This window comes from Juglans regia, chromosome 2 (assembly GCF_001411555.2).
Source record: "Juglans regia cultivar Chandler chromosome 2, Walnut 2.0, whole genome shotgun sequence".
NCBI classification, from domain to species: Eukaryota; Viridiplantae; Streptophyta; class Magnoliopsida; order Fagales; family Juglandaceae; genus Juglans; species Juglans regia.
The window spans coordinates 12,178,618-12,250,706 of record NC_049902.1 but is presented as its reverse complement, the minus strand read 5'-3'; the positions used below and the strand labels follow the sequence as shown (position 1 = coordinate 12,250,706).

General features: G+C 37.7%; 2 protein-coding genes, 1 non-coding gene and 1 pseudogene across 3 annotated transcripts; 3 read left to right on the top strand and 1 right to left on the bottom strand.

Annotated features, from left to right (window-relative positions):
• The first annotated feature begins 34,787 nt into the window (after positions 1-34,787).
• On the top strand, positions 34,788-35,635 carry LOC109001745. Its single transcript, XM_018979145.1, has 2 exons — positions 34,788-34,917; positions 35,292-35,635. Exons 1-2 carry the CDS (start codon positions 34,788-34,790, stop codon positions 35,633-35,635), a joined length of 474 nt encoding a protein of 157 aa, XP_018834690.1.
• Positions 35,636-45,338: 9,703 nt separating this feature from the next.
• Positions 45,339-45,445, bottom strand: LOC118347809. Its single transcript, XR_004800956.1, has one exon. It is a non-coding gene; the product is annotated as a small nucleolar RNA R71 (small nucleolar RNA).
• A 10-nt stretch (positions 45,446-45,455) lies between these two features.
• Positions 45,456-50,244, top strand: LOC109001746 (annotated as a pseudogene).
• Positions 50,245-63,054: 12,810 nt separating this feature from the next.
• On the top strand, positions 63,055-66,422 carry LOC108987188 (ubiquitin-NEDD8-like protein RUB2). Its single transcript, XM_018960063.2, has 3 exons — positions 63,055-63,259; positions 65,520-65,779; positions 66,154-66,422. Exons 1-3 carry the CDS (start codon positions 63,167-63,169, stop codon positions 66,263-66,265), a joined length of 465 nt encoding a protein of 154 aa, XP_018815608.1. The 5' UTR covers positions 63,055-63,166; the 3' UTR covers positions 66,266-66,422.
• The last annotated feature ends 5,667 nt before the right edge of the window (positions 66,423-72,089 follow it).

Sequence of the window (72,089 nt, the reverse complement as noted above, 5' to 3'; positions counted from 1 at the left end):
ACAAAACTTAGCCATGAAGCAATGCTAATGGTGACCAATTTCGTGGGCCTTAATGGGCCTAAACCGAATTGGCCTAAATTTTGGGGTTTTAAAGAGGGTTTGGGTTGCTATCAAGCCCAAATCCAATATGACTTGACCCAATCAATTTTTCAAGGTTAACAAGGTTGGATAATGATGTTCTAACATAAATTTGAAGGATTAATAGCATGTGGAAGTGATTTAATCAAGTGATTAAACACAATGCTAGAAATCGGATTAGAACAGGTTTAGAGGCCAACTTTAGGGTTTTGGGGAAACCGTTTAGGGTTCTGATTTCAAAAATGTTTTTGGGCTTTCAATTGGATTCCCACCATTTAGGGTTTTACTAGGATTGAAGCCCTCTTTGATTTGGCACAATTTGGTTGAGCAGATGAAACAAAGTTTTGCTTAAGTGGCAAGATTTCATAGCTTGATTACTTCAAATCCATCAAACGCTCCTCATGGTGCCAAGTGTCCAAATAAAATTTCTCTAATCTAATTTGGACATTCTACACTGTGATTTTGAAACACTGCAATTGGTGCGCTTATCGAGGTTACTATTCACTCCGAAAAAGTAAATCATAAACTTAACACTAAAAATTTCTAAATATTCATATTAACCTACAGTGAAAATATTTTACCAAAATTCAACCTCGAAGTGCCCCTAAAAATAATTTCACAATTTCCAACAGACGTTTCGTCCGGAATTATGAAAATAGGCTATTGCGCCATAAAATCCTAAATAATCCACTGAGTCTAATGACATAGATCATAATGCATTCTGACACTTCTAACTACCTCAAATAAATAAAACTCATATTTCTAGCACCATAGTGAGTGATAACACTGATTATGTTGACAGACTAAAACTTATGGGGTTTTTACGAGATTCCTAAAGTCAATAGAAATTCCACCAATGAATTTCTAGCGGGCTGTTACACCCAAGGTGCTTCTCTCTACAAGGCACCCTATCCCAACTTGTTTTATGCAGGGTTTGTGTCTCTGTCACCAAAACCCAAAACCTTTAGACAAGCTCTAAAAGACTCAAAATGGAAGCAAGCTATGCAAGAGGAGGTGGATGCTCTTCATGCAAATAATACATGGACTTTGGTGCCTCAACTACCATATATGAATGTTGTAAGTAGCAAATGGATTTTTAAAATCAAAAGTCATTCCAACGGCTCCATCGAGCATCATAAAGCACGCTTGGTTGCCCTTGGCTTCACTAAAATTCCTGGTTATGATTATGATGAAACTTTCAGTTTGGTAGTTAAACTAGCCACAATTTGTTTGATTCTCTCCATGGCTCTATCACAAGGCTGGATTCTCAAGCAATTGGATGTTAGCAATGCATGTTCTTGCATGGTGAACTCCAAGAATGTGTTTATCTCTCTCAACCACTAGGTTTTGAAGATGCTATCAATCCACACCACGTTTGTTTACTGCACAAAGCTTTGTATGGCCTCAAACAGGCCTCTCGAGCATGGTACATGAAACTTAGCAACTACATCCAAAACATGGGCTTCCAACGTTGTCTGTATGACAACTCTCTGCTTTATTGTCATCAAGATACTCAGATTCTCCTAATCCTTGTCTACATAGATGACATCATACTCACCGGTAACTCGCCACAACAGATCACTCGCTTTCTCAAACATTTGTCCTCTATTTTTCACATTAAGGACCTCAATTCCCTACAATATCTTTTGGGGTTTAAAAGTATCTCATGATGAGACCACTCTCACACTCACTCAAACAAGGTTTTACCTCTCTCCTTCATAAGTTTGGTTTTGAGGGTGCAAAACCAGTCACGATACCTTTGATTTTTGGTGCAAAGCTCTTTGCTTATGATGACACTCCTTTAACTAATCCCGCTGTATATCGACAAAAGGTGGGATCCCTTATTAGAGCATCATGATCAACATGGAATCAGCAACCTTAAAGCTACAAGATCATGAAGATACAACTGGCTAATACTCGTGGCATCACAGATGGTTCTGATATGAAGGCACAACCATCATCAAATGGACTTGCTGCTATTGATGTCCTTTGTAATTCATTTACTAGAAAGTCCTTATCTTAGCTGAGTTGTATTGTACATTTATGTAAATTTAGAGTCTGTTCCATAGCTGTACAGAATTTGGAGTATTTGATTGTCCTTCAGTTTGTTAGGATTCCTTTTACCATTTTTAGTATATAAGCAGCACTACCTTGTAATACAGCACACGAATATAGAATGCAATAGCATCATTTCATCAACTCTCTCTGTGCTCTTTCCTCCTTATTCTTTTCTTCTTTTCTTATTCTAACATGGTATCAAGAGCCACAAAGTGAGATTTTTTTTTTCAAAATGCCTTCAAACGATTTTTTCTGGATTTTACCAATCTTACTAACCCCTATCGACTTGATAATGGGTATAACCCTTCCTTTTCCTTGGTTCCTGACCTTCTTACCACAAAGAACTATACCACATGGTCAAGAGCTATGTGCAGAGCTCTTCGTGCCAAAAACAAGCTTGGTTTTATTAATGGCACTTTGTCCAAACCCAAAAAGACTTCTGACCCTCTTCATGAAGCCTGGGAAATATGTAATGATTTAGTTGTGTCATGGCTTCACAACTCAATCAATCCAACTCTCAAATCCAGCATTGCTTTGGTGGATGATGCTAAGCAAATATGAGAAGAGCTCAAAGATAGATTCACTCAACAAAATGGGCATCGAATCTTTCAGCTCAAGAAGTCCCTAACAAGTCTAAAACAAGAAAATGATCCAGTCAGTGTTTATTTTGGCAAACTTAAAACTCTATGGGATGAACTTCTTATATATGACCCAATGCCCGATTGTAAATGTGGCAAACTTTCTGTGTTACTTGATAGGTACCAGAGGGATTGTGTTATACAATTCCTCATGGGCTTAAATGATTCTTACAGTATCAGTCGTGACCAAATCCTACTACTGGATCCATTACCTCCCATTAACAAAATTTTCTCCATGATCCAGCAGCTAGAGATGCAACATACCATGATTTCTGCCATCCCTTCACCAGATTCTATGGCTCTTGCTGTTAAACAGCCATATGCTACATATAAAACTTTTTCCAAACCAACTCAACAACTCAAGCGTGACAGACCATTTTGTACTCGCTGTAAGATTCAGGGTCATTCTTTAGAGAACTGCTTCAAGGCAGGGAATGCACAAGCACCAGTATGCACTCACTGTCACATAACTGGTCACATAGCAGACAAGTGCTACAAATTGCATGGCTATCCACCTGGTCACAAGTTATATGGTAAGATCAAGCCATCTGGATTCTCTTCTGTCAACATGACCTCACTCGAGCAAGAGGACCCATCAGATACCAAATTCAACCTTACCAAGGATCAGTATCAGCAACTTTTATCTCTATTGCAGCCCAAGGAAGTTTCCATTGCAAATCATTCAATCAATAATGTCCAGACATATTGTTCCCATTCCTCCACTATGAATGGTATCCCTTTTTGCTTCAATACCATCATTCAAACACATAAATCAGACACACACTCACCATGGATCATTGACACTGGTGCTACAGATCATATGATCTGCAACACCTCCCTTTTTTCATCAATAACATCATATGTTTCTTTTGTTGTTAAACTTCCAAATGGCCAAACAGCACCTGTTACTCATATTGGCACTGTTCATATCACTAACACATTAATTTTACACAATGTGTTATGTGTGCCTTCATTTCATTTCAATTTAATCTCAGCAAAAAGTTCACTTTCTTGCTGTTTTATTTTCCTTTCACAAATTTACTTTATCCAGGACCTTTTGTCATGGACCACGATTGGCATGGGTGAGATGAAGAATGGTCTATACCATTTACTTGCAGAACCAGTCTCTTCAACAGCTCTATTTGACCATTTTTCAATCTCTTTACATAAAAACATTCCTGTTTTAGAAATCTTTAAAGGTGTTGATGTCATTTCAGATCTTTGGCATTGTAGAATGGGTCATACACCCATCTCAAAATTAAATGTAATCATAGATCCATCTATTAAGAACCACATTTTCACCATTTCTGATTCAAATCCATGTCATGTCTGTCCAATTACAAAGCATAAAAGGCTCCCATTTCCAGACAACACTCATAAAAGCAAAAACATTTTTGAAATTATTCATTGTGATATATGGGGACCCAATTCAATTGAAGCCTATGATGGTAGCAAATACTTTCTGACCATTGTAGATGATTTTTCTTGGAGCACTTGGATCTATTTGCTCAAAGCTAAATCTAATACAAGATCATGTATTGAATCTTTCTGCAATTTAGTAGAAACTCAATTTCACACCCAAGTACAAATTCTTAGAAGTGACAATGGCCTTGAATTCCAAATGAGAGATTTTTTCAATAAAAAAGGCATTATTCACCATAGAACTTGTGTGGAAACCCCACAACAAAATGAGGTAGCTGAAAGAAAGCACCAACACCTTTTAAATATGGCCAGGGCCCTTAAAATTTCAATCCAACCTTCCTCACCTTTATTGGAATGACTGCATCCTCATTGCAGCTTATATTGTTAATCGAATTCCCACCCCTCTACTTTCCAATAAAAAACCTTTTGAGCATTCTCTTTATTTTCTGCCACTATCTCATCACACACTGACCCACACACTTACAAACAAGTTATCAAGAACCCAGATTGGTGCCAAGCAATGGACACTGAACTCGAGGCTTTAGAACTCAATAGCACATGGATCCTTACTGATTTGCCTCCTGGAAAAATCCCTTTTGATTGCAAATATGTTTACAAAACCAAGTACCATTCCAATGGTACTATTGAGAGAAAGAAAGCAAGATTAGTTGCTAAAGGCTTCACTCAGCAGGAAGGGGTGGACTAGCATGAGACCTTCTCACCAGTTGTGAAGATAGTCACTGTCAAAACTATATTAGCCTTAGCTGCAATTAAGGGATGGCATCTACAACAATTTGATGTTAACAATGCTTTTCTCAATGGGGAGTTCAAAGAGGAAATATACATGAAAAAGCCACTTGGCTATTGCAAGGGTAAACCTGGTCAAGTATGCAAGCTGCTCAGAAGCCTTTATGGACTCAAACAGGCTTCACGCCAATGGTATGACAAGTTCTCTACCTCTTTAATTCAATTTGGTTTCACACAGTCCAAGGCTGATTACAGCCTCTTCACTTGCATCACTAATACCACATTTACAGCATTACTAGTCTATGTAGATGACATAGTAGTTGCTAGTAGTTCCCATGATTCAATCTCAGCCCTCAAAACCTTTTTGAACAACCAATTCAGAATTAAAGACCTTGGAACTTTGAGATATTTTCTTGGCATTGAGGTTGCTAGATCTCCCACTGGTATTCATCTTTGTCAAAGAAAATACACTTTAGATATCCTTGCTGATTCGGGACAATTGGCTTCTAAGCCCTTAAAGATTCCAATGGATTAAAACCATAAATTAAGCAAGTCCACAGGAACTTCTCTAACTGATCCCACTCCATATAGACAACTCATTGGACGTTTACTTTACCTCACCATAACCAGACAAGATATAAGCTACTCCACTCAAGTTCTCAGTCAATTTATGGACCATCCTTCCACCTCTCATCTTGTTGCTGCTCACAAGGTATTGAGATATCTTAAAAATGCACCTGGTCAAGGGATACTACTGTCATCTACATCTTCAATCCAGCTTAAGGGCTACTGTGATTCAGATTGGTCAACCTGCCCTGATACCCGAAAGTCCATTACTGGCTATTGTATTTTCTTGGGTCATTCTCTCATTTCTTGGAGATCCAAGAAACAAACAACTGTGTCAAGATCATTTGATTAGGCAGAATACTGTGCCATGGCCTCCATTACCACATAATTCACTTGGCTGAGGCACTTATTTACTGATCTCTCTATCTCTCATCCACAAGCTGCTGAATTGTTTTGTGACAACCAAGTTGTTTTACATATAGCAGCTAACTCAGTCTTTCATGAAAGGACAAAACACATTGAAGTGGACTGCCATTTAATCAGAGATAAAATCCTTGAAGGCAGTATTCAAACTGCTCATGTCTCAACAAATTCACAGCTTGCTGATATCTTCACTAAATCCCTTCCATCTTATCTTCTTTATTCTCATCTCTCCAAGATGGGAATAGTAAACATATATTCTCCATCTTGCAGGGGGATATTAGAGCATCATGATCAACATGGAATCAGCAACCTTAAAGCTACAAGATCATGAAGATACAGCTGGCTAATACTCGTGGCATCACAGATGCTTCTGATATGAAGGCACAACCATCATCAAATGGACTTGCTGCTATTGATGTCGTTTGTAATTCATTTACTAGAAAGTCCTTATCTTAGCTGAGTTGTATTCTACATTTATGTAAATTTAGAGTCTGTTACATAGCTGTACAGAATTTGGAGTATTCGATTGTCCTTCAGTTTGTTAGGATTCCTTTTACCATTTTTAGTATATAAGCAGCACTACCTTGTAATACAGCACACGAATATAGAATGCAATAGCATCATTTCATAAGCTCTCTCTATGCTCTTTCCTCCTTATTCTTTTCTTCTTTTCTTATTCTAACATCCCTTCAATATCTCACACTCACACGACCATATGTCACTTATGCTGTTCACCTTATTTGTCAATGCATGCACAACCCAACTGATGTTCATCTTCAAGCTGTTAAACATATTTTTTTATACTTAAAGGGAACCATTCTTCTTGGTCTTCAATTTACCAAAGCTCCAATCACTTCTCTCATTGGCTTTTGTGACGCCGATTGGACAGGATCCCAAGATGACCGCTGCTCCACCACCGAATTCACTATGTTACTATCATGAGGAGCAAAGAAGCAGAGCACAGTGTGTCGCTCCACAGCCAAGGTTGAATATTGGGCATTGACGTCAACCACTTTTGAACTCATGTGGTTCAATCATCTCCTTAAGAGTCTCAGCTACAACTTACAACCCCCACCTTATATTGTGACAACAAGAGTGCAATTCACATTGCCAATAATCCAGTTTTTCATCATCAAACAAAACAGATTGAACTTTGTTAGGGAATAGGTTGCATGTCATGACATTCTTCTTCAGCACATTTTCATACATGAGCAAGTTGCAGACATATTTTCAAAACCATTGCTCAATCCTTAATTTACGCCTCTTCAAAACAACCTCTATGTCGGCACTATCCAGCCTTGAGTTTGAGGGGGAATGAAGAGATACGCAATTATCATTGCGATGATTACATGCATTGTCACCGCACCATATATGGCCTTACGTACGTGATTGTAGCTTACTGTGAATATTTTTATTTCCTTTCATGCCTCTGTATTTCATTGACAGTTGGTATGCTAGTTGTAAATTTCTAATGTTAACATTTGTAAACCTCATGTGTAATCTCTATATAAGATAATATAAGGCCTTGCACAAAGTTAGGCAATTCTTTTTTTACAATCTTGTTGTGGCACGTGCCCCTACCAGAGCTGTACATGTGCGAAGGCATGTGAGGATGGTTTGGTGGCGCATGAAGTCACTCGTGTTCTAGGTTGAAGTGTACCTCACACAATGATCATTTTATAGGTTCATTGGTATTAGGAGATTTGGTAGTTGATAAGTGCCTAAGTGGTGCATGTGGTGGGGCACATATACTGGGAGATACGAGCTTGAATTGAGGCAGAAGAGAAGAAAAACCAAGAAACTTGAAAAAAAAAACTGGAAGCAAAAAACGAACATAAATGAAGCCACTCATGAGTGAGAAAATAAGAAGAGACTAGTTTGAGATGGAGTGAGATCACTCAACCAACCAAGAGATTTTCGTTTAGTATAACATATATACTAGTGCATATTATTATTAGTATAACATATATTATTAGCTTATAATATATTAGTACATAACATTAGTTGTTAATTATACTTTATTAATATATTAACAACACTAGACTAGTATATTAAGTATATTACATATAGTATAGTAATAATATTCTTGATCGATAATCACATATTCACACTATATAACAACTATATTATCAATAAGAATATTATTAGATTATATAATATATAACAACTATTATGAATTCTATTATAAATAATATATTATTTATAATAAATTATAAAAAACTTATTCTAGAGACATTCGAGCGTTTCGAATGTATTGGGAATTAAGTGACAAACTTTTGAACGTAACAATATAACGTTCGCATGTCTCGGGAAATAAGTGACAAACATTCAAACATTAAAATAGTAACGTTCGGATGGCATTCTCGCTCATTAAGTGACATTCGCATGTTAACACTATAACATTCGAACGTTACTTGTATATAAGCTTCCTTTTGAACGCGAAATGACATTTCAAACAAATATGTAACATATTTTCCTCCCGTTGCCTAGGTCGCAAACTGCCGCCAAATCCGTCGATGCCGTCAAACACCACTACAAACATCACAAAAGAGGTAGACATCCCTCTTTGACCTTTGTGTAGCCTTATTTATTTATTTTTTCTTTTTTATGTTTAATGGAGGTTTCAGGAGTTTCCGAAACCCATTAGTGGTCGGACTTTCATCTTGATTTTCCGGCCACCACAGGTTTCCAATGGCCAAATGGTCACTGTAGAAAGCTTTCTTGAAGTGTATGCTTCATTTCTACGGTGACTTTTGACCACTTTCATTGTGTTTGAGGTGTTAGGGAATGACTAAGTTGACTCAGCCCTTTCTGTCTCGTAACGTTCAAACGTTACATCCTCATGTTCGAATGTTAGACCTTTCAAATGAGGAAGACGACATACACGTTCGCATGTTAATCAAATAACGTGTGAAAGTTCTATAGTACTTGTGAACGTACTGAGTACATGCGAATGTATATTTTACACTCAAACATACTTTTGTAACGTTCACACGTATGATCGTTCATATTCTTGAGCGGCACATACGTTGGAATGTTAGTATTATGTGCGAACGTTATTTAACATTCTTTCAAATGTAAAACCTTTCATTTTGCAGAAAGGTCAGAAACGTTCAAACTAATAGCTAATTTACATTTGAACGTCTTAACAAATAAGTCCAAGAGCTTTCTCACATGCGAACATATTTGTTTTGTACATTCAAATGTAATATTTTTCTGTTTATTTTATTAATACCGTTCAAACGTATACTTGGTTTAATTCAAATGTGTGTTTGCCAGCATCACATTCGAACGTAACTCATCTTACATTGGAATGCTTATCCTAGAGGAAGTTAACGTGCTAACTTAAAGCCTAAAATGTTCGCACATATAAGGTTAATGTTCGATCGTGATATTTTACGTTCGAATGTGTTTTCAAAATAATTTAGATTACAGTACATAATATGCATCATAGTACTAATATAACTCAATTATTTTTCTTTCTTTCAGGATATGGCTCATCTTTTGATGACTAGGAAATGGGGAGGGAAGGAACAAACCAGGACACGTCTCCAATCAGGGCTCGAACAGTGATGTCTGAATGAGAAGTCCTAAACAACCAGTTTGACGAACTCAAATGGGAGCATAAGAGGCCTAGAGACGTGTTCACTATGAAAGGCTGGATGAGTATCTGCACATTGAGGGGTAGCATATATACCCCTCAATGGTTTGAGAGTTTTATATGGAGATGTGCTACATGCCTTAGGATGCATCCTCTAAGATCGTGATAGTATGCGATGTTCAACTCGAGGTCTCTGCGGATGTCATCGCCAAGCTTCTGGGGATCCATCGCGTAGCTAAGACATCGATTGCAGGAGATACTAAGTTTAGGGATGGATCCCGAGTAGATCCAGATGTAAGCACTTCTGCATCATCTACTGGCCCAGTTGACCGGTTGGAGGCTGAGGGTACCAATGAGGAGGATGACGACCAAGATGAGGATTTTTACATCCTCACTGGGAAAGACCAAGAGCAGCTCGGTAGGAAGAACTCCTTCAGCCAGGTACAACTCCTACCTTTTTTCCGCATGTTGCATCTTATTGTTGCAACAAATGTGGATCTTGTGGCACATAAGGCCACATTTAGCCGGACTCGCACACAGTTCCTTATACGAGTGGCACATGGAGAGCCCATCGACTTGCCACTTCATATTTTTGAGAGGATCCGTTACGAGGCGAGAGTTGTCTCCACGGACAACCTCTCATATGGAGTCCTCATTGACTTGCTATTACTGGCTCGGAGTGTGCAACCCCATGAGTAGGAGTGGCTGACAAAGCAAATCAGCCCCATTGCATGACCACACACTGTCGGAGCAATGGACAGGGGAGAGGGCATGCTTGACGTCAGTCTGGCCCTATACTAGATCTTGTTCTTCCGACCCAGTTTGGGCTTGGTGTTGCTTTCCATATTTGGAGTATTAGTCAGCCATCGACGGGTACATCTATGGGAGATGCGCGGCCTGCTTGGCTCGATCTGCTACCTGCTTGGGTTGATACGATGGTCTCAAATATTACTGCATACATCGATCGATAGACCACATCAGTACAACAGAGTGCCACCCAAGTTGGCCATCGGTTAGATATCCTAAACAAAAATGTCAACACATTGACTGACGAATTTAATACAAATGTAAACAACTCGTATTGAGTATTTTTCACTTTTATTGTGTTGTTTACAAAATTTTATCATATTTTCTACTTTATTTTTATCTTATGTAATGAACAATATTATTTAAAATATCTATTATTTTTTAATTTCAATTCTCAATATTTTTTAGTGTTAGCTTATCAACTTTAATATTAAATTACTGGACTACAGTTCTCAATTTTTTTTAATCTGAAATATCCAACTTTAATATTAAATCAATTAACGATCGAACATTAGTGCCAAAAATTTACACGTTCGCACGTAAGTAGCCTCAACGTTCGAATGTCCAGGGCACCTTCTAACGTGAATATGTATACGTTTGAACGTAATGCAATTTCTCGATTGCCTTTAGTGACGGTTTCTAGACAGAAAATGCTTTTTTGTGACGGTTTGGGGATTGTCACAATTGTCAAACCGTCACAAAAACTCATTTATGTTGTAATGACTCAGGATTGATGACAGTTCGATTTAAATTGTATGGGTTATTGATGAAATTAAATTATGACACTTGAGATGTTAGGGTTTTAGTGGCTAATTAGGATATGTGGGCCCAAATAATGGTTACGTATGGAGTGAACTAATTATGGATGAAAATGAGAATATTATCTCTCAAAATAAAAGAACTTGAATTAGAAAATTGGGGAAGATAAATATAAGGAGTGAACTAACAAACCAGGTGTTGATCAAAGTGTGCCAAAGTAGATGGAGATTGAGCCTCTCTTCCTAAACTCAAGCCTACATCAATTGGAATCAAAATTAATTTTTTTAATAAGAAACTTGAAAAAAATCTCAATTGGCTTCCCTTTAACCAATTCTAAGTGTAAATCAAAGCCTCCACCATGCTAGGAGACAATGTAGTCCTAAATGGACCCATTATGTGCCTCCAGTGCCAAATGCAAACTCTAAGGCTACTGCAGAAAAATGGATGGCCAAAACACTAAGAGCTATCCCCCCGAAGACAGGATATTTGATGGCATTTATCTTCCACTAGCCTAAATATCAAAGTCCTCCGAATATGGGTGTAACTCCGTTGACAAGTATCTCTCCAAGTCCGTTTGGTTGTCTAAATTCATATTATGCATGTGTACCGCCAAACCACACATGCCACTTACGCTTTCTTGTCTTCCCAACATCAATAGGAAACAAATGATAGAACCCCGGTATTAACCCCCTTGAATGAGGCAAACTCATCATACAACTTATTGAGCGTGTCTTTAATCCTTAACACAAGTTGATTAGCCCATCCCTTCCCACTAGTACTTGTTAACCTCTTCATCATTCTATCAATCTTGTAGCGCAGGTCAAGAACAGTAGTAACATATAGCAAAACGTTGATCTTTCTAGAATTTCTCCTATATTTTTCATTCTTAAGCCTCATGTTCAATGCCATAATATGTAAAGTAGGATCAACACTTTTACACATTTCATCCAATTACTCATTTACTTGACAAACTTGTTGACAATATTGATTTGATGTGACTTTGACATCATAAAAAGTTCTCAAGAATTCCACTAAGACTTTGACATTTTTCCAATTCGCATCTTTGGGTTACCATAGCCTCCCACTCCCTTCGTCCGCATCAAAGTGACAGACATATTATAATTTGCATCTATTATAATTTGCATGTCCTCATCTCTCATGGCATTTCTATATTGTTTAATTGTTTCTAACATTAAAATCGTTGAGTTACATCTTGTAGGAACATTAAGACTCAAAATCTTCTTACATTGAAGACCCACAACATTAACAACCATCTTGAATTTCTCAAGTCTAGCCAGTAAAGACCTCACAAATCTTATTTCATTTCTTACTTTGCAATTGACTTATGAACATCTTTTGAAACCATCGGTCACAATAAGATTAAGGACATGTGGACAACACCACATATGTAAAAACTCACCACCAAAGATGGACACATTTTCCTCTCAAGGCTTATTCTTCAAATACTTAAGTACAATATCATTAGCTAATGCATTATCCACCATAATTGTTAAAACCCACTCCAAACCCCACTCTCTTATTCTGAACTTCATTGTTTTCCTAATCGTATCACTTTTGTGATTGAGAATTAGACAAAATTTAAGACTTTTTGTTCAAATTTGAATCGCTATCTACAAAATGTGCAATAAGACACATATAGTTGAAATTTTGGACCAATGTTCATGTATTAGTGGTAAGGCAAACTCTTTGACCCTTCAATAAATGCTTCAACAAATCCTTTCCAAGCACATAAATTTTAAGAACATCTTTCACTACCGTGTCACGAGAAGGAAAGGCAAACTTGGGCTGTAACACCCCATTCCCATAGGGTAGGAGTGTCACGTGTTTTTCATAAAACAAACCCGACAAGATATCTCATATTTAATAAATGAACTTAGAATTATTTTGTAGAAAAAGACTAAGAAAACCTCTTCCAAAAATATTAAATGAATAATCTGAATAAAATTTATATCATAAAAGTAATTTTATTCTAGAAGGTCTGAAACTAAATCAACTCCTCTTTCTACTCCTGGCCTGCCTGCTAATGTTCATCATCCTCACCTGGGTAGTTAAAAATAAGAAATAAAACTAAAATGAGTTGAAGACTCAGCAAGAAATCCATCACAACGTAAACATAATAAACATAAGGTTTTCATAAAAGTTTTCATGCTGAGAGTTTAAAATTCATGATTGTTCATACTGATGTTTATGCTATGCATGACTGATTTATCTGAATTAATTGATTGATCTGACTTAACTGACTGATCTAACTGACCAACACACTTAACTCTGTGTACGAGGTTGTGCACCAGCCCCACGTCCAGCAGCCGCGAGGGGAGTCGTTGATAGTATTCTGTCATACTATGTTGGACCACGCTTGAGTCCAGGGGTTGCACATCCACCTTGAAACTGAACTGCATTGGTACCATGCATTTCAATGGCCATCTAATTAACTGATCTGATCTTATCTTGCACTTGAACTTAAGATAGCCTACATGTTCTTTATCAACAAAAAAAAAAAAAGGATAGCTTACGTGTCTTATACAATGCATGACATAATACATACATAATTATAATTTTTGAATTTGAACATGATGCGGAATGACATGATCGTATGTTATGCTGGATGACATGTTTGCATATGACATTAGTGGTGCATAAATAATGGTTGTCAATGAATTTGCTTGCATAATACTTATATATAAGCTAAACTGTGATGATCTTAATTTATAACCAAATTACTTACATCGCTACACTTCTTCTTGAATATCACTTTGTAACTCGTCACTTATATGCAGCATTAACTATCACTAAATTTGTCTAGGAACAAAATGTACTAATATCCTACTTAATTAAATTGACAATCTAAAAGAGAGTCAAATAAATCTTTGTTTGACACCATAATCGATAAATCCTGATATTTTAAAATTATTTAAATACTAATAACATATTAAAATTTTGTAGAATACTATGGCTATTTTAAGTAAGTCATAAAAACTTCAATTCTTGAAATATGTTTCATTTCTTAACGTAATTATTCAATCTTATAAGAAATATAAGAAATATTAATATCATTTAAATATTCTTAACATACTTCTTAATTTCTATAACTTAATAATTTTATTAAAATTCTAATAAATAGACAAAGAAATATTAACAAAATATTAGGCTCAATAATATACTTTAAAATATATTTCAAATTCTTTAAATACGTTCTTATAAAAAAATGAGCCTTTGACTGATATATTTATTTAAGTAAAAACTTCACCTTTAAAATATTAATATTAAGCCCAATAAAATTACTAAAATAGTTGTTGAAATAATATAAGATCAAGCCTAATTTAAAATACAAGTTCATTTAAGGATCACTAGAATCTGTAAAAGTTGCAACCTGGCCCATAATAACAATAAAAACATAAGTCCACTTGAAATAAGCCCAGCATAGTTAGGGCCCAATGGCTTGTTGTGAATCAAAGTTTCCTTAAAAACTAAGAAGCCAAAACACATGGACACGGACAGAGCAAGAAGAAAAGTCATGTGAGAGCAAAAACAGAGGGCTCACCGAGAGAGGGGGACGCGTTGAAGATAGACTGGATGGTGATACTAGGCGGTCGGAAGTGGTCGACGGCTAGACTGGGTCTTCGAGAAAGAGGAGAGATGTGTGGCGGCTTTGGGTGGCTGGAGGTGGTTGGCGACACGGCTGGTTTCTCTGTGGTGGTGCGACGCCGAGAGAGGGAGAGAGAGTTTAGAGAGGCAACTGTAAAACCAAAAAAGCCTTAGGGAGAGAAAGTGCTACGGGCTGTTTGGGAGGTGGTTTACTCTGTTTTTGGGTGGCTGCTCGACGGTGGCTGGCCAGGGCTATGAAGGAGGAGGTTGCGGTGGTTCTGAAGAACAAGGCTTATGGGTTGGCAGCTTGCAGGGGATTGATACGAGGACTTAAAAGGTTCTGTGTTTATTTCAGAGGGTGGTTTTATATAGAGTGAAAAGGAATGTGTGCTGATAGAATTTTAGAGTTGGTTTTCCATTAGGATGATCAACTAAGAGTTAAGAACGAAGATATATTAGGATTAAAAAATCAAGAGATAGGGATGATGCTTACGGGTGGGGATAGGAAGAAATAAGATTTAAATTCAAACCAAAACTCTAGTGGAACGTAAAATCTGATAAAATCTAGTAATAATTATTATAATTAATAATAATTCAAAACTCTAGTAAAACTAAATAAAACAAAACTCTAGTAAATTCAAACAAAATTATAATAGTAATTATTAAAATTAATAAATGTAAAATCTTATAAAATAATAATAATAATAATAATAATAATAATAATAATAATAATAAAATATTTATAGTTATATGAGAAAATACATAAAACTTATCTTATGCCCTAATCTTAGGATTGGGTTGTTACATAAGCTCTAGTCCTTAGAGCAGGCTGAGAACCCTTCACCTTCTGTAAATTTAAATAGTAACTTGTCAATTATGATCATATGAGTTGGAGACCTTCTACATCTATTTGGGTCAAACTTCACAAATCCCTTCAATGTATTACACTGCACGGGTCACACACCTCACCTTGTGGGAAATGTTGCATGTTCGTATGCTCAGCACATGTGTATATATAATTCTGCAGCAAAAAAGGTAAAGGTATTCATCAGAACCAAATAGAAGTACTAGAGTTATATTAAAAGCACCGAACTCAACATCATAAATATCCATAAGTCACCTTATCCCAAACTTCTAAGTAACTAAAGTTATTACAATCCATAAGTCTATTAAATCAAAATCACTGAAATTGATACAACTAGATGTTAATAGCCTAGATGTGGACAGGTCCTCATTTCGCTCGTAGGGCTAAGTTGGACCCTTGCTCATACACATCCTCTTTGCCTACATCTATAACAAAGTCTACGATCTCGAGGAGCAAAATCGTAGTGGGAGTATCACGGTGAGATCTCAAGAAATCTTAATAAGAACCATGACTAGGCCTATAATATATGAAATGGTAGTGAAAATGCAACGGAGAAACTTCGAGAAAATATAGCTATGATACATATTTACCAATGCAGGAAGAATGGATAAACCATATAACACCATGAGGAACAAGAATAATGTAAGGCCCACAACCCAGGCGTCCATGAGAGCCTAGCCTCTGAAAGTTTTTTTTTCTTCCTTTGTTTTCTTTTTTCCCTGTATTTGGCTCCATACTTTCAGTTTTCCCCCAATATTTTCCCCCATCCCTCATCCCTGATACATACTCCCACTCCCTTACCAGTTATCTACATGCAGTAATTTCCCTCACCCTCAAATTTTTCGAAGAAAACTAACCCTCACTCTGTTGCTCTCCTTCTATTTTCTGTCTATAGAGGTTGTTGCTGAAACTGTGTTGGTGCTGCATTTTTTGGTGAAAATCTAGTTTGGGTCCGAAGCTCCACACGTCGGTAAGCTCTCACCTTCTCTCTCACTCTCTCATTCTCTTTCTCTCTCCAATGCCTACATTTTTCTCACACACTTGGTGTTGCAATTGTGGAGTATTTCCAGACTTGTATTGCCCAGAATCCTCACGCCAAGCATTCCTATACCCGAATCGCCACTTTCTATCTTCTCATTACGGTAAGCATCTCAAGTCCTATCTCTATAAATTTTCAAATCCCTCTCGCTCTCTCTCTCTTATTCTCCATTTTTCAATCGGGTTTACTGCTAGATTGTTGTGGGTGCCGAGCAGCAAATTCTCTTTTTCATCTGGGTAAGTTCTATCACACGGCTTGGGTAACCTTATCATACATAGAACCCATATATAAATTTTGATTGACGCCCCTACGTCATATCTCTAGGCATTGAAATAAAACTAGGACAACATCCTCTAGTCATCAAATTTTGTTGATTTCAATGCACAGAAATTCGTTTAGGTAATTAGAGCGTTAGTAACAGTTTTGTATTACTATTTACGTGGTTTGTATATGGGTACCCTTAGAAGATTTTTCTGATGTTGTAGAGGTTTAGGTTATACACTGGCTGCTAGAGGTGACATTAGACCGTTTTGAATTTATGTTTATGTTGTGGGGTTGACGTATGGGCTGTTGAGAGTTTAAGTGTGGACTGTTTCATATTTTTATGCGGCTGTTGGGCTATTTTAATTGCTTTTGGAGTTTATAATTGGTTGTATCGGTGGATAGAAATGATTGTTTAATTTGTTTTTATGTGACCGTTTTGAGTGGTGAAGGTTGGCCAGAGGAGTTATTATGCTTGCTGTATAGGTTGGCGTAAGCAATTGTTTGGGTTGTGTTTGTTATTGGAAATGGAGTTATTTGGTTGGACGTGAGGGGTGATGAATTTATTACTAATTATTGGCTTGTGTTAATATGTTGTAGAGTTTGGTAGTTGCTGGATGACTTAGTAGCGGCTATTTGAGTTGTTCGTGACATGTAGGGAGTGACTATTGTAGTACTATGTATTGGTTTTGAAGTGCTTGATAAGTTATTTTTGTGATATGTTAAATGAATCGATATGTTGGGAGTAAGGGTGAGCTTTGTTGAATGTTGGGTATGGTGGGTGTTGGACTAGTTGAGTATAAGTGTTGGAAGTTTTCGAAAAGGTTTGGTGTTGAATTAAGTGGCTGTACGAGCCGCTTTATGATTGGTTTTGGGTTGGTTTTGTTGGGCTGGTTATAAACTTAACTGTTGAAAGGCTTATCTTCTTTTATTTCTGAAAGATTATAAGTTTTGGTTAATTAAGTTTATGTACTAGCTTTGTAACGTCCCGTCTCCGAGGGTCCAGAGAGTTAGCTCGTAATACCTAAAATCAACTTAAATAAGACAACTATAAATTCCACAAAATCCCATAAAATACTAATCCATTTAATCAATCCAAAAATCTAAGTTCCTCCATAGGGACAATAGAGAAATTCTCAACAACATATATTAGAAATCCTCCAAAAACTCGAAACTATCCTTAACTCATAAAATCAAAATACCCGAAAAATAAAATCAGCTTACTAACTACGACTCTCAAATAAGCACTTGTACTCTTAGCACTTATTCCACTTTAAACATCACACCTTGCTAAAACTTCCTACTCTTGTTCTCCAGCTGAATCATCAAAATTATCTGAAAAAGTATGGAGATAAGGGGTGAGTTATCAACAACTCAGTAAGCAGAGGACATATACTAGTGGTAGGGTTGTATATTTGCGGATAACCAAGCAGATACATATCATAACTGAAACAGAATACCACTATTCTTTCCTGTGGCAGGGCCATATCATATCGGAATAGAAGCCATGCAAAACCCCTGTGGTAGGGTCTCTAACTAAACAGAGTAGAAATAGAATCAGATGCAGAACCAGATAGTCATGCCAAAGGTTTTTCAAGTGCCACATCTTATCAAAACAGAGTACTGAACAAAATCAGAACACAACATAATCATATCACAAGGACATAATTTATGCACAAAATTTCATATTCGTTCTCATTTGCATAGTTCAGAAATAAAATGTCAAAAATAGGCTCATGTCTACACCAATCATGCCAGAAAGTACTTTATTCTTATACAGAATTTCATGAGTAATGCAGAACAAATAATTGAGGTCGTTTCAAATTTCTTTTCATAACAAAATATGCATATTTTTCCAAAAATCAACCTCAGCTCATTTTATTTTAATGCAAAGTCTAGCATAGGAACCCCGCTTACCTGGATTTGTTAACTTTTTTCGGAATTCTCCACAGCAGTACTGAACGACAATCAATCGTAACCTATAAAATCGTCATGCAACTCCCATAAATTTCAATAGAACAAGTATTTCGATTCCTAAACCCAACATACTAAAATAACATATTTTTCTTAAATGTCTAAAATTCTCTTAATCCTAAAAATACCATCACTTCCCAAATTCTTCAATAATCACTTAATTCTTCTGACTATTGCACTCTAAGTCATTTCTAAAATAACATAATAATGTTATACTAAATACAACTACGCCACACACAAAAAAAAATACATCTCTAGTTTAAAAATTCTCTTAACATAATTATAAGAAAACTAATAAAAATAGGGAAGTAAAAATTTTATTTAATAAAAATAGACTAATCAGTTTCTTTTTAAAAGGTTCAAAATAAAATCTTGCACTTACGTACCATGTACTTCTAAAAATATATTATCACTAATAATATATCTCAAATCTTTATTTGAAACAAAACCTACACAAAGTGAGTTTAATAAATATAGACCAAAACATGATCCATCTATAATTAGTCTGATGATAAGGGTATTTTAGGAATTAAACAAAACATATAAGGGCTCTTTTGGAAATAACGGGGATTTATAAATACCAATTCATAACCATATCACTTCGTATGGTAGAGGAACCAATACTCACTCAGAGATGGAGGGCACGAAGGCGGCGAGCTGGGCGGTTGTTTACGGTGGTGGTGGATGACGGTAGAACACTGGTTATAGAGAGAGAGGGTGATAACGAGAGAGCACGGAGTGAGAGAGAGCAAACTTGAGGGAACAAATATGGAGGAGAGTCAGTGGGCTCACCGATCGGCATGGGGTGACCAGAGTGTCACACCCGGCGATTTCTGTTGCTTTTATGGTGGTTTTTGACGCAAAAGATGGCGGTTTGCAGTGGCTCACAGTGGAATAATACTGAGAGAGAGTGTTGTACGCATCACACGACATGCATGGGGCTTCGGACGGTGACGCTGGACATCACTAGGCTGTGGAGGCTTAATCTCCGGTGTTATCTGTTGCTATTGACTGTGACGTCACTGCCCAACTGAGGCTAGGCATGGCTCTCAGTTTGGATGAGGATGCTCTATCTCCATGGCTTCAAAATAGAGCAACTGCAGTTTTCGCTTCCCACAGAAGTTGGTGATGGTGGCTATTGTTTGGGCTGTTTCTGAGGGTGGAGAGGAAGGCTATGGCTGCTTCATGTGCTGCGGCAAGGGTCTTCGTGGGGCTGGGTTGTGTAGGTAGTTTGGGGTGGTTGAGGTTCTGCTTTGGGTATCTAAAATAGGGGCTGCCTTCTGCTTGGTTCCCCGCGGTTGGTGTCGTGTGTGTGGTGCTACGACAGCTACGTGGAGGTGCAGGACTGGGTAGGTGGTGCACGGTTGGAGCGGTTTGGGAGGAACTGCACGAAGCTGGGCAGCGGCTACTCTTGAGATTGAAAAGAGACGGTTGTGTATTCTAACGTGTGGTATATATAGGTGATTGAAAGACCAAAATAAAACCCTAGATATGGGAGAAAGCGACGTGCATGCATAGGGATAAAATCGACGTAAAACTGTGTAGAACGTGGAGTCTGAAAGTAAGGTAACATGGGCTTGGGCTTTATGGTCCAAAAAATTGTAATGAATAAAATAAATAAATAAATAAATGGGCTCTTCCTTAAATTTTCGTGGCCCATAAAAATAATATTCGAAAAATTTCCCCTGGTTTTTTCATATACTTAACCCGAAAATAAAAAAAATAAAAAAAACTTGGCGCTAGGCTCGGGTGTTACAAGCTTGGTCTTAACTTGTGCATAAATATTATAATATAGGATATCGTGACATGGCTAGATTACAATTCCAGAACGTAGAGAATACACTGCACGAGTCAGTTAAGCGAGATTCCTATGCTAGATTTACATAAAAAGAAAAATGAACTTAGGTTGGTTTGTAAAATGTGCATGATATATTTTTAAAAGAAAATGTGAAAACAACCTCATATATGTGTTTTGCATTCACTCATGAAAATCAATATGAAAGAGAAAAATGCTTTTTGACATGAATAGTGTGGACATGAGCAATATTTGACATGTCTCTGAAATGTGCAAAAGAGTGAATATGAAAATTGAGAGTTTTTATACATGTGATATGAAATCTTTTGGATCTGTTATTGATCATCTAAAAATGATATGAATGTGTTCAGCACATGGTTTGATATGATATGGATATGAAAAACCTTTGGCATACTTATCTATTTTGATTTTAATTTTGAATATGGTTTTGATATGATGATACAGGCTCATGTGATATGGCTAGTACCAACATGATATGATATGATATGAAACCAACATGATATGATATGATATGGATATAAAAAACACTTGGGGCTTCGAGAATGAATCACGGGAAATTTTACAATATGATATTGTCTGGTTTGGCCACCGGGGATAGCACAACCCTACCACAGGAGTTAAACATGGTATATGAGATATGGTGATATGATATGATACGATACGATACGATACGATAAGATAAGATGAAGATAAAGATGTTTAGTTATGTTATGCCAAAGTGTTTTTGAATATGAACGAATGGTTTTTGAGTATGAAAAGTTGGTTTTTGAATAACACGTTTGGAGATGTGCATATGAAAATGAAATGTATTGTTTCTACATACCGAACTTTCTGAAAAGGCTCATGTTTACATACTAGTATATGTTATATGCTTACTGAATTATTGATAACTCACCCATTATCTTCACATACTTTTCAGATGATATTGATGACCTAGCTGGGGGTCAGGAATAGAAATTGGAGTTTGGCTAGCTGTGGATAGAGGGTCGAGTACCTAAGGGAACAATGTTAATAGAAGGTTTAATTTGAGAATTTGGAGTTCTTTATGTTATTTGAATATATTGAGACTTATTAAATTAACAGTCTATTATGTTAAGATTAGTGGAAGATTGTGGGGACATGGATTTATGTTAATTGATTTTTGCTTTGATGACTTTATGGAGGAATTTAATTATTAAGTTGAAAAAGATGAATTTATGTTTGTTTTGAAATCTTTGGAGATTTTATTTGTATTGGGAGACCTGATTATAGGTGAGAGGTAGTGATTCTCGAACCCACCCCGGACCGAGGCGTTACAAATATACAATCATATGTATGCTTTTAAATTCAAGAACAATGAGGAAGACGAGCAAAAAATTTCCATCTTAAAAACCTTTAATCAGTCAGAAACTGAGTAATCATAAGTAATGTAAATTTAACATGATAAACTTTCCTCAGCATCCAATGCTCAATCATTAAAACACAAGGCTGAAAAGTCTGAGAACACCTGGTCCTCCAATAATCACAAGATCTTTCATTTAAACAAAGTCTACTGGGGACCCCAAGCCCACCCATAAAATAAGCATAAATTATGCTATTAATCAATTTAAATCACAACTTGGATTTATGACTCTTAATCAATTTTTTTTTTATCTAAAACCAATAATTAAATAAAAAAAAATATATTGGTTTTAATGTATAAAATATGCAATAATAATAATAATAATAATAATAATAATAATAATAATAATAATAATAATAATAATAATAAAGGATGAAGCGTATGGAACTTTCTTAAGTAAAGGGTTAGAAATAGTTACCCAAAACTTTGGGGTTGAGTGTTCAACCTTTAAACAGAGTTGGCGTGGAAACTGCTAGTCCCTTGGTTTTTGAGGTAGTTAGAATCAGCAATGATTAATCTTTAAGTTGAAAACTCTTATGAAAAATCCTGATTCGTAATGAAGAACACACAGTAGTTTAGTAACACACATATGAGTTCTAAGAGATTTTCCCCATTTCTTTGTGAAAGATTATTGAAACAATCATAGTGTATATAGCTCCTGGGGGTTCATGTGTCGCATTTTGTGAGAATCCATTATTGTGTTTAATTATTTTGTTTAGATTTTGAACTTTATGCAATATTCATCTTAATTAATTTCCACTATTTTGCTTAGAGACTAGCAAAATACTAGTTGGGGGTGTGATTGAGCTGTATTATTGCATATTTTATGCATTTAAAACTAATATATTTTTAATTATTGGTTTTAGATTAAAAAAATTGATTAAGATGCATAAATTCAAGTTGTGATTTAAATTGATTAATAGCATAATTTATACTTGATTTTATGGGAGGGCTTGGGGTCCTCATTGGACTTTGTTTAAATGAAAGATCTTGTGATTATTGGAGGACCTGGGGTTCTTAGACTTTTGAGCCTTGTGTTTTAATGATTGAGCATTGGATGCTCGGGAAAGTTTATCATGTTAAAGTTACATTACTTATGATTACTCAATTTCTGACTGATTAAAGGCTTTTAAGATGGAAAGTTTTTGCTCGTCTTCCTCATTGTTCTTGAATTTAAAAGCTTACATATGATTGTATATTTGTAATGCCCCGGTCTGGGGTGGGTCCAAGAATTACTACCTATCACCTATAATCAGGTCTCTCAATACAAATAAAATCTCCAAAGATTTCAAAACAAACATAAATTCATCTTTTTCAACTTAATAATTAAATTCCTTCATAAAGTTGTTATTATTATTATTATTATTATTATTATTTTTTTTTTTTTCAAAAGGACTAGAAGAGTGGAGAATCGAACCTAAGACCGTGCGCCTAACCCACACATTCCCAAGTTTGCCCTTACCACTGAGGCAGATCCATGTTGGGTTATTTATTTATTTATTGCAAAAGGCTCGGTAGTTCTGTAGTTTACTTCTCCTTTGTTAAATCAATTAACAATTATTATTATTATTATTATTATTTTTTCAAAAGGACTTGAACAATGGGGAATCGAACCCAAGACTGTGTGCCTAACCCACACATTCCCAAGTTCGCCCTTACCACTGAGGCAGATCCATGTTGGTTTTTTTTTTTTAATTGCGAAAGGCAAGGTAGTCCTGCAGTTTACTTCTCCTATGTTAAATCAATTAACAGTAATGAAGAACACTACAAGTGTAAGCATGTGCAGAATGTCCTTCAAGATTTTCCCTTCATTATATATAAATCATGTCAAGTCTCATCTTAATAAATATAGCATCCCGGTATTTCGAGCCACACATCAAATAAAATATGATGCATCATAAATTATGTTCTATGCTCAGGCTTGAAAATAAATCTTTATAAAAATAATTCCACTTAACCACACCACCAAGATGCTCAAATTTCACAAAAGGCTAGAAATAGAGTGTGTGTCAATTATGTGTATATCAGTGCATATCGCATTAAGGCAAAATATTGTTTATCACATGCACACACGCTATTTTTTTTTTTTTTTAATAATGAAACAAAAACAGAAAAGAAATGACTCATTTAAAAGTGGATTTTCTAAAACTCAATATCCCTAAAGAAATACTGACAAACAAATGGGATAACAGGCAAGATAACAAATCTGCCACATCAGACACTTGCGATCATTATGCTATCGCATGTCGGTATCACTTCATCATGCCAAGAAATCTTAGACACTGACATAAATTTTTCTTTTTCTTTCATTTTTTTAGAGTCGCACAGTGGGGAAACAAATGCAAGTTCGCCATTACAGAATGAAATTCTCTCCCCCCAACTGAACAATGCAGTGTCCTCACTGCTTAATGAAGAAGAAAAGCAATGTAAAAAGAAACAACGCAAAAGAAAATATAAATAAATAAACAACCAAACAACACAAGAAATAAATATAAATAAACAAAGAAACAAAAAAATAGCTCTAAAAAATCACAAGGTGTCTAGACAAAAAGAGTTTCACCGGGACCATACATTGGAATAAAAGGTTTAAGGCACTGACCATTTACAATGAAAGGGGTACCTATTAGGATTCTAAATTTCCACCACCCCATGAGAATGAATTTTAGTTATAGCATAGTGACCATTCCAATGAGATTTCAATTTGCCAGGAAAAATATGTAAGCGAAAATTGTAAAGAAGTACTTCCTGGCCGAGTGTGAATTGCTTGGAATGAATTTTTTCATCATGCAAACTTTTCATTCTTTTGTTTGCCAATTGGGTGTTGTCATAGGCATCCTGACGAGTTTCATCCAATTCGTTGATTTGCAATTTTCTCAACCCTGAAACTTGATCAAGTGACATGTGAACATGTTTTATAGACCAAAGAGCTCGATGCTGAATATCAACAGATAAATGACAAACTTTACCATAGACTAATAGATAAGGGGACATCCCTAGATTAGTTTTAAAAACTGTTTTATAAGTCCACAAAGTATCAAGAAGCTTAACTGACCAGTCTTTCCTATTAGGATTGACAATTTTCTCCAAAATGATTTTGATTTTTCTATTTGTCAATTCTGCTTGCCCATTTGTTTGGGGGTGATAAGGGGTAGAAACTCAATGGGTGATACCATATTTCTTCATGAGTGTAGAAAATGGTTTGTTGCAAAAGTGAGAACCCCCATCACTAATGATGACCTTGGGCATGCTAAAACGAGCAAACAGAGATTGTAAAAATTTTAAAACAACACGGTGGTCATTTGTTTTGCAAGCGACGGCCTCAACCCATTTTGAAACATAGTCCACAACCAATAAAATATGTGTTTTCAAAGAAAACTGGAAAAGGTCTCATGAAGTCTATTCCTCAACAGTCAAAGATTTCTAAAGTAAGAATAGAGGTAAGAGACATCATGTTTCTTTTGCTAATGGACCTCGATTTTTGACAAGACTCACAAGTCTTACAAAAATTGTAAGCATCTTTAAACATGGAAGGCTAGTAGAAACCGCTTTGCAAAATTTTAGCAACAGTTTTCTTTGCTGAAAAATTACCACCACATGCCCCCATATGATAAAATCTCAACACAGTAGAAAACTCATCATCAGGGATGCAGATTCAAATCAATTGGTCTGAACAATATTTTAAAAGGTACACATAACCAAAGTAAAAATGTCTTACCTCTGAGAGGAATCTATACTTATCTTGGATGGACCATTCAGAGGGCATTTGTTCAGTCACCAAATAGTTGACTATGTCAGGAAATAAGTGAGCTTTTTGAATTGCAAATAACTACTCATTCGGGAAACAATCATCAAGAGGAATGATGACTTTTGAGGTGGAGAATAGTGTGGTCAGCCACCACATTTTCAACTCCTTTATTGTCTTTTATGGTGATGTTGAACTCTTGGAGCAAAAGAATCCAAAGAATTAACCTAGGCTTGGCATCCTTATTTGCCAACAAATACTTGAGAGCAAAATGATCAGTAAAAATAATAATAGGAAACCCAATAATGTAAGAACGGAATTTATCCAAGGCAAACACAACAGATAACAACTCTTTCTTGGTGGTGGTATAATTTTTTTGTGCATCATTTAAAGTTTGACTTGCATAATATATGACCGAAGGCTTGTTGTCTACTCTTTGGCCAAGAACGACACCAAGTACGAAGTCACTAGCGTCGATCATAATCTCAAATGGCAAGTCCCATCGAGGAAATTGCATAATTGGAGCAACTGTCAAGTGTTCCTTCAAGGTCTCAAAAGCTTGTTGGCATTCATTAGTCCAAACAAAAGCAGTATCATTTTGCAATAAGATACATAGTGGTTTTGCAATGGTACTAAAGCCCTGAATGAAACGGCGAAAGAAGCCAGTGTGGTCAAGAAAAGAACTAATGTCCTTCACTATCTTAGGAATAGGCAGTTGAGATATCAATTATGTGACGCCCCCAGATTCCGCTTGGGGTCGAACGGACATCCAAAGCGTCGGGACATGCAACACAAGGTTACCTGCCCCCGTTCATGACATATAAGATGCAACATTCCTAATATGCATCTAGCAATATGCAATATTCGCAGCGGATAATTTTTTTTTTTAGCAAGACTATGCACCAAATTTATAATATCTCAAATAGTTAAAACATAAACCATGCATACTTAAAACATTCATGATTACAGCACAGGTCTCAGAAGACTGTAATCACAAAACAACGAAGACCTGACTCTATAATTACATTGTCAAAATACACTATTGGGCTAGTTCGTTGAGTAACTCGCGTAACTCTACTAACGATGCCAGAATACTATCCAAAGACCTAACTATGGAGGCTGCAAGCTCCGTGTTGCATCTACGGCATCTAGTCAACCTCCTCCAGCTTGCCAGTGTCTGCTCCTTGCTCTGATCCTGACACATTGCCTACCATTTGGGAGGAATGGTAGTTGGGACTACCATAGTGAGATTTGATTACAAATCTCAGCAAATTAACAGGAAACTTCCACACAGGTTAATGATGCATGCATGGTAGTAATAACATGAATGTATAATCAAAGTCATAAGTAAGCATAACATAATTTGATATATAGCATGGCATAAATGACATAACTTGCATTGAAACTTAAACTTAAACTTAGCTTCACGTAACATGGCATGTACGTGAACTTAAAACATAACATGGACTAGTAACATAGCATGAACGTGAACTTGAAACATAACATGGACTCGAAACATAGCATGAACATAAACTTGAACATAACCTGAACCTGAGTACAACATAACATAAACGTGAACTTGAACATAACGTGAACGTAAACATGACATAATATGAACGTGAACTTGAACTTGAACATAACATGAACATGAAGATGACTTGATATAAACATGAACTTGAAACATATTCTTATCTCATGGGGTCACCATGATTAAGTAGTCTTATCTCATGGGGTTACCATGATTGTGTGTTCCTATCTCATGGGGTTACCATGATTGCGCATTCTTATCTCATGGGATCACTATGATTGACATGAACTTGAAACTTGACATGAACGTGAACTTGAACATAACAAAACGTGAAACATGACTTGAACGTGGAATACATGAACTTGAAATCTTATTCAATGGACTTAATTAATAAAAGTGATCATATGGGTGCTACACGGGTCCCCTTGAGCAGTGTGTCCCTGCCGATTACCACATCACAATACAGGTGTCTATACCAGTTGTGAGTGCGTTAATACGTACTCCATCGTTGTTGTGGCTCCATGAATTGTTTGTACCACACCTGCTATGGACACACGTAACATAATGTGTGGCTCCATTGGCGTTAGTGTCTGGTGCGCTTTGGTGACCAACTAATTAGGTCTCATTCGCAACCTATTGACTGTACTTCATCAACTTAGGGAATTTCACACTTATTGAGACACTCCAGCGTGAACAAAGGAATTCCACTAGGATATTACCCCATCCTAGCACTTAGGGTCGTGATTGACATGAATAACTTAACTAGCTAACTTATCTCAATCGTCGCGTTCTACGAGAATAAAGTGTGAAACACGAGGAACTATAAAAGGGTATTCTAAAAGTTAGAAATTTAATTACTAACAATTGAAAAGTGAAAAGAGTCAACTCAGAATAAAATTACCATTTTACCCTCTACATGTGGAAAAATGATCATTTTACCCCTAACTTAAGGATTTCACATCCTAACTCCAAAAATTACCAAAATTTTCATTCCTCATGTAAATTTTGTCCTAGACTCAAATATCAACTTAGAAAAATTTAAAACCATTCACAACTATGGAAAACTCACAATGGCCGAAACATTCATAGGTCATTTCTCTTGATTTTGGTTGCAATTTCTTCTATCATCAAAATCCATGATTAAACCAAGATTTTGTTACAAACAAATTCCTATCCTAAGTTTAAAAACACACTTAAAATATTCATTAAGAAAAAGCTAATCATCAACACCAAACATTTTGTAAAAAGACCCAAACTTTTTAACAAAAGTATACACCTTAAGTCACAAGTTTTGACCTTAATAAAAACATCTCTAAGAATTCCAAAAAGAACAAATCTTACTTCTAACACATTCATAACATCATCTAAAGATCAATCATGCTTTAAATCATTAAACAAAAGCCACCAAAAATCACAAAACATCACTTGGAGTTTTTGGTTTTAAACTTAGTCCAAAACAGAAACTTTTCTCTCGACTAACTTTGATCAATCTCTTGATCCAAAGCTTAAACACAGGTGATCTACAAACTAAAACATATCATGGTTTAAAAAATGTGTCCTAAAGAAGATCCAACCAGCAAACTTAAAATCACATGGCTAAAACTCAATAAAACATGGATCTAACCCGGAAACATTAAATCTTAGGCCTAACCGAAATCCTCTTGCATAGAAAAATCATACCTTTAAAACTAATACTAAATATCTTCAAAATAACATCCTAATATGTATATAATTGGCTTAGGATCATTATATAAAAATATCAAAGCCTTTGGAATAAGATCAAATCACAAAATATTCCAACTTTCACAAAACAAAACTGATTTTCCACTTCCAATTCTCAAGTTTCTAAATCTAATGAAATCTATCATCAAAAGCTTTATCCATGTAACAAAACCTCAATGAAGATTCATAAACACATGCTAAAAACACTCCATAAAATTTTCGGACCAAGATATGTCGATTAGCTCGGTCAACAATTTCAAAACATATCATACTCTCTAGTTTCACGCCCAGAATGAGCTCTCCATGATTAAAAATACTTTTGACCGATCAAATGAGCATGTAATGAGACGCATAAGATATCCATGGAAACTAGACTCAAAGAAGAATAACTTTTATGAGGAGTCATAGTGAGAAAATACTTACAAAGGGTTGAAAATGGCCACGCAAAAAGACCCAGAAATTCGACCAAGAGAGCTCTTTTGGATTTCTCTCTAAGAACGGGGGGGAAAGAAGTGATAAAATGGAGAGAAGTGTGTCTTGCACGACTTTAGACTCATGGAGGGGGAAGTTATGGGCTTGAAAGACCCTTGATTGAAGTTGGCTATGTGACATAAAGGGGAGAGTAATGAGGGCAAAGGACTGCCTGCAACAGTTGAGAGATGGAGGTTGATGGAGTGGACTTCTCCTTCACATCAAGGCACTAATGGGTGCAGCCAATGGCAGTGGATGCTCTGCCATGTGGGGGAGGAAAATGCTTCAAGAATCTTTGCCAAGGTGGCCAAATTCATGGGCCTTGGTGGGCCCCAACCAAGTGGGCTTGAATTTGGGGTTTAAAGGTGGTTTGGTTAGGGTTTGAGATGCTATCAATCCCAAAAGTAATTTTTCTTGGCCCAATCAAATTTCCAAGGTTTAAAAGGTTGGATAATTATGTCATAACATGGTTTGATTAATTAAAAGCATGTGGAAGTGATTTAATCAAGTGATTAAACACAATGCTAGCAATCGGATTAAAAAGGGTTTGGAGGCCAACTTTAAGGTTTAGGGAAACCGTTTAGGGTTTTGGTTTCAATCAAGCTTTTGGGGTTTCAATTGGATTCCAACCATTTAGGGTTTTGCTAGGGTTGAAACCCTCTTTGGTCTACCACAATTTGGTTGATCAGATGAAACAAAGTTTTGCTTAGGTAGCATGATCTCACACCTTGACTTCCTTCACAAATCCATCTAATGGTTCCTCATGGTGCCAAGTGTCTAATACTATTCACTATTTGTGGCTAAGATCTTGTCAAGTGTGCAAATAAAACTTCTCTAACCTAATTTGGACATTCCACACTGTGATTTTAAAAATACTGCACTGGGTGTGCTTATTGAGGTTACTATTCACTCCGAAGAAATGCATAATAAACTTAGTACTGAAAAATCCTAAATATTCATATTAACCTATAGTGAAAATCATTTACCGAAATTCAACCCCGAAGTGCCCCTAAAAAAATAATTTCATAATTTCGAACAAACGTTTTGTCCGGAATTATGAAAATTGGCTCTTGGGCCATAAAATCCTAAATAATCAACTGAGAGTAATTGCGTAGATCATAACGCATTATGACACTTCTAACTGCCTCAAATAATTAAACTCATATTTCTAGCATTATAGTGAGTGATAACACTGACTATGTTGATAGACTAAAAGTTGTGCGATTGATAGATTTGTAAAAACTTATGGGGTTTTCACGAGATTCCTAAAGTCATTAGAAATTCCACTAGTGGGTTTCTAGCGGGTTGTTACAAATTCTATCTTGGCTTTGTCAACTTCTATGTCTCATTCAACAACATGTTTTTCTCCTTACATCTTTTTAAATCAATATTTTTTAAACAGACATCAAAAGATTTGCCAAACATCGAAAAATCATCCATAAAAGCTCCACCCATGTCATCAAGCATGTCAAAAACAAATGTTCATCATACAGTATTGAAAAGTAGCAGGTGCATTGCATAAACCAAATGACATTCTTCTAAAAGCAAAAGTACCACAGGGGCAAGTGAAGGTTGTCTTCTCTTGATCCTCTAGTGCTATGGCAATTTGATAATAGCCAGAAAAACCATCCAGAAAGAAGTAAAAAGAATTAGTAGCTACTTTTTCTAAAATTTGATCTATGAAGGGTAATGGGAAATGATATTTTCGACTAACCGAATTCAATTTTCAGTAGTCGATACACACTCTCCAGCCCGCTACCTTCCTAGTTGGAATCAATTCACCATTAGCATTTTCAATAACAGTTAAACCATATTGTTTTTGGACTACCTGTGTTGGACTTCCCCACTTGTTGTCGGAGATAGGATAGATGATGCCCGCAACTAACAATTTTAGCACCTCTTGCTTCCCCACCTCCTTCATGGTAGGATTTAACCTCTGTTGTGCATCACGAATTGATCTCGCATCTTCTTCCAGAAAAATGTTGTGGGTACATTAAATGAACTACTAGATCATGTTTTTAAATTCAAACTCTCTTGTTGAATGATCGTGACCGAGTCTAACTCAATTTCGAACTTGTCGGCATCCTATTCCAATAAAGATACAATTGTACAAGTCATATTCACGTTAAAACTCTTTAACCGAGTCTAACTTAAACTAGTCGTCACCCTCTCCCAAATCTCTCTATAAATATCTTCCTTCCGCGTGTTATTTGGAAAAAAAATCATAAACCTCCCAGTTCAGCACCGTGATCGATTTTGTATCGAAAGTCTTAGGAAGCAATACTACAAAGTAAGTAGCATGATCATACCCTTAGACGTATGTATGGTAACGACATGCCTTCTACAAAAATCTTGTGCATGTACGCCCTCCATTGGAAGCCTATTTTCATGTACCCAAGTCATCATAAAATTATGAAAATCCATGATTGTACGTGAAAAATTATGCATTAAATTATTTATGAAAATTCATGATTTTATGTGAGAGTTATGCATTAAGATATTTATATAAAGCCATGCATGATTTTATGTGAAGATTTATGCCTTAAAATATTTTATGAAAAATCATGATTTTATGTGAGGAAACATGTATCACAAAATTTTATGAAAGAATGAGTTTTCATTTGAAATCTATGATATAAAAAGTATGCAAGTATGATTATGATGAAATGTGAATGATAAGATATGTAACAACCTATGTTATGATATGAAGACGGTATCATATTCTATGAGCATATTGCATTGTCAAGTTGTACATGCTGGTAGTGCACCCAGTGTGTCTTCCTTCTATATGGAGTCCATAAATTGCGGCCACGACCAGAATCAGAATCTACTTAGATTCGCTAACCCTAACTCACTAGGGTCAATAGTGGGGACTGACCTTTGACAAGTGAAATATAAGTTCATATTCATGTTATTTACGTATGCATTTATGAGTATGCATATTTTTCAAGAAACCTTATGTTTATTATGTTTACTGTATGATGTGTTGCTTATTGAGTATTCGACTCATTTTGTATGTTTTTATATTTTAATCACCCCAGGTCAAGATCATTTATGTCATGCTTAGTTTTATGATTTTAGTTTAATAATTTATTTTTATAAGCACATGAGACTTTATTGATTTTTAATAAGTGCTTCCGCAAACTCTCTTTTGGATTTTAAGTATTTAATAAAGATTAAATTTATCTATTTATGAGATTTTTCATATCTGGCACTTCGTTATTAAGAATTTGTTTTTTAAGTCAAAGTTTGGTAGCACATCGGTTCCTCGAAAGTTCATAGAAAGAACTTTATTGGGGAGCAGGGTGTTACACGAGAAGTACCCATCTCCATGTAATAGAAAATCTGTAAAAACTAGTATTAGGTCAAGTATCGTTCTGTGCTTGTAGGCACTTCCACCATTGCTCATTGGCACACATTTGCTTATAGGCACACTCTTGCTCAAAGGCACACACATAAACTTATTACCTCGGGGATGCTACTCTACCCTACTACAAACGACTCGAAGACACCAACACGTGATACGTCGGAGGATCCCACATCCCGACTATCAGTAAGGCCAAGTACGACTTCATTCCACCCCACTCCCCACGAGGCATTCTCATTCTCGTGTGATGTACGTGGTAACGCTTCGTGGAATGGTTCTGAAGAATTCTCCATCCCGTACCATGGTGATAGACTCTCACTAACTTCACAGATAGACACACACACACACACACACAAAGGTACCTAGGCTCCCACGAGATATCATCATCAATAACAAAAATAAGTTAAAAGTACCAAAAACATTAACAACACCATAAATATGCAAGTAAATATAACTATAAACATAATACTGGAAATATTTATTTATGCTTGTAGAAACAAGAAAATAAGATTATAGAGATGATGCAATGTCTCTCCACACAACATTCACCCATCATTATCCAGCATTGTCTTAGAAGCTAACCAACCTTCTGACATCGGAAGTCTCCTTGCTCCTCGCTTTTCCGCAGCAGTCGCCTTCTCAAGCTCTTTCTGTGGACAAGATCTCACTTGAACAAGTCTCAAAAGTGAGATCTTGTCCCACGTCCAAATCCTTTAAATAGAGTGGTAATATCAGATGTCTTTTTTGACGTGTCTTTGACTCCAGATATGCTTAGATATGAGTCTTTCATCATTGTCCTATCATACTGCAGGATGATAAAGACAGGTGGCTAGGGTATGGTCCGCACACCCATAAGGTCTGCCAACTCCTCCATCCCTCCTTGAACAAGGGTTCTCCACATGGCATTGGGCCATGCTTCTACATCCGGTTGACACGACTTGTCATGCCCTCACCTTTAATTGCAGACTCACTCCTAAACCCTTCAGATGGGGTATGGCTCTAAGTACGATACTGACATCCTTCTAAACTCTTACATGCTATCCTGGAAAGTTCTCATGACTGGTTGCATCAGTAGTTGTTCGTATTTCCTCTTTGGCGATTAACCCTTTCTCGCCTTTGGCGATTAGTACATAACTTGCTTAAGCTCATCCGTCCCTCTGATTTCTTGTTCTTATCCTCACATGACACGACTTCTCTAGCTCGTCTATCATGGCCAATTTCCTCATCTCTACCTTACTCTGGGACATATCAACCAGATTCCCACATGGTGCCCACTCAGCCAGATGTTGAACTAGCTGCACTCAGCATCTCTTGCTATATCCTTTCACGGCGAAGAATGCGAAGGAGTCGTTTACTCCCATGATGATGCATTGGTAGTAATATTCTTGGTTGCCACCTACACCACCAAAAGAATCCTGATCGACAATGGGAGTACAACAGACATCCTCTCCTGGGATGCCATTAAAAAAATGGGAATCGATCCCAACAAATTGAGTATGTCGCCTACGCTGCTGAAATGTTTCTTAAGATAGGCTGTACAACCTCTAGGCGTCATAACCTTACCCGTGTTGTCAAGGAAGGGCACCTCGTCCTACATTGCAATCCTAGGGTGCACAACTCTGAACAAATTGAGAGCCATCACCTCACCTATCACTTAACGATAAAGTTCCCTACGAAGGTAGGAGTAGGAGAAGTCAGAGGAGAGCAAGTGTTGGAGAGTGAATCGAGGAAGAGATGTCTAAATGAAGAAATAGTCGATGGCAGGAGAAGCACCCCCATCGCCACTAGAACTCATTGATCTAGAGGTGGAAACAAGAGACTAACAAAACTTGCCCAAGCGGAGGCAAACGAGCCTTTGGAACTAGTGGTCTTAGATCAGGATCAACCCAAAGCCACCACAAGGATCGCGACCAAGATGGACCCTAAGACACGACAAGCACTGAATGAGTTGCTGGTCATGCATAAAGATGCTTTTTCTTGGAGACACGAGGACGTGTTAGGGATAGAAAATGTTGTCGTTGAGCATCGCCTTTGTGTCGACCTAGGTGCTAAGAAGATCTGGCAGAAGTGAAGGAGTTTCAGGGTAGAAAAGTATGTGGCCATAGCTGAGGTGGTTGATTGCTTGCTAGATGCAGGGTTTATTCGAGAAGCCCGCTATCCCGAATGGCTATCCGACGTAGTGATAGTGAAGAAATCCAACAGGAAGTGGAGGATGTGGGTGGACTTTACCAATCTAAACAAGGCTTGGCAAAAGGATAGCTTCCCATTGTTGCGCATTGACTTAATTGTAGACTCAACGGTGAGACACCACATGCTGAGCCTCATGGATGCTTATTCAAGATACAATCAAATCCGGATGAATCCAGAGGATGAAGAAAAGACATCATTTATAGCAAATTGTGGTTTGTACTACTACCAGGACATGCCCTTGGGCTGAAAAACGCTGGTGCTACCAACCAGAGATTCAGGAACTACATGTCCAAGAAGCAGATTGGCCACAATATGGAGGTTTATGTGGACAATCTGTTGGTCAAAAGTAAAGAACTAAAACACCACTTGGCCGACTTGAGGGAAGCTTTTGTCGTACTACGGCAATATGGAATGAATTTGAACCTGATGAACTGTGCTTTTGGAGTCAACTTAAGCAAATTCTTTGAGCTCAAAGGCGTTGAAGAGTTCATTAGGAAGTTTGAAAAATGCCAATTGTTTGAACCAGTACCGCATTGCCTGCCGGAGGAACTGACGTCAATTATGTCGCCCTGACTTTTTGCAAAATGGGGGATTCAACCTGTTAGCTAAGGAGTCGTGAGGTTTATGGTTGTCATCATAGACTACTTTACCAAGTGGGTGGAGGCGGAAGAACTAGTGACCATCACGACAAACAATATCAGCAAGTTCTTGTGGAAAGTTGTCGTTTGTAGATTTGGCATTCCCCGAAGTATAATCTTGGACAAAGGACAACAGTTTGAATCAAGCCATTACCATGACTAGTGTGGAAAACTAGGGATCAAATTTAATTACTCCTCATCAAGTCACCTGTAGGCCAATGGGTAAGTCGAGGCTACTAACAAGTCAATATTCGAAATCCTAAAGATTAAGCTAATGGATAAGAAAGGAAGATGGGCAGAAGAACTCTCAGGAGTCCTGTGGGCATATTGGATCACCATCAGGACACTGACGGGAGAAACCCATTTTACCCTAACCTATAGGAGCAAGGTGGTGGTACTAGTGGAAGTAGGAATGCCTACCTACAGAGTCCAACACTTCGACCAAGGCTCCAACGACGAGAAGCTAGAAGAACAACTGGACTTGCTGGAATGAAAGAGAGAGGAAGTTGAGATCCAAATGATAATTAACAAAAGAAAGGTAGAACACTAGTTCAATAGGAGAGTCAAGCTCAAATCCTTTAAGGCGAAAACAGGAACAACCACACTAGAGGAAAGAAAGCTTGGGCCCCGGTGGGAAGGACCATCTATCGTCATTGCAATTAACAGACTAGGATCTTTCTGCCTCAAGGACGCTCAAGGAAAAAAGCTCGATCATCCATGGAATGCCAAGCACCTAAGGAGATACTATGCTTAATATTGTATTCATGTACGATGAAAAGAAATAAATAAAATCATTGGCTTTCCACGACATATGCACGTTGTCTCAAAATGTCTACACCTATAGGAGATATGCCGAGTCCCTAGACTCATGGTGAACTACGGGCAATGCAAGTCCCTTGACGGTGCCGACCCTGGCCTTATAAGTTGAGTCCCTAGACTCACGACAAATTATGGGCAACGCAAGTCCCTTGACTGTGTCAACCTTTGCCAACTACGAGCAACGCATGTCCCTTGACTACGTCTATCCTCGCTCTGCAAGCTGAGTCCCTAGACTGAGGATGAACTACGGGCAACACAAGTCCCTTGATTGCATCGGCCCATGTCTTATAAGCCAAGTCCCTAGACTCGCGACAAAATGCGGCCAATGCAGGACCGTTGGCAGTGGCCCTTTTGCTTAGAGTAAGAAATATGATTCGTAGTTGATCCAAACATCTTAGCTAACCCCGATGTACAAAATAAGGGCTCACACGGTGAGTGGTAAAGACAAAAAAGAAGCAAGTACACATATTCACAAATTCCAACAAAAGTCAAGATAAGAGAAAAGACAAATATCGCTCAAAACAACGAGCACCAAGATTTTTGTACAATAAATTGTTCAATCGATGGAATGAGTTAAAAAGAAACAACAAAAAAAAATTATTTCTAGGCATTAAGGCAAGGGAAGGCGTCGGGCATCAGGTCTCTCTACCTAGGGAATGAAGGAACTCGTGGGCGTCCTGATTAGGTTTGAATATACCAAGTCTGGGGACGCCAAATCAACTTGAGGGTTCGCCAATATGTGCTCTCTCATTTTCTACGAACCTTTTTTGCTACCATGAACTGAGGGGAAAGCCCAACAAACTCCTCGTTGCTAGAAGAGAGCTCAGTTATCTACTTCTTGTAAGACTTCATCTTCTTTTTGGCTCTCAATCAAGACTCGTTGAGCTCGATGTACTTGTTCTCCATGATGACTTTGTCCCTTTTAAGTGTCGCGTGCCACATTTTGAGTTCCTTCTTCCTGGCTATGACTTTGTCGAACTCCAAGCCCATATCCAGTAAAGCATTCTTAGCTTCCGACAAGGAAGCAAAGTAGTCGAGACACTGCTGGTGGACCTTGTTGAGCTCTTTTTCTAGGTTGGATGCTCGAATCCACTCCACATTCACTCATCTTTTAGGGCTTCAACCTCAAAGTGCTTCTGGGATACTTCCTCCCTCAATTGGCCCAAGTCCTTTGGTAGGCCGAGCACCTCTTGTCGGCGTCTAGCAACGTCGCCCTCCAAAGAAAGGTTTTAATCATCAACTTGAGTAATGGCTCCCTCAGCAAGGTCTCTCTCAACCCTCAACTTGATGATCTCGCAATAGGCCTGTTTGACGTAAATCCACAGAATGCAGGCTTCCTCCTCCAACTCGGCCCGACCATCAACAATTCAACCCACGAAATCATCAACCCCATGTCAAACAAAGGCAACCAATTAACAAACAACAAATAGTAGAGAACCTATTGAGGGATATCGAGAAAGTTTACTGGAGAAAGAAAATTTTTGAACTGATTGGGAATCCTGCGTACAGACTCGGCCTTGACCCAGTCAATACTGGACCGAGGGCAATGAGATCCGGAAGGGCTAGAATGTGCCGAGGAAGTATGCTCCTCCCCTCGAGAAGCCAACCCTAAGCCCCAAAGTGGTCCAAGGGAGAATGGTTGAGGAGGGGGAGGTAGTGCCAGTCCAAACATCCTCCCGGTTTTGCTCGACCCAAGAGTAAACCATATGCACGCGAGCTTGTTCTCGCTCAAAGAGAGTCATAGTAATCACCTTGTTGTTGGGAATGATCCCTCACGTAGCCCAAATGAGAAATTCTTGATTGGAGGCTTCTCTACTAGAGAACTTCCATCCCTCACCAGATATGAAAAGGAACTTGTGTTGCTAGTTTTTAGCGTTGGAATAAAGGCCCTCAAATAGGGCAACTCGGTATTTGAATTGAGAGCGAAAGCTACAGATGTTGCCTTCCAAGGATAGGATCCCTTGAGTAAACACGAGCACTCAAGCAGTTAGATCTAGGTATTCCACGCCAGCAAGTTCCAGGACTTTGCGCCATACAATGCAATAGAACATCAGGATCCTCCATGCGTTGGGGTGCAACTGGGCAGGGGTGATTCCCAAATAATCCGATACGTTGCGAATGGGCGAGACAGGGAGTCATTTTGGGGGACCATTAAAAACAAGATGAAGAAGCAAGGATAAGGAGAAGAAAGTTAGGGTTTTAGGAGGAAACACAGGTAGAGGAAAGGAGAAAGGTCTGAAGTTGGGTAGAAGGCATTCGAAGAACAAGGAAGGGGTCTAAATAAGGGTTAGGTGATGATTGAATGACCCCAATAGGAAGTTGATAGGTGTTCTGGGAACAAAAATGTCACTGGTGATTCCCGCAATCCATCTGATGTGATTAGACATGGGTACGGAACCATCGCACCCTGTCCCAAGACGTGGGAATGTGTAACGTTAGGAAAAATTTATGAGGATGAGCACAAAACAATCGTGGGTAATAAAAATCTCTGCCATTCCCACGTGACAGGGATTTGCAGGTAACTTGAAGGGCACAATTATCCCTTGCAAGGCTAGACACGGTTCACTTCGCCAGAACCAATGGCCCAGAAACTAAGGGTCCAATGAGTGGGGAGAAGAAAGCCCAGGCCAACACAAGAAAGATGGCACAGCCTTCACACAAGCATGCCTCTAGCAACGCCACATTAAATGTGACGACATGCCGCCCAGAACATAGGCGGACATCCCAGGCATAGAGTGGATAAACATAAAGAAGAGACATGTTTAGTTCCTAAAATCCCTTTTTCTCTCACTTTCTATCTCTCTCGAGTAACATATTAACTTTCGCATTGGAGATGTTCTAGGCACTCTAGCCATCAAGCAATTTTGACATTGGGTTTGGCAAGAAGGTAAGCGGGGTGCAAAACCCTTGCACGATGCTTGCAGCAGGTGCACATTTCCTTGCACCTAGAGAAGCTTCGAGTCAGACGATCGTGTACAGATGATGCCGACGGTAGCCATTACCTAGCCCACTGGTAGGGTGGTCCCCGCCCTCAGAGGCCTTGCCTCACTTGGCCACCCTTGGTAGGCATCACCTTGTACGGCCATGGAGCTCTCCTCGACCACCTCCTTCCTCAACCACTACAAGTTACTCGGTCACCCATGTGTTCCTCGACATTGTGCTTTGCTCGGCCACAGGTTTTTTGGAAATGAAGCTTTCCTTGGTCACCACCTTCCTTGGCTACTATAAGTTACTCGGTCACCCACGAGTTCCTTGACCATGTGTTTCTTGGCCACGATCAAAACTTCTTGGCCAAAACAAGTCCCTCAACCACTATCAGCTCCTCACCAAAGTTGCTCGGCATGGAGATCCTCCACCAAAATGATGACCAAGTATTGCATGTCCTCGACCACATGCAAGTGCCATGTAGGGCTAGTCTTTGGTGGCATAGATGCACCATCCCTTGCAATGGAGATCTTACGCACCACTGGAGTTTTGCCCACACATGAAGACCTTCCACGCCACAAAGAGGTTGTTGCCACCTTCATCTGCATGGCTGACATCGTCCCCGCCGTGGAAATCTTGCTCAACCATAATAAGTTCTCACCCATAGCAAGTGGTCACCCAGAACTAGTGCTCATCACAGTAACAGCTCATCGGAGTGATTCTCATGGGCCCACTGGTCCCACCTTAAAGGCAACCATAAAGCATGTCAGCCGTATTCAATGAAACAGCGTGGATATTGATCCTATGTGAACAGTGAAGAAGAAGAAGAAGAAGAAAGACCAAGGGCAGACAACCTCCACCATGCAAAAGTCTTTCAACATCAAACAATATCAGTTGGGAAAGGTTTAAAAGATGGCTAAACTGCTCCGGTTTGTCTCTCTCAAACTTACTATTTAAATTCCACTTTTACTAACTCCTTGAGGTTCCATGGGAATCTCAGTGTCAGCACACCTCGGAAACATTCTTTGCTAAAAGCCGCCAACTTAGCATGAGAAACCGGCTACAAAGCCCCTCCCGGGCACCACCCAAGCGCCTAAAATATGTTTTTGTCTTAATAGACCACTCAGTATCGTAGGCAACCCAAATCTTCATCATCGCCAAAGTACGACGGCCCATGAGCCTCGCTTGTGCACCTCAAACTGTCACCACACTCTAGCAAAACAATTTAGGTTTGCAAATCTCACACTTGTGATTTGAATTATCTACACTAATCAGTTTGGCTTTTTAGCATGGTCGAGCATCTCCCTTAACAAAGTTGAGTCCCTTGATTTGCCGTGAACAATAGGTAGTGACAGTCTCTTGACTGTCTGACCCTCGCACACAAAGCTAAGTCTCTTAATTCACCGCAAACAATAGGCAATGACAGTCCCTTGACTGCCAGACCCTCACGCACAGTGTCGAGTCCCTTGATTCATCACAAATAGCAGACAGTTACAGTCCCTTGGTTGCCTGACCCTCACGTACAAAGTCGAGTCCCTTGATTGCCTGACCCTCACGCATAAAGTCGAGTCCCTTCACTCCCTGCGAACTACAGGTGATGATAGTCCCTTCATTGCTTAACCCTTGCGCACAAAGTCGAGTCCCTTGACTTGTCAGGAAATACGAGCGGTGACAATCCCTTGACTACCCAACCCTCACGTACAAAGCCGAGTCCCTTTACTCGCCATGAACTACGGGCAGTGTCAGTCTCTTGATTCATGACCCTCGCGTACAAAGTCGAGTCCCTTAACTCACCGCAAACAACAAACAGTGACAATCCCTTGACTGCCTGGCCCTCATGCTCAAAGCCAAGTCCATCTCTTGCCTAGCATCTTCTCTAACAAACACTCAGTGTGGACACTCGTGCCACAACCACCATTAGCAGGTTACCTTCGAGAATGAGCTTCTGAGCTCCACAACTGCCTCAATCGGATTACTTTCAAGAAAGAGTTAAAGGGCTCGATAATTGCCTAAGATGGCCTCATGGAGTCGACGAGCTCCATAACCACTTAGCGCAAGTTACTGCAAACAAACTCTAACATCCACAGCAAAATGGAAACATAAAAAAGAATTCACATCAAGGGGCAAGAAATCTGTTAACGCCATGAAAAACAAGAACAATAAAAAAATATACATACTTTGCTAACGATAAACATTCTCATGCAACCTATCAGGCAAACGTTCATACAAACAAACTCCAAGCCAAGCACAGCGCTCGCAACTGGCATAGTCAAGTACATCTCCTACCTACCTCTCCAAGCCGAGCTCAGCGCTCGCAACTGGCATAGTCAAGCATATCTCCTGCCGACTTCTCCAAGCCAAGCTCAGCGCTCACAAGTAGTGCGGTCGAGCACATCTCCCGCCTACCTATCCCAACCGAGCTCTGTGTTCACAACTAGTGTGGTTGAGTACATCCCCCACCTACTTCTGAAATAAGTTCTCAATGCTCGCAACTAGTGTCGTTGAGCACATGTCCTGCCTACTTCTCCAAGCCAAGCTCAGTGATCGCAACTAGCACAGTCGAGCATATCTCCCGCCTACCTCTCCGAGCTGAGCTCTGCACTCTCAACTAGTGTAGTCGAGCGCATCTCCCTCCGAGTTCTCCGAGACGAGCTCAGCACTCGTAACTAGCACGATTGAGCATATCTCCCCCTACTTTTCCAAGCCGAGCTCAGCGCTCACAACTAGTGCAATTGAGCACATCTCTGGCCTACTTCTCCAAGTCGAGCATAGTAGTCGCAACTTGCATTGTTGAGCATATCTCCCACCTACCTCTCCGAGCCGAGCTCCGTGCTCACAACTAGTGTGGTTCAGTACATCTTCCATCTACCTCTCCAAGCTAAGCTCCACACTCAAGAAGCTTCGTTGCTTTACACAAACAAACAGAAAACCTAAGACCAATTCCTAAAATTTATTTTTCTACAGTTTTCTTCAAACTCTCTATCACGGCTTGGCTCAAATATTCTCAAGGCCTTCTTGTTAAGAAAATCGACTTCAAGAATTGCGAGCAACTGTTGGGGTAAAAATAGCAGGTCCAGATATACCAGGCCCAGCCTATCAAAACACCATCGTCTGGAGGCAAATAGAAAAATGAAGGAAGGGGAGAAAACAAAAAGGAAGAGCAGGATGTTAGAGAAAAAGGAGAAAGAAAATGAAAGCAGGTCAGATACGCAAGAGGAGACTTAAAGCTGCCATTCCTCACCACTCCCAAAGGCCTGAATAAAAGGGATCTGATCAGACGAAAAAGGGAAACAATAAGCTTTTGAGCGACTATTACAAGAACACAGAGATCATCTTCAAGTTGAGAACGAGAGTTCCAAAAATATTATCTTCTCCATTAAAAAGGGTCTTCGACCTCCATTGTACCGAAAGAAATGAAAGACTATGAGAGACTTTAAAATATTCATATTATAGTGGATTTTCCCTCCAAACGACCCATGGACGTAGGCCTAGTGCCGAACCACATAAATCTATGTGTCTCCCTCATTATTTACATTTCTTATATTTATTTTCTATTCACTACTATGGATGCACATACGGGCACCATACCACCGCTTCAGACCGCCACCGAGTCTTGGACTACCACTATTGGCTGAAAATGACTCTTTCTCCTAATCTGGCTTGTTATGCGATTTTTGGCATTGTGATAAAGTGATAAAAATTACATGATAAAGCTGCTTAAGTGAATGAATTATTTAACAAAAAAATGAATTAAGCACTTAATTATGTATTGATTTTTAATACTTGACTCAATGTTAAATTCTGATTAATATCCCAAATTTTATTCTGATAATTTACTTATGTTGCAGGGCATTGTGGAAAAGATATTAAAATTATATGGGTATTATTGGAAGTACCTAATGCCAGCAGCAAAAGAATTGTGCACTGCGGGCTGGCTCAAAACGCGAGAGATGTGGACGTGAAACGCAAGAGACGTGCGCACTGGGCTGGAGCTGGAACGAAGCAGACTCACGTGGGCTGGGCTGCAGTGGAATGAAACGCACCACAGCAGACTTGAAACGCGGACGAAGTGGAACGAAATGCGGACGTGAAATGCAGTGGAATGAAACGCACAGCAGCAGACTTGAAACGGTTGCTGGGCGGTACGTGAAACGCGGAAGCACGCATGCAGGGGCACGTCAAAACGCACGAAGTTTTAATGCGAAACGGCATGGTGAGAGAGATATAAAAGGAAAAAGAATTTCGTGCACCGGGGAGTTTTTTTTTATATAGTTTTTTTTTCCGCAAGTTTTTTTCTTCTTCCGCATAGTTCTTTCTTTCGGTTTTATTTTCGCACAGTGTTCGTCTGCCTCTTCAATTTATTTTTATTTTTCCAGTTCATTTTAATTTCCGCAAATTTGTATGTTTTTGGGTTTTGGATTTCAGCACATTTGGGGGATACAGTATATTTTTATTCAGTAATTTTCATTTGAAACAGTATATGATGATGTTAGATTTTAATTTTATTGAGCATTTTGTTAATCTAGAGATGATAGGCTAGATTTTTAGCTTGGGATCCAATGAGTAACCCGTGACTATTTGGGATTGGATTTACTTCAATATTTAGTGCTTTTGATGATTAACTTGATGGATTATATCTCAATGTGCATCTAGAAAATATTAGAGTTCTTTGTTCTTGGTTTAGATCAATTGTAGACGTAAAGGCACAATTGATACTTGAACAAGTAACATGACTTTAACGTTTTTCTTTCACTTTCTATGATTGTTATATAATTTGTCAAGTAGTTTTATTAAAATAAAATTGTGGTTCATTGCTATATTATCCGACTATGATTTCTAGGAATGAGAGAATGGTTGAGAGAAAATGAAAAGAGAAGTAAATCCATCACTAAATTGGTGGGTGAAAATTGCATCCCAAGTGTTTGTTTAATTGTTTCTTACAGGTTTAAGTTAACGTTCCGACCATTTCACTCATAATTCATTCTACACTCCCTTAGTAAATACCCGCATTTAGGTGTAAATATTGTTAGTGGTTAAGTTTAGGAATTTATTTCTCTTTGCTTATTATTTTAAATTTTCGTGTCACTCCAAACGGTAATATGTGGTCTTGCGAAAATGAAATGTTTGCTAAATTCTCATTGTCCCTGTGAATTCGATCTTGGGATTTACCCTTGTATTACTTTGACAGCTTCTACGCTTGGAAGTCGAAATTAAAAGCTGATCAAGTTTTTGGTGCCGTTGCCGGGGACAACTGGTGTTTAGCAAAGCATTCTCATATTGTTGAGAATACGTTTGTAGCGTTGTGAACCTCTTCACAACTTGGGTGACATTTTTCTTAATTTTATTTTTACTTTATTTTTTTTCTTTGTTTTGTTGTTGTTTGTATGACTGGTTGGACTAGGGACCAAACTTCTCGGTTGGTTAGGACAGAATCACAAGCATATTTTACCTCAGCATCACTTTCTTTTGAGTCATCTTCTGACACTAATAGTACCATGGCTGAAAATGAGAATCATGATCGGGAAGTAGTGAATCAGAATAGGACACTTAGAGATTATTTACAACCTGTCAGAACTAGTACCCCCTCATGCATAATCCTACCTTTGAATGCAAATGTCTTTAATTTCAAACCTGGAATGATTCCATTAATTCCACATTTTCATGGCATGGATTCCGAGAATCCGTACCTTCATATCAAAGAATTTGAAGAGGTTTGTTCTACATTCATAGACCCAACATGCACTGAGGAGGTTATTAGACTAAAGTTGTTTCCATTTTCCTTGAAAGATAAGGCTAAAACATGGTTAAATGCATTAAGACCTAGATCTATCGGCACATGGCAGGAAATGCAAACTGAATTTTTGAAGAAATTTTTTCCAATACATAGGACAAATGCACTTAAAAGACAAATCATGAACTTTGCCCAAAAAGATTCTGAAACTTTTTATCAAAGTTGGGAAAGGTTCAAAGATCTTTTAAATGCTTGTCCTCATCATGGTTATGAAAATTGGCGTTTGATAAGTTTTTTTTATGAAAGTTTGACACCTAAAATGCGCCAATTTGTACAAACCATGTGTAATGGAGAATTTTTTGACAAAGAGCCTGAGGAAGCATTTGAATATTTTGATTACCTTGCTGAAAATGCTCAATCTTGGGACACGACTGATGTGCATGATAGGTCTAGGCAAATTGAGTCAGGTCATGGAAAATACACTTTAAAAGAAGATGATGATTTGCGTGCTAAGTTAACATTGTTGTCTAGAAAAATGGAAGCTATGGAATTGAAAAAGGTAAATGAAGTGCATGCTGTCCATAAAAATTTAGAGAAGTGTGGCATATGTGAGGATCATGGGCATGCAACTAATGAGTGTCCCACGATCCCCGCATTCAAAGAGGTATTGTTGGACCAATCTAATGCTGTAAATATGATACAAAAAACATATTCTGGTCCTTATTCTAATTCTTATAATCCAGGATGGAGAAACCACCCAAATTTTGGGTGGAGGAATGACCAGCAATTAGCTTCAGCAGCCTTGGCTCCAGGACCCTCTCAACTTGCAATTCAAGCACCTCCAATGCAAAAGAAGGGTCTTGAGGAGACGATGCATCAATTGTCAAACACCTTGCAACAGTTTATGCAAGGTCAAGCAACAATCAACAATCAAAACTCTCAAGCGATAAATGACATTCGGAGCACACTTACCAAGATGACTACGGCTTGGAGTTCTCAATAGAAAGGAAAACTTCCTGCACAACCTCAACCCAATCCACAAAGTCAACCACCACAAGGAGGGGTTGAGAGCTCAAATGTGAGGCAAGTGAAGGCGGTCACTACTTTGAGAAATGGTAAGGTGGTGAACATTCCAGCTCAAGGTTCAGACAAGGCTGGTAAGGTCTCTAAACTTGTACTAAATGAGGCTGAAAATGGTGAGTTTGAACAAAATGAAACTGAAACTGAAAAGATTTCATGTCCTGTACCTGCTCATTTTCCTCAAAGATTGGTTCCTCTGCACAAAGACAAACACCAAGCTGAAATTTTAGAAATATTCAAAAATGTTAGGATTAATATCCCTTTGTTGGATGCTATTCAACAAATTCCTGCATATGCTAAGTTTCTAAAAGATTTGTGTACAGTTAAAAGAAAATTAAATGTGCAAAAGAAAGCTTTTCTTACTGAGCAGGTCAGTGCCATAATTCAGAGTAATACCCCACCAAAATATAAAGATCCCGGTTCACCAACAATTGCTTGTGTTATAGGAAGTTCAAAAATTGGTCAAGCATTGTTAGATCTAGGTTCAAGTGTGAATTTGCTGCCTTATAATGTTTATGAGCAACTTGGTTTGGGTGAATTAAAACCAACTCCTATAATTTTACAACTAGCAGATAGGTCTATTAAAATGCCAAGAGGAGTTGTTGAGGATGTTTTGGTTCAAGTGGATAAATTCTTTTATCCCGTTGATTTTGTTGTGTTGGATGTTCACTTGACACCAAAATCTTCTTTTCAAGCACCTGTGATTCTTGGGAGACCTTTTCTTGCTACTTCAAATGCATTAATAAATTGTAGGAGTGGTGTTTTAAAGCTGAGTTTTGGGAACATGACTCTTGAACTAAATATTTTCAATATTTGTAGGCAACCTCAAGACTTGGAAGATGTACAAGAAGTGAATCTGTTGGAAAGCATCCTTGAGGAGGAGACTTATTTGGCATACCAACCCACTAACTTGCTGTTTGAGTTAGAAAATTTTTGTGAACTTCTCAATGATGACACCCCCATTGATGTTTCTCATGTTTTTAATGCAGAAAATAAATTGGAGACTAAATGGAGGCCAAAGATTGAGCAACTCCCACCGTTGACAGCAAGTTTGAAGCCTTCAGCAAATGAAATCCCCACACTAGAGCTGAAACCATTGCCAAGTGACTTGAAATATGCATTTCTGGGACCGGACAGCACCTTTCCAGTGGTGATTTCAGCCCAACTCTCTCATGATCAAGAAGGCAAATTGATGGAAGTCTTAAAGCAACACAAAGGTGCCATTGGGTGGACAATAGCAGATATAAAAGGTATAAATCCTCTTGTGTGCACTCATAGGATTTACTTAGAGGAAAATGCTAAAGTTTCTAGGGAGATGCAAAGGAGATTAAATCCTACCATGAAAGAGGTGGTAAAAACAGAGATTTTAAAGTTACTTGACGTGGGAATCATCTACCCTATTGCGGACAGCAAGTGGGTAAGTCCCATTCATGTAATTCCAAAAAAATCTGGGCTTACCATTGTGAAAAATGAGAAAGATGAACTGATTCCTACTAGGATTTCTACTGGTTGGCGAATGTGTATAGATTATAGGAAGTTGAATGCCGCCACTAGGAAAGATCATTTCCCTTTGCCATTTCTTGATCAAGTATTAGAAAAAGTTGCGGGTCATGATTTCTATTGCTTTCTTGATGGATATTTTGGTTTTTACCAAATAGAAATAGCACGCGAAGATCAAGAGAAAACAACTTTTACTTGCCCGTTTGGCACTTTTGCATTTAGAAGAATGCCGTTTGGACTATGTAATGCACCGGCTACTTTTCAAAGATGTATGCTTAGTATTTTCAGTGACATGATTGAAAACTGTTTGGAAATATTCATGGATGATTTTTCAGTGTTTGGCAGTTCTTTTGATGCATGTTTGACTAACTTACAAGCTGTTTTAGCCAGGTGTGAAGAGAAGCATTTGCTTCTCAATTGGGAAAAGTGTCATTTCATGGTTCAACAAGGCATAGTTCTTGGTCACATAGTCTCATCACGAGGTATTGAAGTTGATAAAGCTAAAATTGAACTTATTTCCAAGCTTCCTATACCCAAAACAATAAAAGAAATCAGATCATTTCTTGGTCATGCTGGGTTTTATAGGCGATTTATTCAAAATTTTAGTTCTATCTCTAAACCCTTGTGTGAGTTACTTATGCATGATGTTGCTTTTGAATGGACCTCCTCTTGTCAAGATGCTTTTGATAAGCTGAAAATTTTGCTCACCACAGCCCCTATCATGCAGCCCCTTGTTTGGTCTATTCCTTTTGAGATAATGTGTGATGCTAGTGATGTAGCCATAGGAGCTGTTCTTGGACAGCGTATAAATAAGTTCCCACATGTCATTTCTTATGCAAGTAAAACTTTAAATGGAGCCCAAAGAAATTATTCTACCACAGAAAAGGAATTGCTTGCTGTAGTTTTTGCATTAGACAAGTTTCGAACTTATATTCTTGGTTCTCCTGTGGTTGTTTTCACTGACCATGTAGCATTAAAGTACTTATTGTCAAAGAAGGATGCTAAACCACGTTTAATCCGATGGATTCTTCTTCTCCAAGAATTTGACCTTATCATCAAAGACAAGAAGGGTGCTGAAAACGTAGTTACCGACCACTTGTCTCGGCTTACATTTGCTGAAAAGGATCACACTAACCCTATCCTTGACTCTTTTCCTGATGAACAATTAATGTCAGTTGAAAATTTGCCTTGGTTTGCTGACATAGTAAATTTTTTGGTGACAGGACAAACTCCACCCCATTGGAGTGCTCAAGACATGCGGAAATTCAAGCATGAGGTAAAGTCATTCTTTTATGACGATCCTTACTTGTTTAAATATTGTTCTGACCAAATCATAAGGAAATGTGTGCCTGATCATGAGATACAAGCTGTTCTTTCTTTTTGTCATAATGAGGCTTGTGGGGGGCATTTTTCTGCAAATAAAAATGTTGCAAAAATTTTACAAAGTGGGTTTTATTGGCCACATATGTTTAAGGATGCGTATAATTTTTGCAAAACTTATGAGCCATGTCAAAAACTAGGCACAGTCACTAAAAGAAATATGATGCCTTTACAACCCATTTTGGTCATTGAGATTTTTGATTGTTGGGGGATTGATTTTATGGGACCATTTCCATCTTCTTTTGGTTATTTGTATATCCTCGTGGCTGTTGATTATGTTTCAAAATGGGTTGAAGCCATTCCATGTAAAACAAATGACCATAAGATTGTGCTTAAGTTTTTGAAAGAAAACATTTTTGCTAGATTTGGCATGCCTAAAGCTATCATTAGTGATAATGGAATTCATTTTTGCAACAAACCATTTGCTGCCCTCATGAAAAAATATGGTATACACCATAAAGTTTCCACTCCATATCACCCGCAAACAAATGGGCAAGCTGAATTAGCTAATAGGGAACTTAAGCACATCTTAGAAAAAACAGTCAACCCCAACAAAAAAGATTGGTCTTTAAGGCTTACTGATGCGCTTTGGGTTTATAGGACAGCCTTTAAAACCTCTCTTAATATGTCTCCTTATCGCTTGGTCTATGGAAAGGCATGTCACCTTCCAGTTGAGCTTGAACATAAGGCATATTGGGCTGTTAAACAAGTTAATTTTTCTATTGACCATGTTGGTTCTGTGAGAAAATTTTAGATTTCAGAGTTGGATGAGCTTAGGCGAGATGCATATGACAATTCTAAATTGTCAAAGGAACGCATGAAGGTATTACATGACAAGCACATCTAAAGAAAGAGTTTTGAGCCCAATGAGCAAGTCTTACTTTACAATTCCCGCCTCCATCTATTTCCAGGCAAATTAAGATCGAGGTGGAGTGGGCCTTATGTAGTTAAGACTGTGTTTCCATATGGAGCTGTTGAGATTACTAATCCTCAAAATGGAAACACTTTCAAAGTTAATGGCCAACGACTTAAACATTTTTTGCCAAAACTTTCACATGAGGATACTTCTATTCCTTTGGAAGATCCCATTTATTCTCATGGTTCTTAACTCATTGTTGTTTTGTTTTAATTTTTTTTTTTCCTTTTTCTCTTTCTTTTCCTTTTATTTTTTCTGCTTTTATTTGTTTCAGTTCTATGTTTTGTTCTTTCTTTCTTTTTTCTTTTTCTTTAGTATATCTTTTCAGGTTCAGCACTGTTTATTCCTTTATGGTTTCATTTTTACGTTCACAATCCTTTCAGCCATCTCAGGTATTTCCCTTTGGCCCTATTTTCTTTCATGCTTTATTGCATTCATGATTTGCATTGAGGACACTACTCATTTTTAGTTGGGGGGTAAGGAGAGCCTTCTACCATTAGTCTCTCAGGATTAATTATTGTGGGGTCTGATTTTTTTGTTGCTACCAAGCTGCTATTTTCACACTTCTCTACTTAAGATCAGATAGTTGCAATTTTGGGCTACACTAATTCTCATTGGTTAGTTTTAAGTTTGACACTTGACCTTATGATATGTCTTAGCAACTCAAACTTGGGAAAGTTACTTCAAAGCTATTGATTGATGACCTTAATTGACACAAACAGATACTTTTTGTGGTTTGTTTGACGACAATCAGTGGTTTCTTCTAAGCAACTAGCAAGAACTTCAATGAACCATATCTTAATGGCTTAGGAAAAGTGTGATGAAAAAAAAAAAAAAAGGGTTGCAAAAGTACATTAGAAAAGGGACAAGCTAGAGATCTTGAAAAAAAAAAAAAAAAAAATGGTGCATGTACATTGGAAAAGGCTGCCTATCACCGGGATCTGTTAAAAAAAAAATGGGTCTTTCAAAGTGTGATAGCGTGAAAGCCGCCAACGTAATGGTTTTGAATTGGAGTGAAGACCTTTTGGTCTTTCTTGAAAAAAGTTGCTAGGTTGAAACTATTGTGAGAGATCTTGAAACCAACAAATGAAAATCTGTTCACACACTTGGTGCACTCAAAGATCTCCAGCTTAAGTACATTTCCCTTGTTTGAGCTCTTGAGAATTTTATAAGCTTTTGTGTTGAGCTAAAACTTGACTTGTCTATATTCTAATGCCCATGATTTCAATATGATTGATCTTTTGTAGAGATTTTTGAGTTTAGTAGCTCACTCTTGAATTCCACAATTCTTTTTATCGCATTATTTGCTAGAGACTAGCAAAAAGCTAGCTGGGGGGTGTGATAAAGTGATAAAAATTACATGATAAAGCTGCTTAAGTGAATGAATTATTTAACAAAAAAATGAATTAAGCACTTAATTATGTATTGATTTTTAATACTTGACTCAATGTTAAATTCTGATTAATATCCCAAATTTTATTCTGATAATTTACTTATGTTGCAGGGCATTGTGGAAAAGATATTAAAATTATATGGGTATTATTGGAAGTACCTAATGCCAGCAGCAAAAGAATTGTGCACTGCGGGCTGGCTCAAAACGCGAGAGATGTGGACGTGAAACGCAAGAGACGTGCGCACTGGGCTGGAGCTGGAACGAAGCAGACTCACGTGGGCTGGGCTGCAGTGGAATGAAACGCACCACAGCAGACTTGAAACGCAGACGAAGTGGAACGAAATGCGGACGTGAAATGCAGTGGAATGAAACGCACAGCAGCAGACTTGAAACGGTTGTTGGGCGGTACGTGAAACGCGGAAGCACGCATGCAGGGGCACGTCAAAACGCACGAAGTTTTAATGCGAAACGGCATGGTGAGAGAGATATAAAAGGAAAAAGAATTTCGTGCACCGGGGAGTTTTTTTTTATATAGTTTTTTTTTCCGCAAGTTTTTTTCTTCTTCCGCACAGTTCTTTCTTTCGGTTTTATTTTCGCACAGTGTTCGTCTGCCTCTTCAATTTATTTTTATTTTTCCAGTTCATTTTAATTTCCGCAAATTTGTATGTTTTTGGGTTTTGGATTTCAGCACATTTGTGGGATACAGTATATTTTTATTCAGTAATTTTCATTTGAAACAGTATATGATGATGTTAGATTTTAATTTTATTGAGCATTTTGTTAATCTAGAGATGATAGGCTAGATTTTTAGCTTGGGATCCAATGAGTAACCCGTGACTATTTGGGATTGGATTTACTTCAATATTTAGTGCTTTTGATGATTAACTTGATGGATTATATCTCAATGTGCATCTAGAAAATATTAGAGTTCTTTGTTCTTGGTTTAGATCAATTGTAGACGTAAAGGCACAATTGATACTTGAACAAGTAACATGACTTTAACGTTTTTCTTTCACTTTCTATGATTGTTATATAATTTGTCAAGTAGTTTTATTAAAATAAAATTGTGGTTCATTGCTATATTATCCGACTATGATTTCTAGGAATGAGAGAATGGTTGAGAGAAAATGAAAAGAGAAGTAAATCCATCACTAAATTGGTGGGTGAAAATTGCATCCCAAGTGTTTGTTTAATTGTTTCTTACAGGTTTAAGTTAACGTTCCGACCATTTCACTCATAATTCATTCTACACTCCCTTAGTAAATACCCGCATTTAGGTGTAAATATTGTTAGTGGTTAAGTTTAGGAATTTATTTCTCTTTGCTTATTATTTTAAATTTTCGTGTCACTCCAAACGGTAATATGTGGTCTTGCGAAAATGAAATGTTTGCTAAATTCTCATTGTCCCTGTGAATTCGATCTTGGGATTTACCCTTGTATTACTTTGACAGCTTCTACGCTTGGAAGTCGAAATTAAAAGCTGATCACATTGACAATGGAAGTAACATGTCCCCACCTAGGCTACCACCTCATGATGGAAGCTAGCATGTGACTCGGTTTCTAGCCATCTCACGGTGGCTAGATCTAGATCAGGTAATATATAGAGGTGGTTTGCCGCCTTTGTTGATGCTTCTAATTAACAAAATTACAAAATTACAAATTACAAATCTTCATTTTTTTAAATAGAGAGTAACTTAATTATGATACAAATAAAAAGATTAAATTTATATTTGTCTAAGATAAATACTTTAGCATTGAATAGATCCTATAAATTGACATGAGTTGATGTGATATGTTAAATTGTAAAGGTACTTTTATTGTGAAATAAATCTAACGTATCATATGAACCCATGTCATTTTATAAGTATATTTTTATGGAATCACTTTGTAGCTATATCACTTTGCGTGTTGAAATGGACAAACTTGTAGGGGTGGCAATTGAAGTTTGTGAGTAGTGTTCGTGTTGTGTCAAGTCCTATAGACATTCGATTATGTGTATCAACCCGAACTCGACTCGTTAAACTAAACGGATTAGACCTTTTTTTTTTCTTTATGAAGAGTCGAGGTCACATGTACAAGAGTGACCCCATCCCAATTTTATTAGAAACCCTCACTTAAGGCGGAGGAATACCAATAACAAATCCCTGAGAACATGAATCCCATAGGTAAAAATCCCAAAGAAACCCAAATAAAAAAACCCTCCAAATCCAAAAACATCATCCACATCTAAGATAAGGTATGCCAAGTTTTTCCATACGAATAATTCCTCGGATAGAGCCTTGAATGGAAGTATCATCTCTAAACTATAAATTAATCCCTTGCGTCCCCTACTTAGCTAAAAAATTCAGCTACCATATTAGCTTCTCTGAAAATGTGACGAAAGCGAACATTTAACTCCCCAATAATAGCTATAATTTCCTTCCAAAACTCCCAAAGAAACCAATATTTGCACACTCCTGAAGCCAGCCATCCAACTATGACCTTTGAATCCGACTCTACCAAAATGTATCTCAAGCCCAATTGCTTACATAGACAAAGCCCATCACGAAGAGCTCTACATTCGGCGATGGTGTTAGTAGCATGCCCATAGGAATGAACAAAACCCACCACTACTCCACCTTGAGAATTTCGAATAATACCACCTCCACCTAAGTCTCCCGGATTACCGCACGTCCACCATCAACATTCAATTTCACTCTCCCTCTCGCCAGTGGATGCCAAACAATCAATTGTGCCTTCTTAGAAGCAACCAAAATAATTAGGCATGCTAAAGTCTCCAGGACCGTCCGCTCATGAGTACTTATGGACCGAAAATCTTTTATCTTGCTCGACAGATCTCTAATTAAAATTTTAACAGATCAAATAATACCATTAGGATTAAAAGCCATACCTTCCATTCTTGCCACACATCTAGCTCTCCATAACGCCCCTGAAATAGCAAGCAGAACTAGCCCCCGAAGCCAACCCACCTGTGTGGACATGGAAGCACGTTGCCACCAGAAACTCATCATCCCCTCCCAATTTTGAATATGTGGAAATCTCATTGGGCATGCATCCGCAAAAAAATTCCAAATTTTTTGAGCTCCTCCACCCCCACATAAAATATGATTCAAAGTCTCCATTTGAGGTTGAACACAACACTCACACTTAGAGGCAATAGGAATGCCAAACTATTGAATAATGTTGTCTACCAAAATTGCCTTCCTCTTAGCTTGCCAAACAAAGAAAGACCACTTCTTTGGAAGCCAATTCCTCTATAGCCATTTTTTCCAGGGACAAATATCTCCATGCCGTCGAATCCGATTCCGAGCAGACTTGGTAGCGAACTCTCCATTGATTGTCGGCTTCCAGACACACCTATCCATCCCCGAACGTATTTGGTAATGAAAAAATTCGACCACATCGATTTATCGTTGATTAACTTCCAAGAAAATTTCATAAGGAAGCTTGAACCTCATGCAAATCCCGAATGCCCAGCCCCCCTTTTCCACCAGCACACAAATTTTACTCCAAGAGATCCATTTTCATTTTTTGTTTTCCTTTGAGGAACCCCCTAAAAAATTTGAGAAAATCCTCTTTATCCCCGCTATCACACCTTTTGGTAAATTCAAAACCGAAAGCATGTGTATAGAAACACTATTCAAGACATGTTTGAGAAGAATAATTTTACCTCCAAAGGAAAGAAACTTACTCTTCCAGCCCCCAACTTCTTTTGAATTTTTGTCAAGAGCAAATCAAACACTCGAAAGGTCATTCGTCCAACAATTAGAGGAATGCCCAAATATGTACACAGCCAACTACCTTCCTCAAATCCCGAAATAGACTTCAACTCATTTTTCGGGCCAGCCAAAATAGAGGATGAAAAATACATTGACAACTTACTCGGATTAATCAATTGACCAGATATCACTTCATACCTTTGCAATACTCCCATAAGATTCCAAATAGAAGACTTGCCCCCATTAGCAAAAATCAGAATGTCATCCACATTCAGCAAATGAGAAATCAAAGTACCTCCACCTGGATGGAAATGCATAATCCGACCCAGACTAAATTCTTTATGAAGCATCTGAGAAAGGATCTCATCTAACAAAATAAATCGATAAGGAGAAAGTGGATCACCTTGTCGTAGCCCATGCGGCGGCTTGAAAAAACCTTTGGAGCATCCATTTAGCATCACCGAGTAAAAAGGGGAGGAGACAACATTAAAAACAATATTTCACCATTTTTCAGAAAATCCCAACCTACAAATGATCTCCGAAAGAAAATTTTAATTCACTCTATCATAAGCTTTGGCCATATCAATTTTTAACAATACATTACCCCCCCCCCCTTACCTTCCTATTAATACCTTGAACCAGTTCCTGAGCAAATGATATATTTTCAAAAATACTTCTACCTGGAATAAATGATGCTTGCTCAGGAGAGATTATTTTATCTAGGATCAGCGCAAGACGAAAGACCATAATCTTTGACATAATTTTATAGACAATTGAGCATAGGCTGATTAGGCGAAACTGACCAAACCCTAAAGGCTTGTCAACCTTCAGAATGAGGACTAAATTAGTAGCCCTAAAGAAAGTAGTAAGCGAATGTCCTGCAAAAAAATCTTCAATCATTTCCAACATATTCTCTTTCACAATGTCCCAAGCCATCATGAAAAAGCATGCCGAAAATCCGTCCAGACCCAGGCCGCTGTTAGCTGAGATAGACCATGAAGCCTTCTTGATTTCATCCAATGTTGGTGTAGCACACATCGCCTCATTTTTCTCCATGGACACTACCGACTAAGCCAACTCCATCTCTTCCAGGCTGCTCTCAATCGGTGACACTGAAAGCAAATGTTGGAAGAAATCAACTACCTCTTCATGTACCGCCTCCCCTGACTCTAAGGTACATCCATCATCAACCCTCATTTTGACAATTCTCTTACTCTATTTCTTGAGCCGCATGGAAGCATGAAAAACTCTTGTGTTATCATCCCCTTCAGCCAACCATTTTATGCGTGACTTTTAGCAAGCCATCACTTCCTCTCTATGAACCCACTGCAAATGATCTTGTTCACAACTCAACCAGTCATTCTCAAGCTGATTCGAATAGTAATGAGACAACACTACTTCCAGCTCTAAAATACAGTCCTTTACTTTTTTTTATCTCTACCTCCACCCGACCGAAGACCTCCTTGTTCCATACCCATAAAGCACGCTTAAGCCTTTCTAATTTCATGTTTTTACGGACCATGGCACAGCCTTCTACGCTTTCAGTCCACACCACCTGAACTAATGGAAGGATGCTCTCATGAGAGCCCCATATGCAGAGAAATTTGAAAGGCCAAGTCAGACCTTCAAACCCTATACAACCCATTTACATAACGAATCGCATCGTGTCATCCATTTTGACTCTTTTAATAATTAATTAGAAATTGGTCAACATGATAAGACTCATTTGAACCCAGTTTATGTAAATGAGTTGAACTAACCCGCATAACTCATTTGACTCAATTAACATAATTTCACATAAATGTTAAATCTGTATTTATTAGTAGTAACAATATCTAAAAAAATCCAGACTATCTACTAACAAAAAATATAAATATTTTTTTTTATATTTTAACCTATAATTAAACCAATATTACAAACCCAACAATAACAAATATGAGCATAGGTTCGTAATTATAACATCAACAATAAAAACTAAGCATATTGAGAAATATCAATATTACAATCCAACAATAATAAAATTTTTATTTGAAATAAAACTTAAACGAATTATTGCAGATTGATTTCGTATTTGAAATAAGGGTTATTTGATGTATGCTCCGTAATTCTCAGAATCCTTATGGGGTGCATCCTAGGTTTTCTTTTTCTAGTGTGGGGCCATGGTGGCTACCCGTTGGCCCCTATCTTCTACGGCGGAGGTGTTTGATGGTGGGATGAAGAGGTATGTACAAGCTATGGCGAAAGGGGTGGTCTCTTTGTTCAAAATTCCGTTGAGATATCCTGTTGATATTAATGGAAAGGTTTTGTGTTTTCAGAAGGTGAGATGACGAAGGCTGCTGAGGAGATCAGATTCGCCTTGGTATTGAAGTTTGTTCATTCCACGCCCTCGATCGATGATATTAGGTTGTCTGTGATCAAGACTTGGGAGTTGCATGAGATTCCTACGATAAGTTTCATGGATGAGCATCATGTTCTTATTATCATGCAGTCTAAACGGGATTTCGTGCATGGTTGGGCTCGGGAGGGCAAATCGATTCTTGGTTGTGGTTTTAGGATGCTTAGATGGACGAAGGATTTTGATCTATGGAAGGAATCCTCTCTTGCGCTGCAATGATTCTTCTTCTTGGGTTGCCATTACATCTGTACAAATTAGATTGTTTGCATACTTTCGCTACATAGTCTAGGCGCTATTTGGGATTGGATAACGCCACTCTGAATAGCACGAGGGCAACGAGGGCAAGGATGTGTGTTGAGATTGATTTGAAGGAGGAACCTATTCAAGGTTTTCCTATAGTTCTCTCGAATAATGTTACGATCTGGCAAGAAGTCAAGTATGAAAAGAATGGTTTTTATTGTTCCAAATGTTGTCGACAAGAGCATACAGAGGTGGTGTGTAGAGTGGGGAAGAGGAAGCAAGTGAGTTTTATGTTCTCAAAAAAATAAAGGTCAAAGAGGGTCTGGAGAGGAAAATTGGAGGAAGCTGATTAGGAGAATGAAGGCGAGGTTAAGGGGAATGATGGTCCTCAGGTGCATCAAGAGGTAGGGAATAAATCGCCTGTTCCTGCAACGCTTATTGCGCTAGGTTCTGGAGTCACAGGGTCAAGGCTTGGTGGTCTTGATGGTATGGATGTGAAGGGACAACCAGTGACAGATAATAATGATTCGGGGCTTGTAGGAAAGGATGGAAGGCAATTGGTGGTTGGTGCTTTAGTTCAACCAACGAAGGGCGGGGTTGCGATAGTTAAACAAGGCATTTTGTTAATTGATTCAAATGGGATTCTGAGAGAAATGTGAATGAAGGATTTGATAAGGCTGTTATTGAAGGCATGGGGGCTGAGAATGTTTCGTCTGAGGTTTCTATGCAGCCTGTATGTTCTCCGCTTGATGCACATTGTCTATCGGGAAGGGGGCTGAGGGATGAGTCGGTGGATGGTATTATTCTGATAGTTGATGAAACACTAGCAATGGAGTGTAGGGTGCAACAGAGGGTGTTTCATGATCAGTCTGGTATGGTCAATGGTTATGATTCGGAACAGGAGTTTGAGAGGCCCCTACAGCCTCTTGCTTGAGATAAATCGTATGTGTCTGATACGGAAGTGGGTGCACCATCGACTATCTCAAAAACACAAGGAGCACAGGGGAAGAGGTTTTCACAGTGGGACCATACTCACACCAACAAACTTAATTTATGACGGACACCATATTGGTTTGGAATGTGCAGGGGTTAGGCACATCTTGGAAAAGGTTACGTTCTATTATTAGGAAAAATAATTCAGTTATGGTTGCTATCTCTGAGCCTTATGCTAAAGGATGATAAAATTCCTAGGTTGGCTTATTTTCTTGATTTTCCCAGATTTTGTAGTAATGCATGCATCGGTGGTAAGTTATGGTTGCTTTGGAGGGATACTGTGTCTTTTGACATCGTCTCTATGCTAGAACAAATGATAACTTGTTGGTTTCAATCAGGTGATGCCAATTTTTAGCCACATTTGTTTATGCAAGGTGTCACCAAGTGAATCGCAGGAACTTGTGGCAGACTCTTGAAGAGGTGCAGGTGGGGGATTCGTCGTGGTTGGTAACTGGTGATTTTAACATAATTTGGGAGGATGGGGAAAGAATTGGAGGCAACCCATGGTCTTTGTCGACAATGGAGGAATTTAATAGTTGTATAGATCACTATGGCCTTCTTGAGCTTGGTTTTGTTGGCAGTCAAATGACCTGGTGCAACAGGCATGGTGGGCATTCATGAAGTTGGGTGAGGCTTGATAGAGCATTGGTTAACTCTGGTTTTTAACGTAACTTCTCGGAGGCTAAATATGTGTCTTTAGAGGAAACACTCGGATCATTGCCTGATGCCGGTGCATTGGCAGCGTGAGGTACAGAGGTATGGTCCAGCTCCGTTCTGATTCAAAATATGTGGACATCTCATGAGTCTTTCAAGTCTTTCGTTGAGTATGTTTGGATAGAGCCGACACATGAGCAGGGTCTGTTGAAGCTTGCCGCTAAACTGAAAAAGACGAAACTAGCTTTACAAGCTTGGAACCAACAGGTTTTTGGTCACGTGAAGACTCATATAAAGGAGCTTGAGGTGAGGTTGGAATCAATTGAGCATCAGTTGCAGAACCAGTTTTCGTCTGACTTGGAAGAGGAAATCTTGCTTACTAAGTTGGAACTTGAGACTTGGGAACAAAGAGGGGAGGTGTGTCTTGCTCAAATAGCAAAAAAGAAATGGCTATTGGAGGGTGACCAAAATGCTAAGTTCTTTCATGCGACCGTTAATTAGAGAAGGACGCGAAACTGTATTTCTTCCATGACTCTCTCTGATGGGTCGATTCTTGATTCCCCAGAAGCGGTGCATCTGGGAGCTGTCCGATATTTTCAAGAGTTTCTTGCCGGTGATAGGATATGTGATGATGGTGATTTTTCTTCTATTCTAGAGGGTGGTATATCAACTGAGGATAATAATTCTCTATGCCAACCTCCGGAGGAAGAAGAAGTTAAAAGTGACTTGAGATCAATTCCGATCCATAGTAGTCTGGGACTGGATGGTTTTGGGTCTCGGTTCTATTTGAGTTGTTGGGAGATCGTGAAGGGCGATTTGGTGGAGGCAGCAAAAGATTTTTTTTAGGGTTCTGAGTTGCCTAGATTCTATTGTTCATCATATATTGTCCTTATTCCGAAGGTGCAAAATCCTACAAGTTTTGATAAATTCCAGCCTATTAGTCTTTGTTTCGTGGCATACACAATTTTCTCTAAGATTTTGGTTCAAAGATTGACTAGGTTTCTTCCTTTATTGATTTCTCAAGAGCAAGGGGCCTTTATCCTAGGGCGGAGTATTTTCGAGAACATTACGTTGGCTCAAGAGATGGTTAATTCTATTAATAAAAAAATTGCAAGGGGGAATGTTATGGTGAAAATTGATATGACAAAAGCTTATGACGGAGTTGATTGGGGCTTTTTATCAAAGGTCCTTTCTGTTTTTGGTTTCTCACCGTGGTTTTCGGTAATGATGAATGGCTTTTACAAGGGTTTTTTCAAGTCAACAAGGGGCCTCAGACAAGGGGGTCCTCTATCGCCTTACTTGTTTATTCTAATGGAAGAGGCTCTTTCTCGTCTTCTGAGGTAGAATTTTGGAGAGGGGAGGATTCGGAGTTTCTCACATCCTTCGGGGGCACCTTTGATATCTCATTTACTGTATGCAGATGACTTATTGATTCTTGTTAATGGAGAGGAGAGATCCATTCAGCACCTTATACAAATTTTGGGAAAATATGAGAAATGGTCGGGACAATTTATTAGTAAAGAAAAATCATCTTTTTTATTTTCTAAACATATTTCTATGAGTAGGAGACAGAGGTTGAGGAGGTTGACTGGTTTTGTTGAGGGCTGTTTTCCGTTGGTTTATTTGGGGGCTCCTCTTGTGGTGGGGCGTCTTAGAGTTCAGGATTTGGAGCCTTTGGTGACTAAGATAAGAAAGAAAGTGGCGGCTTGAAAATTTAAACTTCTTTCTCAGGGTGGTCGACTTATTCTAATTAGACATGTGCTTTTGAGCATGGCATCTCATTTGCTTGCAGTTCTTAATGTCCCCAAGGAGGTTCTTAATAAAATTAATGGTACTCTTTCTTCCTTCTTTTGGGAGAAACAAATGGGAAGCGAAAAAAGGAAATGGCAGTCTTGGGCACATTTGTGCAAACCTACGTGTGAAGGTGATTTAGGTGTTCGAGATCTTGGTGAAATGTAACATTCTTTCCATATAAAATTTGCATGGAGATTGTTGACGATGGATTCGATGTAGACAAAAGTTTTTCGTACGAAATACGTGAGAAATGGCCATGTTTCCGTGGTTGTCCCCTTGCATGCAGGGTCTCGTTTGTGGAAGTCAATTCTGGGAGTTATTCCAGAGGTCTTACGTCAGGTGCAGCTAAGGGTGAAGGAAGGGAGAAGTTCATTTTGGTATGATCGTTGGTTAGCTAGTGGGCCACTTTCACAGCACTCGAACTCCATTCTAAATCCCCAATTACAAATTAAAGATGTATGGCTAGATAATGCTTGGGATAGAGATGTTTTAATTGAGTTGGTGGCGGGTTCAAAAGCTGACAAAATCATGAACTCGGATGTAGCAGGTAGAGAAGGAAACAATGAATTAATATGGATGCCTAATAGTGATGGAAAATTTTCTAAAGCTAGCACTTGGGATATCATTCTAGTCAAAGGCCCCCGTTGTGCAAGATATGGACTGGTTTTGGTATGGGAAACTTCCAAATAGGATCTCTATTTGTAATTGGAAAGCTATATTTAATTGCCTTCCAGTTGATGACATAATACAATCGGTTGGCATCTCGATGGCGTCTAAGTGTGAATGTTGCAGCAAGGGTCAACTGGAGTCTGTTGATCATGTTTTGAGCAGATGGGAGGTGGCATCTCTGGTGTGGAATCTTGCGGAGGTTGAGTTTGGAGTTCCTGGCTTGCAGGCAATCAGCTGGAGATCTCAGATGGCACACTAGTTTTTTTTTTTTTTTTTTCCTACTTGATTGGTTGGATAGGGGTCTACGTGTGAGTATTTTTTATTGGTTGTCTTTTTTTTTTTGTTGGTTATGGGGGCATGTATAAGGTTTTTCCTCCATCATAAGTGGGGGTTTTCCAATAAAATTCGGGGGTTCCGTCCTCCTTCATTAAAAACAAAAAAATCCAAACTCTCTAATTTTGTATTGCATTTGTATTGAATTCACAAATCGTATTACACATTGTCATCCTTAAAAACTCGGTTATATCATATGTACTAAAGGTGGCAACATGTGACACGATCCGTTAATCCAATACGAACACAACAAGATAAAAGCGGGTTAGTGTTTAGCCTGAACGGATTCGAGTAAAAACGGATTGACCCATTAAGACACGATTGCTTAACGAGTTAATAACGGGTCAACCCGTTTTGACCTATTAAGAAAGTTACAATCATACCTAAAAAAATTGTTTGGATTTTAATTTCAATATTTTTACTGTTTGGATTGTAATTTTAGACTTGTAGTTAGTTTTATATTTTTTATTGATATTGTGATTTTAACATTTATATAAAATTATGCTAAACTTAACTAGATCAAACAAATTAATTTCGAATCTATTCAATCCATTTGCATAAACGGGTCAAAACGAGTTGACACAACACGATCCATTATGTTAACGGGTCGTATTAGGTTTGAAATTTTGACACAATAAACTTAACGAGTCGAGTTAAGGTTAATCTATATAAAATAATATATATCTTGATACGATACAAATACGATCCGTTAATCTGATTTGTGATGAATAATAAAGGTGGACCGTGGGCCCTAATAGGAATAGAACTCCCAATCCCAAAGAATCAAACTAAGCGGCATAGAGTACCCACAAATGAATAAAATCCCCGAAAATCTCCACAGGGAGAGCCAATATTCGCGGCGTCTAGTCAAAGAGGCTCCTCTCTCTCTGTTCGTTTCATCAACAACGAAACGAAAGAAAAGAAGATGCAGATTTTTGTGAAAACGCTCACTGGGAAGACAATCACTCTCGAGGTCGAGAGCAGTGACACCATCGACAATGTCAAAGCCAAGATCCAGGTCATTCTCCAATCTTTCCTTTCGGGGATTTTTTCCTGGAAAACTGTTTAGTCCTTTAATAAAATTCTTTTTACGGGTATTCGTTTTGCTAAAGGAAAGGTAAATTTTGTGTCAGTTTTACGGTTTGTGACTGAAATCGGGTCTTGGTTGCTCCTTGGGTCGTGGTAGGGTTCGCAATTTTGATTTTTATCTAGAGTTTTGTTGTAATTTTATTTTGCGTGTTTGGAGCTAGGGTTGATGTCAGTATAATTCTTTTAACTTTGGAAAAGGAAAAGAATTTGATTTCCATTGTCGTCGGCTTTTTTTCTTAAAAAAAAAAATCGAAAAACAGTGAAAATTCATTCTTTCTGTTTTCTTGTTCTGTTTGTAGTTTTCTTAAATCCTATGGGCGATCATAAAAAAAAAAACAATAAATTTACAGAAAATGCATATGTTTTTTGTCTCAAAACACAAAATTGTTATCTCAAAGTTGCTTCCATGTGTACTACATGTTCTTTGGTCTTAAAACAGTATTTGTATGTCGATTGGATATCGTTAGCATGTTGCAAGTAGGAAATAGGATTTTTTTAAAAGATAAAGGTTTTCACCAAGGGTTGAAATTATTAATGTTAAAAAGCAACTGTAGTGGTGGTTGAGAAAAATGATCTGTGCAAGTCCAGGGTGTGCAAGCACTTTGTAAGCCCTTTGGAAAAATGGGACCTACTTGAAAAACCCCATTTTTATGGTGGGTTCTATTTTTTTTTCAAAGGGCTTGCACGCCTGGACGGCATTATTACTCGAGCATGTAGTTTCTCTCCTCTTTCATTTTCAATTTAAATTTTGAATATCTCTTCATCAAATTGTTTTATGCACTAGAAGAGACATATAAGATGATTTGGGAAATGTGAATAATTTCTATATGCCTAGGAATAAACAAAAAGTGATAATCTCTTATTTCCAAAAATCTTATCATAATTCTAGTAAAATAGTAGATTTTCCGAATCAAATGGCATGTTAGTGTTTAGTTTGCACGTATGCCATCTAATAGTTTTTATACAGAAAATTGATATCTGCTCGCCCGACAAAAGAAATTTTGGCCTACATGTAATTAAAACTTTATGACATCAAAAAATTTTATGATATTAATGATACTTTTTCTCTTCAGTTAGTTATTTAGATTCTGTCTTTTTATTATAATATGGGTTTTTGTAGCAAAAAGCATTCTCTTGTGGCCCGTTGGCGATTAAGGACCCTGCTTCCATACCAAAAGTCCATAGCTGGAAAGTGTTTGCTTTTATTTTCTAAGTTCTTAAGAATGGGAGTTATGTTTTCTGATGAGGGAGGATTCCTATTCTGTTTCTGTAATGAATTGTATTTTGGTGTTATTATGTTGATGTTTTATTTTGTTCTATGTGATATGCACTGTTTTCCTTTTTTATATATTGTACTGTTTTCCTTTTCTATATGCACGGTCTTGCTATCAAAGAAGTTTTTCACTTAATTCTCTGGTTTTCATCATTTGTTTAACGGTACTGTGCAAGATCACCCATGAAATAATGTTAACTTTCTTGGTGCAAATGATGGAAAGGTGTGTACAGTGTCTGCCATCTACTTTGGTTCCCTAGAGTGAATTTTCGACCTCTAGGGTCTAGAGTGTGAGAGATATTGAAACATAAAGTGAACCCTACAATATTTATTATGTTCTATATTTTTCTCACTTCGGTGCTTTAGATTTTAGACAAAGACTTTAGGAGTCTTGATTCATCTACTAGAATCGAATTGTCTTCCATTTCTAAAGTTGGATACTTCTGCTAGTTACCACTTCAGCACATATGATGCCGCTCTATGTTTTGATTCTTATTCCATTAGGTTCCAAAAGGCTGCCTGGACCACAAACTTGATTGATAAGGGAAATGAAAATGAAAATGTGATTTTTTTGGGGTGTCCTTTGTTTTTTTTTTGGTCTAATTTAACTTATTGAGAACAAAAAAAAAAGGTTTGGTTTATTGTTACATTCTATGAATTAGCATTAAATATAAGAGATGATTGATTTAAAATGTGTTATAATGACAACATAAATACAAATGCTGTAGTAGACCCTTATAAATCTAAGCAGTCAACTGTTGTCTGATAATATAATACTTCCGCTTTTGCAAAATTTTCCAATTGTTGCAGGTGGTAATGGCAGTAGTTATGGGAATGGGATCGAGGCACAATGTATTTTCCTTTTCTCCTATATTTCCACATTTATGTTTGACTAAAGTTAGCCGTATGTTTTCAGGACAAGGAAGGTATCCCTCCAGACCAGCAAAGACTTATTTTTGCTGGTAAGCAACTGGAAGATGGTCGAACTCTTGCTGATTATAACATCCAAAAGGAGTCAACACTTCACCTAGTTTTGAGGCTTAGGGGGGGAACTATGATTAAGGTGAAGACTCTGACTGGAAAAGAAATTGAGATTGATATTGAACCAACTGATACCATTGATCGGATCAAGGAACGGGTTGAGGAAAAGGAAGGGATTCCTCCTGTGCAGCAAAGGTTCTCTTTTCTTTATCCTATAATATTTTGTATCTGACTGGACTAATATGATAGCTTTGTTTATTGGTATGTTATGCTTTATTAAATTACTATTCCTAGCGTTGTCATAATGTCTTATATACCCATATGATTATAAATACTTGGTAATTTTTTCTTCTGTTACGTTTTCCCACATAAAGTTATTATTTTTTGTTTATATTTTACCCATCAAAATTTTGTAAACGAGTTATTTTCTGTCGACTATTGCATTGTGTCGGTGTCCTCTTGATTTCATCCACCCGGTTAGGGCTTGTAGACCTTATTTTTGTGATGTGATCTCGTCATTTAAAATTTCAGAGATTGGAACGAGTCATTAGTACTATTATTGGTTGCAGGCTTATTTATGCTGGTAAGCAGCTTGGAGATGACAAAACAGCTAAAGACTACAACATTGAGGGTGGTTCCGTCCTCCATCTGGTGCTTGCATTGAGGGGTGGCAGTATTTAAGATGTATTTAAAAAGGACTTGTTGAGGCGCTCTTGCGTGGTGATGCTTTATTAGCTCATAAAATTGCTGGTGTGTGGATGAACCAAAAAAACGTGTTGTAAACTTGTTTAAGTTTAATACTCTGATTCCTAATGCAGTTTAATATGCCTTGCGTTCCTTTTTGTTTTTTACTTTTAGCAATTTATATCTATGGACTCCCGGGATTAGTCAGAATGCTTTATATGGACACCCGGTGCTAATAAAAAAAAAAAGAATAGCGAATTCTGTCTAGATATGTCTTACTAATTTTTAGATTGCTAAACCATGAATTTTATTGGCCTAAAGAGATTGTTTGTCTTCGTCATGTTACCGAGGCGATGATGCGTGGATGTAAAATATTCTTGAAAATGTCAAAAATTTGGGATGAAAGCTCCAGAGATTGAGTTTTATAGAATTTTGAGAAAATGTTGAGACCCGTTAAAAATATATTTGGATTGAAAGAGTTTTTGAGACATGTTTTTAATAAGGCTGTACAAGAAACCGAGAAACCAATCTAGATCGATTCAAACTGGTTACTGGAGCTCAAAACCGGTCGAAACATGTAGAGAACTAGTTGGTGTGCGGCAGAAAATAGAGAAAACCAACATCGGCCGGTTCGGTGTCGGTTTGAACCTGGTTCAAACCACTGAACCACCGGCCCATTAAAGAAATTATATATTTTTTTTATATATTTTGTACTCAAGACGACGTCGTTCCACTTAAGTTTAAGCGGAACGGCGTCGTTTTAAGCCTGTGGTTGTATTTTAAACACTAGTGAAACGAAACCGTTTGGTGTTATTCATAACATATTAAAAAAAAAATTAAGTAGAATGACGCTAACCAAACGGCGTCGTTTTGAAATTAGGTCGTCTTCTTCCTCAAGCTTCTTTCCAGTTTCCCGATTTCATTTTTCATCCTTTCTCTCTCTCCTCTGCAACACTCTCTCTCACTACTCTCCCAAACAAAGCTCGTCGGTGAACTGATCGTGAACTGCCGGTATCGAGACGGCTAGTGTTTCTCCTTCCCATCGACCTGTTTCAGCCAGTTTTCTCCCCCAAAAATGAAGCATCAGTCGGTGTCGGTTTTGTCCCAAAACCACGCCGATGGGGTCAATTTTCACCCCTAATTTTTATAGTAATCTTACTCCATCCTATATTTGACATGGACAATGCTAGGGTGAGTACCAAATATGCATATCAAATGTGCACACTAGTACAAATGAATATTTTTTATTTTTCTTTAATCAATTTTTAAACATCCTTAACCATTAAGAATATATATATATATATATATATATATATTAATGGGCATATTTGTTGGACATATTTGATAGTCATACTATTATTTTCCATATGAAATTCTAGATCGTACTAATTAATGTAGCTTAATGTAAGAGATTTCATATCACAATCGCTTAAATGAAAAGTTATTTAAAATAAACGGATGATAAAATTTAGAATAAAAATAAAAATTCTCCATGTTTTTATTAGGGTTTGAAAAATCAGTGGGGTCTATTGAAAATATATTTAGGAAAATCTCTACTTTTTTTTTGTTGTGGAAGTTGTTTATTTATTTTTTATTTTTTGGTTATGAAAAATATTTTCAAGATTGTTTTGATGTAAAAGATGTTTGGATTGAATGCTGGGTCTTTTAATGAGAAAACTGAGACATCCTAAAAACTAATTCCGAATGACAGCAATGTTGCAAAAAAAAAAAAAAGAACCTGCCAAAAAAGAAAGAGGCCTAATTGGCACCTTGTTGCCTGAGAGTAAGTTAGCAGCAAAATTAATTAACTAAAGTTGTACAATGAATGAACGAAAGTTGTCGAAAATGGTTGGTGATCAGCAGCATATTCATGCATTAATGAGCACGTTCCTCACTTGACTAGTGAATTAATATGATCATCGATCTATATATTGACTAATAATTCATGTCATTTTGCCAAAAAATTAATATATTTTAATTTTTTAATAGTTATAATTCGATGCATATGTTGTGTATTTGTTAGTTAGAAAATAAATATATAACGTGATAATTTTAAACTTAAATACAGTACTAAGTTTCAAATAATTTAATAATATCATTATTAAACTAAGAATTGAAGGAAATAAAATGCTTCTTAAAATAAACAATCAATATTATAAAAAATTTTAGGAAATTAAAGGAAAATATCACATATGTTCAGATATATGTTAGTAAATAATAATTTCATCATTGCACAACCTCAAAGACAATTTTTTTTTTTTTTTTAAACAGAAGTGATCATGATCTATTTATGAATAATGTTGGCAATCAGCCATTACAAGATCAGAAATAGAAGAACAAATAGAATCAACATTAATTCTTTCTTCATCTAATAGCATTGCTACCCTTGCAAGTTCATGTGCTACTTGGTTGCCACTCCTCTTGACAGGTCTTACCCTCCAATAGTTGTATAATGTCTGCAATGATACGATTGTTACAGTAATCAAGGGCAGTCTGATTATGTATTGCAGACACAATATTTGAAGAATCTCCCTCAAATAAGCACTCAAGCAAGCCAAGATCCTTACATAACTTGACTGCTTCGAACAACCCCCTTGCTTCAGCCATATTAGCATTTGAACAAAAAGACATAGGCTTCATCAAGCTTAGTAATACAGACCCTTCCCAATCTCTAAGCACAATGCCAATACCAATTCTATTGACTTGTTTCTGCACTGCAATATCCCAGTTGATTTTTATAAACCCCTCAGGTGGTCTTTCCCATCGAACTGCAACATTTGAAACTGAGACAAGGTGACAAGTGGTGGCCTCCATAGCTTGCTGATATAGATCACATTCATTAACAGCATGCTGAAACAAAAAAGAGGGTGAAGTAAATTGCCCTTGATGAATTAAGGAATTCCTTCAGTGCCATAAAGAACGAGCCACATAAGCAAAACAAGCAAGATCTCTTCCTTGCAACTTGTCAAGCACCTGCTTAAAAATCTGAGCAAAGTCAACATCAGTAACAGCCATTTTCTGCAAAATCTTATCACTCATCAACCAAACATCCATAGCAGCAGGACATGCCCATAGAATATGCCCAGTGGATTCAGGTTCTGATAGACAGATAGGACATAAATTGTTCTCAATCACCTTTCTTTTATAGAGATTCAACTTAGTTGGGAGTGAGTCTGAAATAGCTCTCCACATGAAATTCTTAACAGAGTTGGCAACAGGTAACTTCCACAATTCTTTCCAACAAGGGTCATACTCAGCTCGAGTAGAGATCTCACCATGGATACTGCAGGTTGTTTCCATATATAGATGATAAGCACTTTTGAAAGAAAATAAACCATTCTTAGTCCCTCTCCATACCAATCTATCTGGATTCCCCAACACATTAACTGGAATCTGTAAAATTGCAGCAGCCTCCACTTCATTAAAACAGATTGTACCAAGTGGACATTCCACCAAACATTATGTTTATCAATTAGTTCCTCAACCAAAGCATTAGGACCCAAAGTCTGAATTTGAGATTGAAGCATTCCTGAGTTGGTCCCTGGAATCCTTCTGTCCTACCATATGTGAATCTGACTACCATTCCCCACCCTCCAAATGAGACCATCTTTAAGAATCCTTATGGCTTGCCAAATGCTTCTCCACATATAGGAAGGCCTTGACCCCAAGTTTGCTTGCAACACTAAAGATGAGGGAAAGTACTTTGCCTTAAGCAGACCTCAAAGACAGTTTAATTCTTATTTAGAAATCAAAACTGTATGAATTTAAATCTCCCTCTGTCTATCTTTGCAACGCTTCTCTTCCATGTTTGTTAAATCTCCCTCCTCTGTTTGTTGAATCCTATGGGCATCTTTTTTTTTTCTTTAGATCTAAATATATATTACAGATTGCATTTTAGTTTGGTTTAATTTCATGTATATACGTATGATTTATTTACTTAACTTGTAGAAATTCAAACATCTACAGATTGTATTTGGGTTTGCTTTCATTTCATGCATATGCGTATGATTTCTTTAGTCAGCCTGTAGAAATTCAAACATCTTGAAGTGAGAAGAGAAACAAAAAAAAGCATACATATGTCGAGAATCACAAGGAAGAAGATGAATTCAAAGGCCACCAAGAAATTTGTGTGAGAAAGTAATAGAAGATATGAAAAAACAACAAAGAGGAAGAAAAATGTTTCTAGAAACTGGGGATGAGATAAGTACAAAACGTGTAAGAGATAAAGTAAAAGAAACAGCCATAAAAAGACAATAAACACAATCGGAGAAGGAGGAAATAAGACAAAAGATAAGGGAATTTGATAAAAAATAAGGGGCAAAATTGGAAACAAAAATGTTACATGAAAATACTGTTCCTCTAAGAGCATCCCTATTCGGATGCCCCGACTCCTTTTCCCTCTGAATCATTTACCATAATCTAGTTGGTTGCCATTTATACAGGGCACACTCAAATCTAAATCTGCCATGGTTGCCATTGATTGTGGAATTGGCAGTTAGGATTTGGATAATTGGACAGTTTGAATTTTGTTATTGGTTTTTTTTACTTCTTCTTACACCTCATTTTGATTGGCTTTGAATGTGTTGCCTTTGTTTAGCTTCAGTTATCACTTTGGTTCTTGAGACCTTTTTCAAAAACTGCTTCATATATAAGTTGTCAAATTTCTTGAGTTTATTTATTTTGATGAACTTGTCAAAAACATTGATGAAGGGATTAATTTTTTCTAGTTCTTTCCTTCACCCGGTTTTTTTATTATCCATTTACACAGGGCACACTCAAATCTAAATATGCCATGGTTGCCATTGATTGTAGAATTGGACAGTTTGGATTTGGATAATTGGACAGTTTGGATCTTGTTATTGGTTTTTTTTTTTACTTCTTCTTACACATCACTTTGATTGGCTTTGAATGTGTGGCCTTTGTTTAGCTTCAGTTATCACTTTGGTTTTTTAGACCTTTTTCAGAAAATTATTAGAACTACTTAAGTATAAGTAACTGATTTGTTTTAAAGGATGTTGATTGAGGGTTGTTGTGTATATGCCAATTGGGATTTTTTGGAAACTTTGCACCAATTGGTATCTGGAAATTGTTTGTTTCTTGGCAGATTACTTGCAATGTTATTGTGGTAATGTGTTAGCTTTGTTCGCATGCTTGATTGGCTTATATGATTTAGGCCACACTTCAATCCAAATCTGCCATTGTAGAATCTTGTGGGATTGCACAGTTTGGACTTGTTTGTTGCATTTGTTTGCTGGTTTGAGCAAATTGATATTACCTTGCTCAAACTGGTTTGTGGTAATTATTATTCCCATGGTTTGAAAAAGTTAATTTCTGTTTTTATGTTCTTATGCATTTTGCATACTGCTTAGTATTGGATTTTCCTTCTCTAACCCCTCGGCTGTGAATTGGTCTGTGCTATTAGGACCTTTGCAGTGTTTGGTACTGATAAATAATTATTACTCGTGGGGGAGGGGGGGCTACATGTCTACTGTTAGGCTATGATGATGGTGTTTAGTATGGTAATTCATAAGTGTTAGTGGGCCCCATCGAGATGGCGGGGTAATCCTCACCAGAATCACCATATTGCAGTTTGTGATAGTTTTCACAAAAGGCATGTGGGGTTTGGGTAAGGTTTTGCAGCCATTTGATGTGGGCTTCTGTCTCACACATGATGTAAATTCTGTAAATCATTATGAGCCACATTTAAAACACACAAGTGTTTAGGGAAGTAGATGGGAATGCTCTTATTTTCACATTTGCAAACTAATTTTGTTATTGGATTTGAGTTGTCTTAACCCCTCAGCTGTGATGATGAGAAAAT

Excerpts from the sequence above, each read along its gene's own strand:
- LOC109001745 (XM_018979145.1), top strand. The coding sequence starts at position 34,788 with ATGGACCCTAAGACACGACAAGCACTGAATGAGTTGCTGGTCATGCAT. Across the intron at positions 34,918-35,291 it reads TCGCCTTTGTGTCGACCTAG|GACATGCCCTTGGGCTGAAA; the intron begins GTGCTAAGAAGA and ends TACTACTACCAG.
- LOC108987188 (XM_018960063.2), top strand. The coding sequence starts at position 63,167 with ATGCAGATTTTTGTGAAAACGCTCACTGGGAAGACAATCACTCTCGAG. Across the intron at positions 63,260-65,519 it reads ATGTCAAAGCCAAGATCCAG|GACAAGGAAGGTATCCCTCC; the intron begins GTCATTCTCCAA and ends GTATGTTTTCAG. Across the intron at positions 65,780-66,153 it reads ATTCCTCCTGTGCAGCAAAG|GCTTATTTATGCTGGTAAGC; the intron begins GTTCTCTTTTCT and ends TATTGGTTGCAG.